The following is a 71,165-nucleotide window of genomic DNA, read 5'->3' on the forward strand; positions in this document are numbered from 1 at the left end:
GTAGCTGTGTCTGGTCTCTACTCATTTGTTGGTGACTTCTGCATGTTTTTCTTGTCTTATGAGTTCCTCTAGGGAAGGAGACACGTCTAAAACCTGTCCCTTGCCTACTATATCTGAGTGGAGAGATGGCCAGTAATTTTGGTTGATTGACTTCCAGTAGGAGACTGGGGACAGAAAACCAGATATAGTTACAAGTGAATTCTATTTGAATCATTGTAATTGTTCAATCTGAGCTTTTATCCAAGTATGTTCTAATTAAACCCAGTTATTTAACACCAATTTCCCCATACTATCGAAGTGATACACAAAGTTCAGGTGACAGTTTCTGGTTTTTGCAAACACCTTCCCTCATGGCTTAGGTCAGTCCTCACAGTGACCCCCATCGGAGTTTACAGCCCAGGAAACTGAGGCTCCAGCGGGTGGAATTATCTGCCAGCATCAGTCACACCGACACAGGGGCCTCTGCCTTTCTGTTCCGGGTGTTTCTCATAGTCCTTAGATTTCCCTCTCAAAAAATAAGGTTGAATTTTGGTAGACAGAGTGAACTTGAGCTAAAAATTGGGATCTAAACCGTTTTCTCCCTGAGCAATGGATTTTAGAGACTGAGTCTTCTGGGGTATGTGTGCACGTGCGTCTCTGTGTGTGTGTGTGTGTGTGTGTGTGTGTGTGTAACCAGGGCAATGACCTTGCTGCTCACATGGAACTTCCTGGGCATAAGTAATTCTTGATCTTGCAAACAGCCAGTAAACCGTGTGCAGGTCTAATCCACAGCCCGTGGCCTGTGGTGCAGGGGACCCCCAAGGCGAACGGCAGTCAGCCCAGGAAAACCGCTGGCTGGGCGGGAGGAGACGTACATGTGAGCTCACACTTTTTCTTTCTCTGGCTCTGTGGTCTCCGGGGGACATGAATGTCTGTACATCTGTCCAATCATCTCCCTGCTGTCTGTCTGAAGAGGGATTTCTTGGCCTATGCGGAAGGGTGACCCCAGCCAGCCGCTCGCTGAGTCTCGAGACAGCCTTCCTCCCACCTGGGACCTGGAGACAGGCATCAAGTTCAGAGGGGGGAGGCAGCCTGGTGGTGGCAGGCAGGACCCTCATGCGGGGTCAGCGGGGCACGGCCAGGCTCCCCCGTCTGGCCACCGCTGCCTTGTCTGCCTACGATGCCCCAGCCACTGCAAAGGGAGTTCTTCCAACGAAGAGTGAAAGCAATAGTCATGTTTTCAGTGACTCTCCACTGCTTTCAAACCAGAAAGTCTTACCAGTTTAAGTGAAACATGGCATTTCTTTCACTAAAGAGTATTTCTTCCATAGCTTCCAGTTTCTAACACACCCAAAGGAAATAACATGCAAAGGAAATAAAATTCAGGGTGTGCGGAGGGATAGACGTTGGGCCAAGTGTCTCCACCCCCCACCGCCCCCTGGCCCCGGTCGCTATTGGCAGTGACTGAGGCCACCCTCGGGTGGGAACCAGCCTCCTGACCGCACTCGGCTGCGGTATATACCCTGAAACGCTGTGGACCCGTTCTTCAGTCAGTTAGCAAACAGCACGGAAGTGACAGGCTCTAGATACAGGTTACATACTGCATAGACACACATTACATATACTGTGTGTAGTATATACACATTATACTCTATGTATATCCAAATATATATACACAAGGTCTTAGAAGAAAGTTACCGTCCATGTTACATCAGAAGAGGAAAACATCTGGAAAGAAAGTGCGGGCGCTTTCCCTGGCAAGCCGCTTCTGTCCCGCATCTGTGGTATCCACAGGGTAATCCCATTACACAAGAGCCCAAAGGCTCAAGGCTGTGCGCTAAATGTCAGGTTTCCAGGACGGAGAATTCCCTGGAGAGGATCCGACGGAAGAACAGCTTCGGATCTTTGCCATCACGTTTTGTGACTATTTCTACTCAGAGGGAACATGAGCAGGCAGCCACGCATGCTCAACACAGTACCATCTTGGCCGGACAGAGGGCGCCACATGTGAAATACGGGCATAGGAGGAAGTGGCTTAAACAAAACTAAGAGCAGCAAAAAGGGGGCGGATTTGGTGAACGGCCAGTCGTGCCGGAAGCTGACCCCCGTCCTCTGAGGCCAGGTCTTTCAGACCCCTGACAACCCTGGACAAGTGAACAGGTCCCCGGGTTAGCCAAAACTGCCCACAGAATTTTAACCTAATCGGCAAAGATTTCTTGTCCTTCACACTGGCCAACACTCGAGTTTGGTCAAATCAACCCTTAATGCTTCCTGTTAGCTTCTAACTGCTTCTCCTTTTGCAAAGACCGTGGGTCCCTAAGACTCATTTTTTTTTTTTTTTAACCTCACCGTAGAATGCCATCGTGGCATTTCAAATACTCAATTTTAAAAACAGATCAAATATTTTAAGTGGAAGGACAGCCCCCAATGATTGGATTCTTGAGGCAGGGCATCAGGTATGCATGATTTTATTTAAAATGTGTCCAATAAGATTTTTCCACCTGGAATGAACATTTTAACCTCTTCCCACGTATTGTTATAAACAGTATTTCCTCATTTCATGGAACTTCTTAGAAAGTTCTAAGGAACTTAACAGAAGAGAAAAATGAACTGTGGGAGATTAAATAACAGGAAGTTGATATCACAGCGAGGGTGCTCGCGCATCACGCAGCCCGGCCCCCCCCTCCCCTCCCCGGGACACACAAGTGACTTGAAGGTGAGGAAATAGACCCGGTCATGCAAGTCCTCATATGGTCACTTGGTACCCTTGGCGGTTCTCGGATTCCCTGTCACTAGCACAGATAATAAAATGAGTCAGATGACTTCAGTGAATGGGAAATTGTCTTTTGCTTTTGGTGGTGGGTTGACGAGCTGAGAGAAGATAGGAGCACGATGCAGCGTCGGAGGAACGTTCCAGAATACTGAAGAGGCTGTCCCAACATCGGAGCCCCGGGGAGCGTGCACCCGGCATCTGAACCGTTGTGCGCCCACGGTGGCCACAGCACCCCTGCCTCTCGTCTCGGGGTGCTGGTTATCTGTGGACAGGTGCCCACCACCGCGGAGGCAGAGAAAGCACATTCTCCCCGGGGGGCATCTGTCATTTTCCATCTCTAGAACTTGGCGATATTAAGTTCGTGTTTTCAGGAGCCGAAGGTCATAGCACAAATGAGGTCTACATGTCGTCACACGGGGCCACAGAAAGACACGTCTCCAAGTTATGCTGACCTGCCGGGGAGAGAAACAGACACAGAGCACAGCGATGCGGGGCGTTCGTAGGAAACAAGAACGGTACCACGTACATGGAAGTGGGCGAGCAGCAGGCACTGGCTCTCCTGCCTGCTCTTCGGGGCCACTGTCTGGGAAGAAGCTAAGGGCAGTGCGAGGGGCAGGCACAGGGGCAGGCGGGCTGGAGGATGGCACCATCTCAACATGTGTTCTAAAGTGACTTCGAGATGGCCGCTCATTTACAATCGAAACCTAATCCCGAACAGCGTTCGCTCCCTCGTTCTCCCTGTAAACACATCTGTTCATAAATAACTTAAACGTCTCCTTGGCATTCAGGATTCAGTTCCGGCTGCAGAGTAGAAAAGGATGGGGGATGCTCGGCGTTGAGGAGGAGATGTCGGGAATTCGTGTGTGTGTGTGGACAGGTGGCTGAAGAGTCTACCGCACGTCGCCGGGGACATCAGCCGTCGGACACGGGTGGGGTGACCCAGCCGTACTTTTCATGCGTCTTCACCAAACTTTTAAAGGTAGCTTCGGCTTCCTTGCGGCTGAAGGACTTTTTTGATTTGCCGGCCTTTCTACAGATCCGTCCCTGCAGGAGAGGGAAAGGGAAACCAGGTTAGAACCCCTGCTCTGATCCCACAGGGGTTAACTTCTGCTGCCTTCATCTGTGGGACTCCCAGACGGGTGCCAAGCAAGCAGGGTGCCGGGCTTGCAGGGAAGGAGGGGCGCCGCCCAGCTCCCCCGGATGCCTCATTTCCAGGCCCGGAAAGCACCTGCTGGCTCCTCTCCGCCCGGCTCCCCGTGGCCCGGGAGGCCCCGGCCTGCACCAGATGAGCATCTGCAGAAGCCTTGGCTTGTCCCTCAGGCGAAAGGCAGCTCCCATGGCCTCTGCCTCCCACCGAGGACATGTTCCCTGTGACTTCCAGCCTCTCCTGTAACAGACTCGTATTTGGATGTGTACGTATTCACACACACATTTTAAAACTCTGACTTTAAGGGGCACCTGGGTGGCTCAGTCAATTAAGCATCTGACTTTGGCTCAGGTCATGATATTGCGGATTGTGAGTTCGAGCCCCGTGTCGGGCTCTGTGCTGACAGCTCAGAGCCTGGAACCTGCTTCGGATTCTGTGCCTTCCTCTCTCTCTCTCTCTCTCTCTCTCTCTCTCTCTCTCCCCTGCCCCTCCCCCACTTGCACTCTGTCTCTCTCTCTCAAAAATAAATAAACATTAGTAAATTTAAAAAATAAAATAAAATAAATGAAAAAAAACCTCTGACTCTTAAAAGTCAAGCCCAGGAACGAGTGAATTTCTTGTAATTCATGTCTCTTGGGAGCCATTTCAGGACAGGACGGCGGAGCCATTTTCCAGGAAGAGGAAGGCTGTCCTTGAGCCCCGAGAGGAGGAACGATGAGGGGTGGGTGCCCCTTTACACAATCCCAGGGAGAGGCCCGACCCCTCACGGGGACCAGGTGTGTTCTGGCCGGAAAGGTGGGGCGTTGGCATCTGCAGTGGACAAGAAGGTCTAATCTACCTTAGAATGGGCACAGAAGGCTCTGGATCATGAGGCGGAAGGAACCCAAAGGCACTGCTGATGTGACCACCTCTCAGGTGGTCTCCTCCTTTCCAGAGAGCCCTGGGAGTGAGGTGTGCCTGGCATCACGGGGAATACTGAAGGGAAAGAGGGAAAGAGGAGCCTGGGCAATGGAGCGTCGGTCAGCAAGGCCTGTTGGGGCTCTTGTCCAGCTGCGCTGTCCCCCTTTATGCCTCATGGCCAGCAGGAACCCCCCTGAGCCTCTCCTGGAAGATCTACGTGTCTTCCTAAGCGTTGCGTGCACACATTTTGTAGGTGGGGTGGAAGAGATACCTCGGAAAGACCTGGTTGAGTTTTACCCACCAACAAGAGCATGCACACTATTTCCAACAATCTCCTGATGTTTATAAACCTTTACTAACAAGCCCCTCTGAGTGGACCCTCGGACGAGGCATCCAGGGCGGCAGCCACCCTGGCCCGTGTGGCCACAGGCAGGTCAGGTCCACCCAATCTTAGCTGTCTTAACCCACTAATCATTCTGGTGGGAAGACGGCTGCACCGGCCACGTAATTCACAGGGAAAATGGCACCCAATCACCAGCCGCTGGGAATGGAAGACCGTTCTGTGCACTTAAATTCAGAGCATACGGTTCAACATCTGTCTGTCCAACGGTGGAGATGGAAACCAAAGCCCAGGGAAGGAAATCCGGGTACAGCTGGGCTCTGCTCCCTCTGGACACCTCTCTGGCAGAACTTGTCCGTATGCCCACCAAGGGCAAGGCCACCTCATCCAATCTGCTGCTTGGTTCCCATCACACAAGCTGCTGAAAGGGCAGAGGAAGACAGGAGGAGAAGAAGGCAGGAAATTGCCACTGACTGACTTCCTGAAAGTTCCCCATGCCTCTCCGGGATGTGGCTCCTGGTTTTAATTTTGGAACTTCCCACTTTTCTTATGTGGCATAGTTATAGCTGATAAAAAGGGACTGTGAAAAGCTAATACATTTATAATCATCATCATGATGGGTTGAGATCAAAGTCCAAGGTTGTTTCATTAAACACAAGCAAATGCACCTTTGCAGGAATGTCAGCATCAATTTCTACATGGAGTGGGAGCAAACATCAGGCTGTATTCTTTTGCACAACATGCAGATTCTAGCCATCTCCTATCATTCTTGTCTATAACACCAGAAGCCCATGGCAAGGTTTGAGAATTCTGAACCCAGAGCAGCCAAATACAAGCTCTCGAATATCTTGGAATATTCTGTCACTCTTGGCACGAACATAGACTTTGTCTATTCCCTGTGAAAAGTCCCAACTGTTACAAAAAACAACAGACAAAACCCCAAATGAACAGACCACTCTTTGTTTCCTTTTCTTCCCAGGAAATATTATGAACATAGAGCCCCAGCACTCAGTCAATTCAGCAACCAGGAAACAGAGTCTGTTGTCGGCCAGCCGGAGGTTTCCGGACCTTCGCTGCCCTCAACGGAGACCTCTCCCCTGGTCCGCTGTTTCTCACATCTTAGTTTACAGTTAACAGATCTCTTCTCATAGATGGCCTGTCCCCTTCTGATTGGCTGTTTACATATCACCCAGCGAGATACCGAGCTTGAGAAACACCACTTACGTTGCCTGGCCCTGCCAGGGTGGCTGAGCTGTTTTGCTGAGATGCCCCTGCGATGCCCCCTGGATCAAGAAGGGGGGACATTCCACATGCCTGGGCCCCCGACATTCTGATGTGGACCCGCCTTCCATTTTCCACTCCCCCCACCCCAGGTACCATCTCCTAGAGGGTGGACTGTGGGAAAACCTTCAGCTCAACCGCTCTGACCCTCTGTATTTTCCTCGATAAAGTGGGAACAATATTCGCCACACAGCATCATTATGAATGTCAGAGAAGATACTGCATTTGGAAGCACTTCAGAAAAATGTAAATTTTGTCTTACCATTACTTAAGAGCTGTTTTTCTTATTGTTACAACATTCACATTTCTCCCTTGTCTGTTTCCATTTGCCTGATGACCAAAGAGTCCCTTCTGGAGAGTTTCCCTGAATAATTGTTGTTTCTCCTAAAATACCTCGACGTGTGTTTAGCGCAAAAACACCTGGACGGGAGTTTACACAACCCAGTGTGATAGCTTTGCGCCATCATTAAGAGCTTAGATACGTAACCTCCCTCTCTCTCCTGAGCCACAGACGGTAAATGCAGTTATGAGCAACCGTAGGATTTCCCCCCAACTGCCTTAAAAATCTCACCATAACACGGATATTGAGCAGTGCTGAGTATACAGTTCTCTGGGACTGCGTGTGTCAAACAAAACTATGAATTGATACTTTGGTTTGACTTTTTTTTTTTTTTGGCAGCGTAGCTTTTGGGCTATCACAATCACAATAATTCAACGTGAAAAATTCTATACGGCTACACATTTCTATCTAGCTAATAAGCAACTCCAAACTCGGGTCCTCAGTTCAGTCCCCTGATCCTACATGGTTTCCATTACCCCAATGAGCACATTGAATTTCAGTGTGGCTTTCTCGCTTCTTTTTTCTAATTTTATTAATTTTATTTGGTTTAAAAAATTTTTTTTGCTTGTTTTTGAGAGAGAGAGAGAGAGGGAAAGGGGCAGAGAGAGAGGGAGAGACAGAATCCAAAGCAGGCTCCAGGCTCTGAGCTGTCGGCACAGAGCCCAAACCGTGAGATCATGACCTGAGCTGAAGTGGATGCCCAAACCAACTGAGCCACCCAGGCGTCCCTGTCACTTCTGCATTTATTCCTTCATTATGTTGGGTGCAGGGCCTAAAAAGACAAAGTGGTATGGCCCCTGCCTGTAGGGGCTTAGAGCCCATTATGGGGAGATAACGGGGGTGTGCTGTAGCTGCTGAGACAGAAGGCACACGTCAGGGCTCCCAGTCTCAGTACCATCGGCATCAGGGGCCAGATCATTCTGCTGGGGGTGGCCCTGTGCACTGTAGGATGTTTAGTTTAGCTGCGTTGCAGCTGGATGCAGCAGTGGCCCCCAAGCAGATGACAAGCGAATCGTCTCCAGTCACTGCCAAATGTCCCCTCAGAGGTAGAATCACACCCTTTGAGCACAGCTGGAGTACAGAATAAAGACGGCCCGGACCAAGGAGTCTGTCCATTTTCTATCTGTTTAGCCAAGGATTGCTACAAGCCCTCCCCGGGTCAGCAACTGCTGGTCACTGGGATCGCACGGCTTTCTAAGGTAGAAACGATTCTGGTCCTCGTAGGGGACCAGGTGGGGGCGGGGGGCGGGGCGGAGGGGAGAGGGGGGTAGTGCCGCTTGTCTGTGCCTCGAGAAAGACTTCTGTGTCTGACGACACTCGAGCTGACATATGGGTGGCAGGTGTCTTCCAGGCCATGGTGGCGAGGATAAGGGGTCCCACAGCAGAAGCTGAGACAGCCTGCTGTATTCAGAGAACCAGGGAAAGACACTTGGTGAGTCTGGGGCATGGAGTGAGTGAGTCTGTGTGTGTGTGTGTGTGTGTGTGTGCGTGTGTGCTGGGGTGAGGGTACACAATTCAACAGACCTGGCTTCAAATCCCTGCTCCAACACTTCCTGGCTGTGTAACCCTGGGCGACTTACTTAACCTCTCTGAATCTCAGTTTCCTCATCTGGAAAATAAGCATACGAATAGTGTCACAGGACATTGGATTTTTATAGGGGTTTCCCACGTTGAAACACGTGAAATGCTTGGCACGGTGCCAGGCACAGGGGGCCACAACAAACGGGGCTTTTGATTTTGGGAACTATCACAGAGGATCTTACCCCTTGACAATTAGTTTCCTTCTGGCCTCTTGGAAAAACAAGACACACACGGGGGCGCCTGGGTGACTCAGTCGGTTAAGCGCCAGCCCCTTGATTTGGACTCAGGTCATGATCTCCCAGTTTGTGAGTTCAAGCCCCGCAATCGGGCTCTGTGCTGACAGTGTGGAGCCTGCTTGGCATTCTCATTCTCTCTCTCTCTCTCTCTCTCTCTCTCTCTCTCTGCCCCTCCCCTGCTCATGTGCATGCTCGCTAAGTAAACTTAAAAAAAAATTAAAAAACAAAAGAACACACAAATTTCTGTCTTCCATATGGACATCACGACTTGGTTTCTTCTGTCACCGAATGTCTGCGGGCAAATCTAGTATTTCGCATTTATGTGGCTGATTTCCCAGCTTTCTCAATATTGTCTGTTTTAACACCGTTGTCTCATGACAGTGCATGAGCTAAATACACTCATTCTGCATTTCTCCCTTGATTAGGTTTTTCTTCTTACCGCTTTATTTTTCTTCACAAACCTGCTTTCGTGGTATTCCTGTGTTTCATTTGCCCGTGAATTACAGGCTTCCGCTCTTTTAAAAATAGAGTTTCCAGACTCCTCATGTGAAGTTTTGAGGTTCTTTCACTCATTTCCTGGGCTGAATTACAGAGTGGCCACTTGTTTTCAAAGTCTTTGAACGTGTAATTGTTAGTCTGAGAGCGCTCACAACCCCTAACCCCTCCGGCGCGGGTTTCCAACCCATGGGTGGGGGGAAGTCACGCTCCCCAGATCTTTGGAAGGAGGTCCACCCTGGAAGGCAGCCACGAGTCCGCCGCTCTTTGAGGTCTAACGTGCAAAGCGGTTCAACTCACAGAGTTCCAGAGCGCAGATAGGACCCTACAACAGACGAGGCAGCTTCAAAGACACGTTTTCAAATCGAAAGTTACGCCAAGCCGCTGACCAGCGAGGGGGGGACTTGAGCTGGATCTGGTCCAGCGAGGCGGCAAACAGCAGCTGGGAGCGGGGACACGCTGATGTGGTTCTGCAGCACTTGCCACGGGTCTGAGAGTGTGTGTGTGTGTGCGCGTGCCCGAGTGCACATGTGTGCACGGGCGCACGTGTGTATGTGTGCACGAGCACGCACACAGGTTCTCCCGTATGTGGCATCTCCTGAGCGCGTGTGCATTTGTGTGTGCGGCTGTGTGTGATGGTCAAGCTGCACGGAGGGATGTGTGGGTCCCTGCAGTGAAAGGACCACCAAGGGGAACGACAGCAGCCCTGAGGGAAGCCTCCTGGCTGAGCTGGGGAAGCCCCAGGCCGCCTGAGCCAGTCCGGAGGGTGGTCAGTTTATAGTGGGAGACCCCCGCCTGTCGGGGAGTCTGCCCAGCGCCAGCCAAGGCAGGGAGGGGAGTCTGGTCTGGGGCGGAGGCAGTGTGGGTGGGGGAGAGCGGTTAAGTCCAGCAAAGGACAGGACAGCAGGGCTTGGGGAAGGATGGTTATGGTGGCGGAGGAGGCCCAGGGCGTTTCAGGCTTCCGACCCGGGAGGAAACAGGTTTCCAGGATCAGCCACTGAGTCCTCTGAGTCGGCGGGTTCGGAACACGCATCAGAAACGCAGCCACGCAGGGCTGAAGGGGGCCGTCGGATGTAGTGCGTGGGGCTCTCACATCGCGGGCTCCAAATCACAGACATGGGGAGAGTCCACGGCGGGGAGAGAGGAGGGAGGGGACACAGTCACTGGCTCTTGAGTGAACTGCCCTCCCTGCGCCTCAGCCTCCACACCCGAGTCCTACGCACAGGGACACCTGCCACGAGGGTGAGTGAGCCTTTGGGGAAGGATAAAGGGGAACTGGTCCTTGTGCAGTGGCAACATGTCTGACGGCGACTGGGGCACGGTGATGGCAGAGCCGGTGGCACCATCTTGGGAAGGGAGTGGGGAGGGGGCGGGCGTCAGACAAGGGGGCATCGGGAAGCCACGGCTGGCGCTCAGGTGGCAGGTGAGCGCCGGGAGAGCACCCGCAGTGTGTGAGATGCTCCCTTGACTTGTCATCAGATCGGAGCTTGAAAAACTCCTTTTGGCCTCATGCTTTAGCAATCTCTGCGCACGAAAACCCAACGAGCCTGGTTGTTAAGGACAGCTCAGCTATAAAAAAAGTTCCAAGAAAGCAACCTGTATTTCCCAAAGATTTATTAAGTGCCTGCCCCCCCAACAGGTCTCGTGCAGGTTGCTGGAGATCCCAGGCGGGGCCAGGTGAGCGGGAGGCGCGGGGCTTAACCCAGGAGCCTGGAGGGCACAGCCAGGACCACTGACTAGCTTTCCTGCGGAATTGACTCTCACCGGGGCCAAGTTTGAGAACATCGCCCAGGATACAAAGCCACTTCACTCAAGAAGGACTGTTTACTTCGTGGAACATTCTAGAATTTTCCACCGAGAAAGCTCAGGTAACGTATGCTCTATTACAGTTTCTAAACTATTTTCTCAATGGCTAGGTAGCAAATGTCCTCAGATATCTTCTCTTAAATTTGTGAACACCTCAGGATATCAAAGCCAGGCGGTTTTTATATAAACTTGGGTAACATTCAGTAGCAATGAAACTGAAGCTACCTTATTTAACGTTATCATAAAATATCCTCAAGCCACTGGCAGCACCGAAGGCACAGCTTGCAAAACACAAGCATCTCTACATCCTCTACACTTTAAAGAAAGTTCTAGCAATTATTGAATCTTTTTTTTGAGACAGATGGTATTTTCCTGGAAGAAGCAAGCAGAGAAAAATAATTTTTTTTTCCTAAAAATTTAGATTATTTCAGATAATCATTTCAAAAAAATTTTTTTTTGGCAATTCCACGAATGCTGATACTTCTGCTTAAGCAGCCGGGTCCCCGTGGGTTTCATTAGCGGCGCTGGAACACAGGAAGTGACAGCTCGACATACTTATTGAAGGCGGTCACGGCGGCTGTGTGCCCGGCATCCTTCTCGGGATGGGGTCTGAACGCACGCATCAAACCCTCCCCGAAAGCCCACCAGGTAGGCTTCGCTATAATCAACTCTGATTTACAGATGAATAAGCAGACACGGCGAGGTCACGTAATGCGGTCAGAGTCACAGAAGATTCCAGGGCCGTGCTGGAGGCCATGCTCTGAAGCCCAAGGCCAGGCCGGCCCGCAGGCACATGGAGGAGGGTTGCAGATACAGGAGAAAGGAAACACGACACTGACCATCTACTCCACGAAACGCCGCCCGGCCTGGCCTTCTCCCGTGGGACTCAGGACGCGCCGAGGTCAATGAACGCCCCCCACCGCCCCGCACCCTCTCTGTCGCGTGGGGCTCCACAACTGCCATGTCGCATCTATCAGACTTTTAAGCCCTGAGCTGGCCAGTGACCTGCACCCGTCTGGTCTTCCGGCCACAGTGCTGTGGACCCTGGTGCCCTCCTCGACTCCGGTCTGTGTGCGACCCGAGCCGGCAGGTCTTCCTTCGTGAGACACCTGCGTACTCACAGTTCCTGCTCCTCAAGACGACTGGCCATCGTAGCGTCCGCTGCTCCTGGACACAGAATGCAAACGGAGCCCACGGACAGGCCAAGCCGAGGACCCCGTGTTCCGTTTGCAGCCGCTCCGTCAGCATCTTCTACTTACGAGCTAAACCCAGCTGCCTACGTGTGGGGTTCTGGACCAGCCCCACAGCACATCTCTGTCTCTGATATCAGGGTCAGACTCCCTGGATCTCCACACACTGGCCTATCTCGGTTCACGGAAACCTTCCTCCCTGGGACCCGGCTCCACTGGGACGAACAGGTGTGTGTTGACTTCATTAGCCTCGGCCACCTTCTTGCGCCGCATCCGTTCTGTGTTGAGTGACTGGCTGGCAGGAAAGGTGGCATTTTCCTGCGCAACTTGGCCTCTCGCGCCGGAATCCCGGCGCCCATCATCCCTACACACTGGGCCTTCCTTAGGGCACCGTATTTGCCCTTCTTCTTGGAGACACATTTAAAGAGGATGAGGGTCGAGGTTCTTGCCCACAGTGCCCACCGGTGCTTTCGTCTATCTGCTCGTTCCCGGTGGCTCGATCCTCGCTGCAGCCCTCCGTTCCGGGGCTGGGACTCCACTCACTCCGACTTGGGGCCACCCACCCAGTGCACGCGCCCCGATGCCCGAGGCTGCTTCTGTCTGCCCCACGGCCCTGATTTAAGGACCATGTGCTGGGCACATGGAGCTTCTCTGCTGCTGTACGACGTGGGGGTGGGGGACGTTTGGTGGGAGAAGCCGGGTCATCCTCTTCTCCAGGGAGGCGGGGCCCGTGGGCATTCGGGAACCAGCCGACAGCTGCCAGCGTGGCGAGGTGACCCATCTGCCCGCCTTGTGCCCTTTGCCCCGCAGAAGGCAGGTCTGCTGGCAGGGGTCACTCACCCACCTCTGGCCAGGGATCTGCCTGATGTTATGACCCTCCGTAACCAGCTCCACCCCCCACCCGCCCCCATCGATCAGGGTCGCGTGAAGAGTTCTGTCTTAGCACGGACGATAACAATGGCGATGCCACCGACGGGGACTCCAAAGACACGGAGGAGCCCGAGAACGTCACTGGAAAAACGTGACAGGAACTGTCACCGGGGATTAACCTGTCAAAACAGGGGGCGGCCGTGCTCCGCTGTCTGCACCTGCTGGCAGGGGCTCCGTGAGTCTCACAAAACCATCCCAAACTGGGCTCTTCTGGACAAATGACGTCAAGAAGTAACCCAAGGCTACCAAGGTAACTTACGCTTTGACTCGGGAGACGGTCTCCGGCTTCAGGAGGCACATGTGTGTCTGCGGTTTACGGTGGCACGTCACAGCCTCACCACCCCCCCCAAGGCAGCGTAACTTGTAAGGGCAGAGACCGCTCCTGCCCCATAACACAGGCGCCGCGGGACCTTCCCAGCTCGGAAGGAAATTCTGCCACGTGGACTAAATAAAGCCAACGAGACTTTGAAATCATTGGGAATCTTGAGATATAGTTTCTGGAAAAATTAAAGTGTGCAAGTGCCATGACTTGGGCTCCAATTCTCTAAACTGTCCGTGAGGACGGGAGGGGGTGGCGGGCATTTCCGAGTCCCCGGAGCTGGGGTCACTGGACTCCGGGGGAAGGGGCTTGCTACCTGTCCCTAGGGGGGGCCACTACTGCCCTGCGAACGGCACGTCCTCACCGGGGGCGACCAGCAGGCAGTGAAGACAGCTGTGGTTTGCCTTTAGAATCCAGAGTACGTTTTCCTGCGGGGAAAGAGCTGGCACATAGGTATTGCTGATGTGGGAGCGGGTTTGGCCTCCGTGACTCAGGCTGCCCGCCCCCCAGAGTCCCTGTCTCATGGGGACCACCGTGACGACCCAGCGCATCGAGGCCCCGCACGCAGGGGGCCCTACGACAGCAATGCCCGCTGGGCATCTCGGAGACCCAGAAGGATCCCTGATGTCGTCTTAAAATGGGCTGCTTTCCCCTGTGGGAATGTCGGCCCTCCAAGGGCTGAAGACCTTCTTTTAAAAATACTCATTTATCTTTGGGAGAGCGCAGGCAGGGCAGGGGCAGGGAGAAGGGGACAGGGGATCCGAAGCGGGCTCTGCGCCGACAGGCTGACAGCAGTGCGTCCGACGCGGGGCTCGAACTCATGAACCTCGAGATCGTGACCTGAGGCGAAGTCAGATGTGCAACCCACGGAGCCACCCAGACGCCCCAAAGTGCTGGAGGACTTTTAACATCCACACACCTTACAGTAGGCTTGAACCAGACTTGCTACATTTGCCCTGAGAACACAATTTTGATTGTTTTGTGCGCCGGTTGTTAATGAGGCGCTAATGAGGTGCTCCCTTCCCACCGCCATTATTAGACGACCTGCTGCTGGAAAGATGGCGGGTGATGAACTCATCCCCTAACTCAAGCAGTCCTCATGCACTTACTTCAAAAACGAAGAGTATTTTCATCAACCACACTTTTTGGAGGGGCTTGGTGAAATCCAGCACCCAGACAAGAGACAAGGCTCCGGAAAGCCTGTGCATTTCCCACGCCGTGGAACACAAAGCCGGCACACGTCAGCACTCTGTCCCCACGGCTGGACTCTACTGTTCCCTGTATTCCAGTCTCTCCCCCACCCCTGGCCTCCTGAGGCTCCCCGCCGGCTCCCACCCCTCATTACCTGACCCTGCCTTCCGACCCCCACCTTCCACCGAACACTGGTCTCTCGTTCAGTTCAGCGCGCTCAGCATTCAGAGTCCACTGGCAGGGCTCGACGCAGAACTGGATAGAAGGATTCCAACCATTCCAGGCCTGCACACCATTGTCCCACCTTCCCTGACTTGCCGGTGTTATGCAGGTGATGGCCCCAGTGTAGATGAGACCCAACACACACGTTTTCTGTTTGCAAGAAAACACAGGGCAAAGATATGGCATAAAATACCTTAGCGTTGAGAAAGCAAGGAGTAGGGATCTTTCTGGAAAATGCAGTGTTCCGTTATCATAAAATAGTCTCAAGCCTGCAATCAAGAACGGAAGTTGGTCCTAAATTCCAATTTCTAGGCTCTGACTCAACCGCGTAGAAAACCGAGGGACTGATTTTGGTTGACCTAATAAAAATTAAAAAGTGATGCTCTATAAGCAACTGGGATGGCTATTATTACTTTTAGGTCATTACTTTGGGGATGTTCTGATTTCCACTTTTATTTGTATAGTGGTGTTGCCACAGGATCTTCTCTTTCTGATAAAGTAAAAGTTACAATGAGTAAAGAATTCAATCGGTGATTTTTACATACCGTACATCACTGGGGATCTTCAAACAGTACATACTTTATTATTTTTGTAATGTTTATTTTGGGAGAGAGAGGAAGAGAAAAAGAGAGAGTGTGCACATGGCGGAGGAGGGGCAGAGAGAGGGAGATAGAGGATCTGAAGCGGGCTCTGTGCTGAGAGCAGAGAGCCCAACGCGGGACTTGAACCCATGAACCGCTAGATCACGACCTCGGCGTAAACCAAGAGTCAGACGCTTACCCGACCGAGCCGCCTGGGTGCCCCTATGTACTTTGTACTACAATATAGGTAAAGTTTGTGCCAGCCACTGTTCTGAGGGCTTTACGTGTATAAACTCACTCAGTCCTCGCTAGAGGGGAACTGCGAGGGCTTCCCTTATGGTGGGGAAACCGAGGCAGAGTTCAACTGCCAAGGGCACACAGCAGGTAGGTGCTGAAACAGGAACTTGAACTCCCAAGGTTGGTCCCCAGTGTCCATGCTCCTAGCCGCTCTGCCAAAGACAGCGACAACAGGTGACGGAAATATAAATACGGGGTGCCCCCTGAAGCAGCCCACACCCCAAACGTGCCCAGATCGTGCGTAGGTTTGCACGATATTGGTGCAGCTGAGCATTTCATAATCGTATTTAAATACTAAATAGATTTTTAGGTAATATATCCATTTTTCCCTTTTGGAAAAACAAAGTCACGTTATTTATCTACACCGGACTATCAAGTCCTGTCTTAGATCCACCCCGTGCCCCACCCAATTGGGATTACGTGTGCCTCATTTCCTCTTTTCCCCAAATTTTCTTCCTCTGTACCAGGGCACTGAGCGTTGGGGAAGAAAGAGACAGACCCTTCCGTGATGACGTGAACTCACCGCGTGGGGGTTGGTAGGTCTTGTCTTTAATCAAAACCCACAGGAATGCTGAGACCAGCAGCCACAGAGGACGCAACGCATCCTTGCTGCGGAACGAGCACCTTAAAGCACCAGCGGCAGGGGTTGCAACGGAGGCGGAATCACCAGGCTCACCCGGGCAGCACCCGCGGTTGCTTCTACCCTACAGTGCCAGGCGAGGCAATTCTGCTTACAGCCCGAGGGCCGTCCCTGCAAAGCCTGCCACAGTCTCTATGTCATTTTCAAATGACCTTTTTTCTCCTCTGCATCTGGCCCCGAGGTGAGGCAGGCAGAGTAAGCCTTCCTGTGTTGCCTTCCCTGACACGGGAGCGGAGACATGCTGGCTGGGGCGGGGTCGGGGAGCACGGTCACCCCACGCCACAAGTGCCGGGACACGATGGTTCCTACACACCCCTTCCGCATCATCCAACACGTGAAGCAGCAGCTTCCCAGACGCTACGGGTCATGACGAAGACCTGAGGCTGTGGCACCTCCCCCGTCATGTCGGGTGCCTGTGTCCTCATCCGCAGGGTCGCGCCGCTATGCACCCAGCACCCCGTGGGTGCTCACGCACGCTTCCAGAGGAGCGAACGACCAAGCATGCGGAATTACCGACATCGACCTCGAGGCTGCTTTGTGTCCCAGCTAGAATTCCAAAGCAAAGGTAGTACACACGTGTCGCCATTTCCCCAAAACGTGTCCCACTCAGTATTTTATACACGTTAGCTCATCTCCGCCTCACCCAGGAGGTGCCCTTGTTCCAACTTTGCAAGCGATCGGGTGGAGAACGAAGGGGCAAAGGACTTCTCCGTGGCAGTAGCTGCACTAAATGACAGGGTCCCCCAACAAGGCCAGCCTATTTCTGGAATTAGAGTTAGAACCCCATGATGCAAAATTTTGGGAAATGGTGCGCTCTGTAAACTATGACTGGATATTCCCAAGACATACCAGCATCCGGTCGGCTCCAAGGATTGTAATAACTCCGCGTAAGCCAGGACATGCCAACCTTACCTGACGTGGATACCCCGTTCCCACCACACCGCCCCTCGCCCACACTAGTCGTTAAGAACAGCCCAAGAACCAGTGCTCTGTGCTGGACAGGTGACCTTCACGAAGTCACAGACTGTGGCGGTGGGTGGTGGCTAGAAACGTCAGTGAGCACTCAACTTCCATCACAGCTGTCCAGTAAGTGTCTTTAATAAGGTGAATGTGTTCAGAAAACTGGAATCTCAAGGTAAAGTCTCTCATGTTCACTGAAAACACCCCTTGCAACACGTTGTCCTGTTTGCGGTCAAAACTTTCGTGGGGGCCCGTCACGGAGCACGCTAACTAGATGTCAGGGGAGTTCGGAGCAAACCATCGACGCGCCCTTTCCCCGCGACACAACGACCCCAGGCATGTTCGCAGTGATGTTTCAAATGGCAGAAGGACAATTTTTTTCAACTGAATTTTCCCGGATTTGTTATTTGGGATTTACATTGGCTGGTGTTAAGATCTAAATATACAAATATCAAGCTTATCGTACCTTCATATTTGAGGTGGTAGAAATAATAGTTTTGCTCTGGTTTTGTCTGTCTGCTCTCACGATATTGTTAAGTTTTTCTGTGCCACCAGGATGCACTGTTCTGCTGACCTCCTTATTTGTAGATGATACAACAGCCTACATAGAAAATCCTAAAGGCTTAGCTGTTTTTTAAACCACTTTATTGACGTATGATTGACAGACAAAAAGCCATACATATTTAACGTGCACAACTTGGTGGGTTTCGGATGCGGCTGTTTTTGATGAACCTGATGTGGTAGACAGGTCAGTGCTTTACAAGCACAAGTGTGCTTCCCAGCTCCCACCACCAGCCCGCGGCCCTGTGGCCAGTGCCGGCCAGTGGACCGGGAGGAGAGGTAAAGCGTGTCCTTCCAGGTGGGGGCAATTAGGAGCTGATGTGCTGGCCCATACTCGCCCCCTGTCCCCGTGACCTCTGGGGCCACATGCTCTAGACGGACACACTACAAGAAAGGGGGGGCCAAGCCACCCGAGACCGTGTGCAGGAAATGCGCGTTCACTGTGTCATGGTGAGATTTCAGGGGATGCTCTGTTGCAGAAAGTAAATCACCACGATGACAAAAACTCTTGACAAATCATTGAAAAAACTTACATGGGACGTTAATGATTCACCAAGAGCAAAGACGAGTAACGAAGAGGTCTTGTCCTCTCTGATATTAGAGTAGGAGGCGGTTCGTAAAGGTACGATAGTACCTACACGGGAGCAGGAAGATAAGTGAGTCATATTTACACGGGGACCTGTTGCAGGATAAAAGGAATAATAAAAGGCAGCAGAAGTGGGCCAGGTGGGTCAGTAGATGGGGCCAAGGAAACATGTTCACGACGCGGAGGGGAACGAAGGTGGACTTCTACGGAAAACAGAGAGAATTCCTGTAAGTTGACAAGAAAAAGCCAGGTAACCGGAAAGCCCAGAGAAGGGTAGGGAAAAAATATGAAGAGGTTATTCGAAGAAAAAATCTGAACGGCTGACGAGTTCAGGAGGCAATGTCCAAATGTATTAGTGAGTGAGAACTGTACTTGATCATTATTTTTTTTTAATGGTTATTTTTGAGAGAGAGAGAGACAGAGTGTGAACAGGGGAGGGGCAGAGAGAAGGAGACACAGAATCCAAAACAGGCTCCAGGCTCCGAGCTGACAGCACAGAGCCTGACGCAGAACCGCGAGATCATGACCTGAGCTGAAGTTGGATGTCTAACGGACTGGGCCGCCCAGGCGCCCCAACAACTGTACTTTAAAACAGAGATAAGAAACCACCCAAAACTCAGGATGGAGGATATTGCTGAGGGTGTTTGAGGAGGTGCATGGACTGGTCAGGGAAGCCATTCTGGAAGATTCTGGCAATACCCAGAAAAAGCCAGAATGCTTAGGTTTTATGCCAACAAGACACGCCTGGGCACAGCTCCCGGGAGAATCTGAACACTCATTCCTAAGACGGCCAGTCTGAGGAGGTGAACTGCAGCATTTACGTGAGGATAAGAGCCAGAGAAGCCTGGGGTCTTCCCCCGAGAGGGGATGAGTAAAAGCGGTCGATCACACTGTGCACACAATGTGCTCAGCAGCAAATACAGGTGTGAGAGCAATGAGGAAAAATATAAAGGGTTACATCGTCGACTCACTAAACCACCGAAAACACATATATGCCCAGAACGTTACACACTTTACAAGGATCCAAGCATCTTAAAGAACATCTACTAGGGTTTCCACAGATTGGGGGGCTGTGGGGAACCCTCCTCTCTGCATCTGAGACAAAAGGAAAGTCAATACAGATGAGGTAGGAGTTCACGTACCTATGTGAATATATACGTACGTACAAGAGTTTGATCGTTTTCCCATCTATCGATAGTAACAGGTTAGAAAACGCGAGGAAAGCAAGGCCCGTTGACACTATCAGCAAATACTCCTTGACCCTGGGGCGGGCTGCCTCTACCAATGCCACCACGGTCCCCATCCCTGGCGTCCACGTCCTTTCCCTCGAGTGTGGACGGGAGTGTGGACCTGTGACTTACGTCTAAGGAACAGTGTAGAATGAAGTGCTGGGATTCTGTCTGGGCCCCTCTCCTTCTCTCATGAGCCGCCATATTGTGAGCTGCCCCAGGAAGAGGGCTCCGGTCAACTGCCATCAAGGAACCCAACCCTGGCAGCACCACACGAAAGGCCTTGGAAGCTGAGCTCCACCACCTTTTGGCAGCCGCTCGAGGGGAGACCAGAGCCAGACGCGCCCGACCACAGAAACAGTGAGACAAGCACACGCTTGTTGTCTCAGGCCACCAAATCTTGGGTTGATTTGTTAGGTAGCAATAGACTCCTGACAAAGATTGCTTAGGACTCAGTTTGACGGCCAAGTTCCTAAGGAAAATAAGGCAGATTGCAATCCAAGTACAAATGAGCAAAGGACAAAGTAAAAAATTCAAACGGCAAAGAAAAAGATCACGTGAAAGATGTGTTACGAACTGAATTTCATTCCCCTCCAATCCGTACATTGAAGCCTTTGTCTCTGCTGTGATTGTATTTGGAGACGGGGTCTGCAAGGAGGCGAGGAAGCTTTAACGAGGTCACTAGGGTGGGTCCCCAAGCCGGGACGACTCACGTCCTTCTAGGAAGAGGAACAGACTCCAGAGCTATGAGAAAATACATTGTTTTTTTTTTTTAATATTTTTTTTAATGTTTATTTATTTTTGAGAGAGACAGAATGTGAGCAGGGGAGGGCCAGAGAGAGGGAGACACAGAATCCGAAGCAGGCTCCAGGCTCCAAGCTGTCAGCGCAGAGCCCGACGTGGGGCTCGAACTCAGGAGCTGCGAGATCATGACCTGAGCCGAAGTCAGACGCTTGACCGACTGAACCACCCAGGCGCCCCAGAAAATACATTGTTGAACCGCCCGGGCTGTGGTGCCTGCTTTGGCCACCCAAGCAGGGCTGGTGCACAGAAGCAGACCTATAACTCAGTCCCCAACCAGGACAGCTCGCTCCTCACTGGTGCTACTGTCCTACGATGGCCACTGACCAATGCAGGGCTCACTGGAACGTCCACGTGCGACGTCTCTCGTGTTCACTTTCACTGCCGAAGGGCATTTGACTCCTACTCAATAAATGCTGCTTAATTGAACCGCATTAGAGCAATCTACTTCCCTAAAAAATCATTATAATCGAGAAGGCAGATCAAAGTCGACAGACACAGAGAAAATCAGTTTCTTTTTCATTTAATTGCTTTTTTTCCCCATCAAATGCACGTAGTGGAAGAAAAAACCCTACAGACCATTTTAATTACAATACCGTGAGAGTCAGAGATAGCCTCCCGAAATTAAAACGTGAACATCTAAGGGTACAGTGTGTGAATTAGAAAATTATATAAACACTTTGAATATGCCTTTTTATTTTATAAAAACCCTTGGAATACATATAATAAAGCACCTAGTCTTTCTGTATTTTGGGGGTCCCTGATGTTTGTGAAGTTTACGGAAAAGCCCTCTCATCATGGGACCTCCGGGGTGGGTGGGCATCTGTGGTCGGGCATGGGCAAGATGCCGAAAGCCAGTGCCAGCTTAGAGTCTGGACGCACGGACATAAGGACTCATGACCGGGGAGCCGCAGGGAAGGCTCGGACCACACTGCCACCCTCTGTCAGTGCTGGTGACCCAGCCAGGCTGTTTGCTCCAGAGTCTACACTTCTGGGAAGACAAGGCAGGAGGGGTTAAGGGCGGACCATAGCTGCACAAGAGGAGAGGCCACGTCTCTACATGTCAAGTCCGTTATCTCTGCCAGGAGCCTTCCTGTGGGGGGGGACCCCTGCCTGTTCCAGCGTCCTGGATGCAGACCACTGGAGGTATTTGGGCATATTTTAATGGATTCCTCTGCTCTGCAAAGTGCAAACGGCCCTCCCCCAAAACTCCGTGACGGATGTGGTGGACCACCAAAACCCGTGGCGCACTGGTTTCCACCAGTGATCGATAAAATTTACAACTAAGACTTGTTTTCTGACGGACCTGTAAATTGAATGAGTCAAATTACCGTGCGAGTGAAACAGGGTTTTCGGAATGCATCCTGCATCTAAATTTGATGAGGATATCTAAAATGACAAAAGCAACTTAAAATTTTTTTTAATGTTTACTTATTTATTTATCTATCTATTTGTTTATTTTTGAAAGAGAGAGAGAGAGAGAGAGAGACAGAGTGCGAGCAGGGGAGGGGCAGAGAGAGAGGGAGACACAGAATCGGAAGCAGGCTCCAGGCTCTGAGCTGTCAGCACAGAGCCCAACGCGGGGCTCAAACCCACAAACCGTGGGATCATGACCTGAGCCGAAGTCGGATGTTCAACCGCCTGAGCCACTCAGGTGCCCCATAACTTCTTTTTTTAAAGTTTCTTTTGAGAGAGGGAGAGGAGAGCATGAGCAGTGGAGGGGAAGAGACAGGGAGGGAGAGAGAGAGGGACAGAAGGAGAGAGAGAATCCCAAGCAGTCAGCGCAGAGCACAATGTGGGGCTTGAACTCATGAACCATGAGATCATGACCTGAGCCGAAACCATGAGTCTGACACCTAACTGTCTGAGCCACCCAGGTGCCCCAAAAGTAACTTTTGATCTTAAAAAATGCATCGACTTGGGTGTTCCGCCATAAAAACCAATTGGATTACAACATATTCACTATCCTTTCGACCTTAGGCTGTCCACTACTGCTGAATTCTAGGACCACCGACCCTCCAGCGGGTGTTGGAAAAAAACCCATCAACGGTCTGGTCCTCCTGGATTAGCCACACCACCGATGCCAGCCCCAGGCAAATGCACGTTCTGGGGCTGGAAGTCCATAGCATAGTCCACACCGACACCTGCTTTGAAAGAAAGGCTCTGTTTGGGGCTCAACTCTGTCCCCAATATTTATGTTGATGTTCTCACCCCCAGGAGCTCCGAATCTGACTGCATTTGGAGACGGAATCTTTCCCGAAGCGATTAAGGTAAAATGAAGCCATCCGGGTGGGCCCTCATCCAAGGTGACAGGTGTCCTTGTAAGAAGAGATCAGGACACAGACCGCACAGAGGGACGCCCATGTGAGGACACGGGGAGAAGAGGGCTTTGGCAGTCTAGGAGAGGCCTCAGGGGAACCAAACTCGCCGACACCTAGAGCTCAGAGGTCCGGCCTCCCAAACTGTGAGGAAATAAATGTCTGCTGTTTAAGCCACCTGTCTGTGGTGCCTTGTGATCCCGGCATCCTCTGAATAATAATATAGCCGAATACAGCTCCAACCAGAAAAGTCACAGCTGAATGGAAGGGAGTGGGGAGAGGGGAGAGAGAGGGAGGGAGAGAGAGAAGGAGAGAGAGGGAGGGAGGGAGGGAGAGAAAGCAAGAGAGAGAGGGAGGGAGGGAGGGAGGGAGAGAGAGGGAGTGAATTTACAGTGGCTCAGAGACTTCCAACAGGGACATGGCCACGAAGAAATGAAGGAAAAGGTGTTTGCGGACAACTATTCAAATCACACCCTTCACGCTCAAACTGTGTAAAAAATGAACCCCAAACCGGGACACCATCAGTCGGCTGGGGAAGTGGAACAGGGTCCCTCCCTCACCGTCTCTTGGAGCCCAGATTCGGCCTCCGTCAGGCGTCTGCCTCGTGCTTTCTGGCAAGTAGGAGGGTGACATTTCAAGGGCACATGATTAAAAACAAAAACAATAAATCTAGTTCTCGTTTGCTAAAACACCGTGACCGGTAGATTTTGTGTTTAGAGAAAAAAAGAAAACACAAGTCATGTGGGATCCACACGGTGCTGGGGGTGAAATTCTTTGGGTGCTTACTGTCAACCGGCAATCGCCTTTTTGATCGAGTGTCGTTTTGTTGCTAAAAACGTCCACTGTCCCGACATTTACAGAGCATTCGACACCTGTAGTCTCTTTGATGATTCAGGATCCTGCAGTACCCGAAGGTCACCGCCTCAGTTGCGTGCTGACAGCTGCGAGGGCAGGGCTACCTTCGTGGGCCCCACGTGCCCCCACGGAGCCCCACCAAAGTGCTCCTCCTGTGGGGAGGCGCTCCCTTTATGGGGAGGTGGTCCCCCTGAGGGGAGGCGCTCCCTTTATGGGGAGATGGTCCCCCTGAGGGGAGGCGCTCCCTTTAGTGGGAGATGCTCCCCCTGTGGGGAGGCGCTCCCTTTATGGGGAGATGGTCCCCCTGAGGGTAGGTGCTCCCTTTATGGGGAGGTGCTCCCCCTGTGGGGATCACATGGTTCTCCAGGCTGGGAGACAGCAGGGACCCGTGAGGAAGCACGTGCCCCATGAGCTGGGAGCAGGAAGCTCTGGGCTTGCGCAGGGAAGGGAGCTGCTCAGCCAGAGTGCGGGGCAGGGGGAGAGCAGAGGTTGCAAGGAGGAGGTGAGGTGGAGAGGGGCCTGTATGGATGCTGGGATTCCCATGGGGCACTTGGCTTTGGGGTGCTAAGGGGCAAGGCAGCTCCTCCCGGGGCAGCTCGCTGAGTCCTCCCAGGGATGCCGAATGGACTCCTGTTCCAGCGTGTGAGGAGGGGGTGGGGGGCTGAAGGGACCCACAGACCCGCTGCTGAGACACTGAGCCCAGTCTCCCTAGAGTCAGGTGCTCACCGCCCTCCGGCCTCCCTGCTGTCCCGGGGCCTGAGCAGGTGGGGAGCAGAGGGAAGACGGGGGAGCGGAGGGGAGGGTGGGGGGTAGTGGGGAGGACAGGGGAGTGGAGGGAGGGCTACGCTAGGGCCTGAACTGCAGAGGGAGGCCAGCAGTAGTGAGTGGGGAGGTGGTAACACAAAAGGCGCGTTAGATAAATGTTCCGCACAGGAGAAACAAGAGAGTTTGAAAACGGGGAAATGATGAGTGGAGACTCCGTTTCCTCTGACGCCCGGTAGGGGCTAACTCTGGAAGCATGTGTACGTGGCCCATGGTGCGCTGGGAGCTGGTGTTGGGAGACCGGGTCTTGGCCCCCCACGCTGACCCCCAAGCAGGAAGTGAGCTGGCTCCTGTCCTCCGGCTGTGCTCCCCCCCCCCCCCCCCCCCGCCCCGCCTCTGACTCTGACCTGACTCTGAGCCGCTGTGTCCTGGGTCCTTGAGCAGGGCGGGGGGTGGGCACGGAGAAGCATCACAGAGCGCCCCACAGAGCAGGACTGTAGGGGGTGCAGGGTCTCCCATGGGCTTCCCTAGCACCTTCTCCTCCTGAACAGTGGCGGCCAAGGCTGACACCCGGTCACGGGACAGCAATTTGGTGAGTTATATCTTGCTAATTTCCCGGTTTTCTGCTATGACGTTAAAATATCCACTCTTACTTAGACAGAACCTAAGTACTGTCTGCTACTCCGCTTTGCTCTGAAATTTCAGTGTCTTTGTCACGAGTCGAAGAAAACTAAGAAGGCGGTCACGTTTACTGAGTGCCGGATTCTGGCATTGCCCCTCATGGGTCCTGCATGAGGATGATGTCATTGATCCCTCGGAGGGGTGGCTTCTCCTCGGGACACCAGCACAGGTGGCCCTCAGAGCTCCGAATGCTTCCGGCTGCACCACGTAAAAATATCCAGCACAGGCAACAGCCGCCCTCCAGTCCAAATAATCAACGTCCCAAATGTCATTGAGGCACTTGACATCCGAAGGGGGGGGGGGGACACCTGACGCCTCTGTGTGCACCTGGTGCAGTGCTGTGCAGCCCGCCAGAGAGCCCGGGCCGAAGGCGGCCTTTCCGGACCCGTGGCTGCCAGGAGGGTGCCCGCTCTGAGCTCGGCGGGCGAGCGCAGGCAGGCTGAGCCTGCCTCTTTCCCGGGGACCTGTGCACAGTGGCCCTGGCCCAGCTCTACCCGAGAAGGGCGGCCAGCAGTGGCGAGAACCGCACGTTCGCGGATGCAACAGTGAAATCGGGTGCTTCCAACGAGGACTCTACGAACAGACAGACAGCGAGTACGTGTGCTGGAAAGTTCTATGGGAATGGGCTGGAAGCTATTTCCCATCTTTTTCCATTGACGGGAAAACAACTCACGCCTCTGACCTTGGACTTTTGGAATTTTGTCTGGTGCAGGATTTTCAATCTCCTGTAGCTTTGTTGTTCCCACCGAGGAATTTAAAATCATAATACATGCGAAGAGAATTTGCTTTAAATGGCAAAGAAATGCCAATGTTATCAAAGCTCAAGAAACGTCACTGACATCTTGGTGGGCTCATTCACTACGTCTACTTTTCCCAACCCTGCTTAATTATGTGATTCAACGAATTAAAAAAACAAATACCTTAGACTATTCTGGAAAGAGAGTCAGTGTAAGATCACAGCACAAATGCTATGCGTAAGCCTGGGCTTTGGGAAACCTGTGGGTCAAGGCCCAGCTCCTGGCCCCGTGTGGCCTAAGGCCTGAAGCCCACGGACTGTGGGAGGGGGTAGTGGCCACACCACAAGCCCACAAGCTTTACAACGTGCACCGGCAAGGAGATAGGGACGGGGCCCCGCGCCGAGCAAACCCCACACTCCTCTTCATCCAGGTGGCTCTTTCTTTTCTCTGCAGTCATTCCCAAACCCGCATTCTTTGCCCAGACTTTCTTCACATTACCGTGTGATAAATTTAACATATGGTACGTGCGTCAGGTTTGCAAGAACTGGGTTTTAAAAGGTTTTACTCCTCCAACCTCAGCGATGCCTTCTAGAATATTCTGAAATATTTTCTGCGATGCCACCTACTCGCAAGTGTTGGGACTTACTGGCTTCGAAGAAGCGCAGAAACTAGCGAGATGCAGGTGGTCTGGCAGGAGACGGGAGAGAAGAAGATGGGATACAAAGTAGCGATATTCATGGGGACAACATAACGGGGAACAGGAAAGGAAGGTACTCACTGGCCGACGACCGACCGGATGATTCAGAGAATCCTATGTCTGAAAGCAAAGATCGCTTATGAAAAATTCTCCCTTCGGGGCACCTGGGCGGCTTAGTCAGTTAAGTGTCTGTTGATTTCAGCTCTGGTCGTGATCTCACGGTTTGTGAGTTCGAGCCCCACGTCAGCGGGCTCTGCGATGACAGTGTGGAGCCTGCTTGGGATTCCCTCTCTCTCGTTCTCTCTCTCTCTGCCCCACCCCTGCTCACGCTCTCTGTCTCTCAAAATAAGTAAATACATAACTTTAAAAAAATTTTAAAGAAGAAAAATTCTCCCTTCTTATCACTCACTCAAACTATACCTGCCTTATCAGACCAGGTAGCATTACTGAATTATTTTTCTTAAGACCAAATGCATTAGAAAATAATAGCCTTTCCGGGTAGATGTAGGAGCCTGAATTTTCCTCAACCCTTTGGGCAACTTAATTTAATAGTCCAGTAGTCCAGAAGTTTCCACTGAAATCTACGGGGCCGGGCCCACCGGGAGGAGGCCCATTGTGTCCTGAGTGCGTGCTGAGTGAGGGCACAGTCCTTTGTCCCTCAAGTCCTACAGCCACTGCTTTGTGCCGGACCGTCTTCTCTCTAGTTAGTGGCCTCTCACACCCGGATCTTTGACAAGTCCTACATGATGATGCTACAAAATGAGACCACACAGAGGGAAGAAGATGCACCTCGGAATTCGAAGTCCCTAGTTCCCGCTGGAGAAGCAGCGGTCTGGTTCAATCCCATCACGGACGGGCGCCCCAGAAAACAGACACCCGCCTCGCCTCTGCTGGCTGCCAGCCGAGCCCATTGTGCTCCTCGCGCCCGAAAGCCCTGCCTGTCTTGGACCTCCGAAAAGCACGCACGTGAATGTGCCCTGACGTGGCAAAGCCACGTGCAAACCACGCTCTGGGCTGGGGGCGCCTGGCCCCCACCGGCCCACCCTGCATCGGCCGGCACCTGCTGGTGCCCTCCCGCCCTCCTCCTGCACTCGTGCCTCTTAGAGACGGCTGCACCCTTCGTGTACCTCCTCCCGCGTCCGGGTTTGAGGGTCTCTCCCGATTGGGTGCTGACGCACACCCGCTTCTGAGGTGGCACCATGGATCCCTTCGTCCACGGGCCTTAAAAGTTCAACAGTGTGGCCTGCCCTTGTGCCGTTTATGGCCTCGTCAAGGGCGATGACGTCGAGGGCTGCCTGACAGCAGGTGCACAGCCCGCCGGGCTCGACCTTCCCAGCGAAGCCTGCAGAGCCCAAGGCTTATCTGAACAGGGGACCAGCAAGCCCCAGAGACTCAGGGCTGTGCGGTCAGGGTCAAGGTGCAGACTGAAGTCCTTTAATATTTTTCTCAGGCTAGGGTGACTGAAATGATGTCAACCAAAAGATCTGATGACAGCTAGATAGTCTGCAGGAGAGAAAAAGAGACTCAAATGCGAAAACTCAGTCTGAGCAACGGTGAGTAGAACTGTTTCTTTTCTAATATTTTTGTATATTTTTGAGAGACAGAGAGTGAGTGAGGGAGGGGCAGAGAGAGAGGGAGACACAGAATCCGAAGCAGGCTCCAGGCTCTGAGCTGTCAGCACAGAGCCTGATGCAGGGCTTGAACCCACAAACAGTGAGATCATGACCTGAGCTGAAGTCGGACGCTTAACCGACTGAGCCACCCAGACGCCCCAGAACTGTTTCCATTTGCTGGCTATGATGCTGAAAACATCGCCCACCGGAAGACACAGCTATGGCCCCAGCCACTGAGGCCCGTCAACCGATTTAGATATTACAGACTCCAACTTCACGTACAAGAGAACACCCCTCCCTAGGCTGCTGGGCCCAACGGGCTGAGAAACACAAGGACAGAGGATGCTTGAGCCTCTCGTGACCTCAGAGATTGAGTTTCAGATCTCAGTATGGCTCAACTGTGGGAAAATCACCATTCAGCCTATACACCCCGGAGGATCAGTGAACTCTAGGCCACCCCCTCTCCTCATGGGAATGTTGCTCCTACCCACCCGAGTCTTAGGATTTGCACGGATCCTGGAGGCATCCAGGCACTCTCCAAGCAAACGCAGGAAGACCGGCCCTAGGCGTGGGCCTGAGCTCAGGGTCCTAATGGAATGTGAGGCAGGCGCTGGTGTTCACTCTGATTAACCTCCAATTGTCACAACGTCACGTATCAGCTCCCAGGTGTTCCTGAGAAAATGCAGGAAGTCCTACAGGTTGGAGCTTTCAACTAGATCTCCCTTGAATTCCACTCAAGGAAAGGACTTTCCTGGAGGTACTAGAAAGGCAATACCCTACCACGGTGAAATTCTCTTGACACTGGACTGAGGCAATCCGGGTGATTATTTGGTTTCTAAGCCAGGTCTTCATCTTAAAAGAAAATGGTAACCCCAAAGTGTCCCAGTTATCATATTCCATAATGAATCAAAGCATCTCAGCCATAGTTAATGGCTAACGAAGCCATTTGGTGTGCGCGGAGATAGGGTAAAAGTAAACGTATTCAGTAACAATATTCTCACACGTAATTTTCTGACTTAGCAGCAGCAAAGAAAATTAAGCTAATGTAAAGATATGCTAACAAATAGGATTCCTGAGAGAGCAAAGTGGTAAAGGTGAAAAATAGCCTCTGATCTGTGGCTGGACTATACAGAGTCACGGTTACTGTCAGAAACCAGATCCTGGCAAAGTACAAGGACTTGACAATGCAAAGCCAACAGAGGCAGTGACACAGTAAGAGGCAGCGGCTCCGAGAGGGGAAAAAAGACAGGCTACCGTGAGACTTTTGTGAGTATTTGTAAAATCGTGGTCAGATATGAAAAAATTCGAGCCAACTGGATGTCAACATAGCCCTGAAATGCTAACAGCTATGAAAGCTTATCCCTTCGTGTAATAGATTTAAACGTGAGTCAGTTCTGGGTCTTTGGTGACAGTTTCCTTGTGTGTTTATTTCACTGCCCACTCTACTTCTTCGAAAGAAGGAACATCTATTGATGGCCCCCTCTGTGCGTGGCACTTGGAACATCACTTCCTCTGGGCGTCACGATTCACCTGTGGAATGGGATTACACTTTCCATCTTCAGGATGGTGAGGTCCCTGAGGCCCAAGGAGGTGGCCACCTGCCCAGCAGGGAAGGAGGTTCCGGAAGACGGATGGTATCAGAGCCCTTCCCTCACCTTGATGTCCACGGCTTTATCCCAACAGGACGATGGGAGAGCTGACTATATGTTGGGACTTCTAAGCTTCATTCCCAGTGGTTCTGGCCACGAGCTGCATGATACGCTTGTAGAGCTTTCCCAAGACAGCCGTCAACATTGACAGCCACGAACTACCCGGAGTTCTTAACTGGGGCCACGTATCCCTGAGGGTACAAGGGTACAGAAGCTTGGATGGAAAACACGCCTTTATTTTCACTACCTCCTAACTGCAATTCAGGACATCGTTTAATTAGGATGGGAGGTAACAAACCACAGCCTTGACTCTGTCACCAACAGAAATTGAGATAAAAAAACAAAATCACGTTAGCTTTGGAATAGATATCTTGAAATGCCGTTACTTACTACCTCCAATTAGAGGAGTCATCAGATCTGTCGTTAGATTTCCATATTAAACATGTTCATAAAGAGGTGCTTCTTAATTTCTGTTTTAGTCCATCACTTTTAAAAATGTGGTAATTGTACTTAAATGTAATTGATTTCCTTTGAAATCCTAGGAATTTTCTTTTGTGCATTAAAAAAATTGCCCCGAGGAGGGGTCCACAGGCCTCCCCAGATGCCAAGGGACCGTGCAGTCCTCAAGGTGGCCTTGTCAGGGTCAGAGGTGGCAGAAAGGGCTCCTGGGGGCTTCAGTTCTTCTCCGATGGATCTGGGAGAATAACCAATGTCTCCTAACCACAGAAAGGCAGATGCCAGGATCCCCCTTTAAATAAAATAACTTAAAAAAAATCATCCTAATTCAATCCAGCAGAGTTCAAACTCACGTTTTTTTTAGATTAGTTTGATTTATGAATTATAATAATTTCCTTTAAGCTTTAAATAATTTTACTGGTTGATCCTACAGTTGGAGAAACTGTTTTCGAAGAGCTCAGATTATGATGTTTCCTAATATACACTGCACACGTGATCAGAGAATAAACGAGCATATCTGTGAGCCGGGGGATCTCTGCGGCCACTCTGGGCGGCTTCCTTCTGGGCTGGTGGAGGCCACTTCCCCAGGACCCTAACCTGTGTGATATGCTTCCCACCCCCCCCCCCGGAGGGACTGGAGGGGGCTCTCAGCCCAGGGACGTGTTCTCTGCATGCGAAGAAGCTTCCCTGAGAAACAGCCCCCTTGCACAAAGTGAGATTAAAGAAATGATTAATTTAGTAGTTTGATAACTTTTTAAAAAGTTTTACATTTTAAAGGCTTGTAATATTCCACTAGTTACAATTAATTTAAGCTTGTAACAAGATTCAGTCCCCGGTTTCTTCCATAATATTTCTCCTTTTCCCTGGCCTGGAAATAGAGTGAATTAGTGGATGTCATTATTGTGAAAGACCTCAACCCAGATCACTCCTTGCAGCAATTAATATTTATTTTGTACATTTACATCCAATTCCTGACTGGTGTCTCCTGGGGAGCAAAATGGGCACCCAGCCTGACACTCCAAATTCACCCTAATTCGTATGTGTCAACAAGGTAAAAATCATTGTTTTAATAATTACGTGCGCAAAATGTCCCAATTTATAAAATGGCAAAGGCTGCTTTTTATTATAACCCGCAAATAATCAATTCTGTTACTCCATATTCTGATTTCTGGAAATGTATGATCTTCAAGATCAAAAGACAGAAAGCGCCACCTTGATATTTTTCTGGAAATGTTTGCTTCGATTTCCAAGTAAGTTGAACACATTTCAATCCAAAGTGCAGTCGAATCCATTATAAGATAGTATTTCCTTACCTCTCTCATCAAAGAACTTTTAATTAAAAAAACATCTTGGGACTGCTTGCCAAATATTGTGATGGAGAAATGGTGTTTTCCAGAACTTATTTTTATTTTTTTTATTTATTATTTTTTTTTAATTTTTTTTTCAACGTTTATTTATTTTTGGGACAGAGAGAGACAGAGCATGAACGGGGGAGGGGCAGAGAGAGAGGGAGACACAGAATTGGAAACAGGCTCCAGGCTCCGAGCCATCAGCCCAGAGCCTGACGCGGGGCTCGAACTCATGGACCGCGAGATTGTGACCTGGCTGAAGTCGGACGCTTTAACCGACTGCGCCACCCAGGCGCCCCCAGAACTTATTTTTAAAGTGGTAATTTTTTAAACCGGAGTAGCAATTATGTTCCAAAAGCATTTCTTTCTCGGGTTTTTCAGAAATTTTAAAATGCCTTTCCTTTTTCTGTGTACAAGGAAGGCAACAATGATGGTCTTTCTCCTACAGTTTTGAAAGATGTACAACATTCTCCTGTTTCAGACAATTTGTACCGTGAGCGTGTTTGGACCAACTTTGCTGGTAATTCAGTAGATTGGATACGTTATCCCTCCCTCGTGGATCAGTTCTGAGCGTTGTAGCAAAACGAAGCTTGGCATCATTGCAAACGCGTCTCTAAAAGGTGCACAGGGACCCATGGGGGACGACCAAACTGCACATGTCACTTGGCCGGGATGGCTTCCACTTGCCAACTCAACAGCTCACTGAAAGCTGGTGGTTCTGGCACTGGACTACCTGATGCCAACTCAGCTTTCCCCTTCACTCGCCATCTGCCTTAGGCACAGGTTCAACCTCAGCGGGCCTCAGTCTCCTCCTCTGTAAAACGGGGAGAACAAATAGCACCTGACTCATAGGCTGTTGCAAGGATTTAATCCAATGGCCAACATAAGGCATCTGCACGGCAGCCTGTCCGTGGTAAGCAGCCAACACACGTTCACCTCCTGTTGTGTTGCAAACAGGGGCAAAGCGAAAGGACTGTGGTGTCTGCTGAGATAAGCCCGTCGCGTGACGAACGATTTATTTGGCGCGCACGATGTGTCTGGTATTGTGCGATGGGAGTAATACGTAAACGCAGTCTAGCAGGATAAGAACAGAAATGAGTGCCTTCCAGAAAGTGTGAGTGCTTCGGAAGAGGGTTTTTTGCAGAGGAATTGGAGCATCGGGGTCGGCTGGACCTCACCGGGTGGATGTCGGGGGCGGGGGGGGCCGGCCCGGGAGCCAAGCAAGGATGTATAGGACCAGCAGCTGGGGCTGGGAGAGGCTGGTGGAGGACGGACCTCTAGGAGGCCACAGCAGGTGGGGAGGGTTTGAGGGGTATTCCATAAGGGGCGTCATGAAGGGTGCGGGAGCCAGGCCTACGTCTTGGGGAAGCCAGGGAGGCGGCAGCAGGGAGGAAGGACGGGGACAGAGAGGCTGGACGGGGCATTGCAGGGGTCCACGCAGGAGATGATAAGCATCTAATGAGGCAGGAGCGCAGGGCGGAGAAGAAAAGGCAGGCGGGAAAACATGAAAGGCGGAGTCCCAGCTCTCTGCTCCCTGCCCACGCCCAAGCCTGCCGGCTGGGGAAGGGGCTCGTCAGGTGACTTCTCGGCTCCCACAGACACGCCCTGCTCTCCATTCCCCATCCTTTGCCACCTGTTAGGTCCCAAATCTGCTTCTTCCCCCGACTTTCTCAATCTGGGGTCCTGGGTCCCCCGGCACTGCTTTCTCCCTCCCAGACTCACCGAAGTGGCTGGCCAGGAGGAGGACACCAGGAAGGACACCAGGAGGACACTTCGGAGACTCACCGAAGTGGCCGGCCAGGAGGAAGAATGGGGAAGGGAAGCCTTGGGGACACCAAGAGTGACACAGCTGCCATGGCCAAGTCAAGGTAGACCCTCAGTAGGTGGGTGCTGCGTGAACAAATGAATGAAGTATGATGATGAAAAATGAGCAAACAATCCTTTTAGTTTGCTGACTTACTGGGTAGGGAAGCGTAGACGTTACTGGAAACATTTCTGCCGTTACAACGACTCCTTTGTGTGTTTTGGGAATGCCTGATTGTCCCATTTACGGGCAATGAAACAGCATTCGGGAAAGCAGCGAGCCTGAGCGTTAGAGTCCCACCCACCTGTAGGGGACAATGCTCCTTCTGAGAACATCACACAGAAGGTTCGAAGATCCCACTGACCCCAGGATCCCACCTCTCCCACATCCCCAGGGCACACATGGGCCACTGCCAGAGGTCAGGGCCACAGATACCCAACAAAGGGGCGCTTATCCAAACAGCAACCAAGGTATGACTGTGGGGCTGCCTGACACGCCAAAGGCCAACGTGAACGGGTCTGTCATTGTCCCCACTGGGTACTTCTCCGTGGCAGGCACTCGACGCGTGTCTTAGGCACCACTGTATGCCCGGTAACTGTCTAGTACATAGTAGGCACTCAATACCTGTGTCATGGGAACTGGTTGATTCCTACTAGTTACTTCTGGGTAGTCCGAGTGCCTGAGCCCTAACGGCTGCGTCTAATGCGTCAGTGAACTCTCTCGAGCACACTTCCTTTTCCAGGGGCCATGCTCCCCTCGGTTTAGGGAGGAAGGACGTGGTTTTATGACGGCCTCCTCTATAAGAGGAGGGCTCCCAGGGGGCTCAGCCAGGCCGGACACAGGACAGTGAGTCCAACAAGGCAGGAGGGGAGAAGGTAAGACAGTTACCTCCACGGCCACGGACACTCCTGCTGTGGCCACTGGTGAGGAAATGCACGTGGACAAGGTGAGCAACTCGTGGCCCAGGGTGGCTTTTTCAATCCTGGCCCACACATTAGAATCACCTTGGAGTTTTTCCAAGCCGTCCCCAGGGCCTGATCCTGAGGGGAGGGCTCCGGCACCAGAATCCTTGAAAGCCTCCCAGGGCATCCAATTTACCGAGGGAGCTGAGAACCACTGGCAGAGAAGAATGAAGCCCCACCTGCCCCCCTCCCTCCTTCTCGCCTCCCCATTACCTTATCAACCTGGCAAAGATCTCAGGTTCACGAGATCGGAAATGTGGCTCAAAGGACCCACTCTCAGTGGCTGCTTTAAAAACCAGACAAAACACGGAAGCCATCTCGGAGGGTTTGTTAGCTGTCCCCAACGTACTGCTACCGAGGCCGCCTTACTTCTAAGCGTGGACTCTCACACGCCTGTCCCTAGGGATGAAAAAGGGCAGAGCTCTGGGTTGTGGGCCTCGGGCTTCAAAACAAACTTCGAATTGTTGTTACTTGTTGGCATTTTCCATCAAGGAATGAAACCCCCCGAAATTACCCTGTCCCTTAACGAGAAACACAGACCTGTCACATCCCTTCCCACAAGTCAGAAGCGTGCACAGAAACGCATTTATATTCTCTTCCTGCAAATTCAGATTCTCAAAAGTCCACAACTCAGGGTAAAGTGAGTCACTACTATTCTTAACTGCACCATCAGCCACGGCGCTGCGCCCTCGCCAGGGATCCAGCTATGGGAGCCCGCCAACTTGGCATAGGGCTATTTTTAGGATACAGAGTCCTGTCTGTGTCCTCCTGCCCGTCCTACTTGATATCGGAACAAGCTATTTTTTCTTCAAACGGCCAAGCACATGGCTACCTCAAGCTGCAGAGTCATCCTGGGTGGGCAATTATCTCCGTCACCTACACTCGGCACAGGACAAAAAGACAGAGTGACTCATTAGCACTCCCCACCAATCCATGCTGCTCGTGAACCCGTGGCTTTACCCGCCCCCTGGTTATCACTGTTTACACTCTACATACATACCCCCCCCCAGCCCCCACTACTTCCCCCTATAAGGGCTACTGGCCCTCCCGGGCCCTCCTCAGTGTGGCCTTGCGTTCACAGGAATTGGCCTCACCTACATTACTCTGCAAACCAGTAAAAGCCTCTAGAGACACGAGGTTGAACTGGTTATAAAATCCCCATTTGAGCTTGTTCTGGTTTGCTACCATGACCCTACACAATTCCCATACTGAGTCCTAATCCCCGGCACCTCGGAATGTGACTGTGTTTGGAGGCAATCAAGTCCATCTGATGTCGTTGGGGTGGGCTCTCAGCCAATGTGATCGGTGTCCTTACGAAACGAGGACACAGATGTGCACAGTGGGAGGAGCACGTGAAGACATAGGGAGAAGTCCGAGAGCCACGGAGAGTGGCCTGGAAATTCTCCCACGCAGTCCCAGGAGAACCCCACCCTGCTGACAGACACCTGATTTCAGACGTCTGCCTTCCAGAATGGCCAATGTCTGTTGTTCAGCGCCACCCTGCCCCCCCCCCCGCCCCCCGCAGTCCACGGTGCTTCCTGACAGCTGCCTGGCCAACGGTATAGGGCTTCAAACCCCGTGTGTTGATTACACCAGCTTAGAAACCACAGCACTTTAGGACCCAAAGAAACGGTGGTTGATCTTCATCGCTCTTTCTGAGAAGACCTGGAGATTTTGCAGCCATACGTCAAATGCTATTCCAAGACTTCGCACTTCAGAAGAAGTTCTGAAGAAGGCTGTATTTGTGCGCGTGTGTGCGTGCGCACACACAATTCGCAGTGGCACGATGCAGAGAGCTTTAAGCCCTAAGGTCGAGCTCAGAGATGCCCTGGATCATCAAACCGCTGAATTGCAGGGCGCTTTACTTTTTCCACCACGTTCCGACAAGTGGAGACACCTGCCAGCTTCCTTTGTTCAAAGAGCCCAGAAACTAACTCTGTTAGGCAAAACATCACTGTCCTGGAATCGCTTCCCAGCTTGTGGTTCAAACACGAAGATCTGAGGCCGTGTCAGTCCCGCTGTTCTCATTCTTCTGCGGACGCCTGCCTGGGTATTCTGTTCTCTGCGGCCACAAACGATTATCACGCGGGTCACACCCAGCAGACCGCTGCCTGGAGGAGACGGCCAGGTGCTTAGACGGTCCCCGGTCGGACTCTGCCAGTCGTGACAGCCTTCACTACCGAGGATCCTCGGTTTCCAGAGCTTTGCCAGTCATCGCGAGAATTGGAACAGGAGGTATCGACTTCCCCCGACTGTGCCGAGCCACGGTCTCCTCACCTGTACGGGGACCATGGAAACACTAGTGCCAACTGAGGTGACGCAGCCTAAGTGTGAGCTGGCCCGGGGCTTAGCACAGAGCACCCCGTGAGGTTAGCTGCTGCTATTATGCTGAGCATCGCCTGCACGTTGGGCTGAGCTGTGTGGTTGGCTCTGGGAAAACAGAGGAGGAGTAAGGAACAGTCTTTCAAGTGCCATCTGGTTCCCTGCCCCTGGCAATGTCTAAGTGATTGGAGAAGGGGACACTCGGGAGGCAAAGTGATGTGCAAGCACAAAGCTGAGTTGGAACCTCCTCAAATGGCTTTTGGGGACCCTTCTGCTCCAAGGACTGCCAGGAGAGGGTCTCTATCGATCATTCAGTGATCCCAGGCTCCAAACCTGGTGTGTGAGCCAGGGAACTCCGAGTCGCTTCCCGACCAGGGCCCTCCAACGCGGGTGCTAGTGAGCCTAGGTCTCCAGAGTCTGTACTCGGAAAGCTTGGCAGGGGGAGTCTTGTGTGTGAGGCCACCTGCTAGGTCTCACGCTGCAATGAACTTCCGGACCGTCTTACAGCTTCTGAAGGTCGCAAATCCTACCCTGGAGCCAGGGAGCGTCTCTTTTGGTTCGGTAAATGATAAAGGGTATAAATTATGATCCAACATTTTCATCCGTTCACTTTAAAAGTTTGGAAATTGGGGCGCCTGGGTGGCGCAGTCGGTTAAGCGTCCGACTTCAGCCAGGTCACGATCTCGCGGTCCGTGAGTTCGAGCCCCGCGTCAGGCTCTGGGCTGATGGCTCAGAGCCTGGAGCCTGTTTCCGATTCTGTGTCTCCCTCTCTCTCTGCCCCTCCCCCGTTCATGCTCTCTCTCTGTCCCAAAAATAAATAAAAACGTTGAAAAAAATTTAAAAAAAATAAAAGTTTGGAAATTTTCCACTTCATTGCGGAAAACCAAAAGAATTACTGAGAATGTCTCCATTCGGTCAGAACAAGGCTTAGTTATAGACAATAAGCAAGCAGGGCATGTGTCTCACTGTGTCTACAAAGAACACATCCTACAAGAAATGCACATCGATCTCACTTAAAACCACCACAATCCATAAAGCAGCACGCAAGACATCGGATAACGCGGGCCCACTAGGTAGAGGTCTCGTGACACGACTCAATTTATCGTATCCTGCGATAACAGCGAGCTTTTTATTTCATGCACAAAACCGTTCAGCAAACCTTTTCTTCACACTCCCGATGGAACCTTTAAAAGTGTCTTACGGTTTCTCCGAAGGTGCAGAAACAAAGTCAACTTAGTACACCCTCGATTTGGAAAGTTAAGCTGAGCAGTTATGCAAGTGGGAAAAAAGCCTTTCTTAACTTTGTCTCTTAAGACACACGAATCCAAAAAAAGGAATGGCAACAGAGAGGGGAATTTAACTAGAGTAGAACGGTTCTTTCCTCTAAACTAATTATTGGTTCGGCCATCCTGGCTGTCTTTGAATACCTCATCAGGTGTTTTGATGGCTTTGCCAAAGCCTGTTACCTTTCACCACGAAAAGAGTATTTGCACCAAGCAGTCTGTAAGCAGGGACCTCGAAACGGAAAGGCACGCTAATGTTCAGGTCCCTGAAACACTGTTAGAATCCTTTTGTGCACAGGATCTTGAAACATCATGGCTTCATTTCTCCTATTTGTATGTTGCATTCTGAATAGTTGACGTGAATCCCCCTTTGGTGTCTTTTCGGGTGTTGAAGCCAGCACAGACAAGGCAAAGGTGTTGAGCTGGTGATTTGATACATTGGCCTGTTCTTGCCTTTAGTTCAGGTATTTTACACACTAGAATTTAGAATGGATAGGAATACAACAGGTTTGGTGGAGGGCCCTGAGTTCAATTAAGTGAGGTTTGAAATTAATCAGTAAGAATGTTGACAATTATTTTCAACAATGAAAGCAATAATCTTGCAACTTGCAAACTGTGTGTAAGGCTCAATTTGGTCACGAAGGGAAGGAACGTATACCCAAGGAACTTTAAGAGAAGTGCAGGGCATCGATGCAATTATTATGCACAACATTAATTTAAACGTGGAAACCACTTAATTTACAAAGATGTATCTCTTTTTAAGAAACGTCCTCACTTCCCATTTGAAATCTTTATTTTCCTGCACCTTTCAAAATGCAGGCTGTGGTCCAAGGGACCTCTAGGACCTCTTCCAAACCTAAAATGTCATGATTCTGTGGCTCTATAACATGACATTCCTCTTCCCCTGATCCCCAAAGTCATCTCACCGTGGAGAATGAAAGTAAAGACTTCCAGAAAGTTCTGATTCACAATGATTTAAGAAACAGATAACAAAGGCCTTTTTTTTTTTTTTTTTTTTGCAGAATATTCTTCCACATCATTTGTACAAATCCTGTTGGAAAAATAAACTAAGGTGGCCCCTCCCCCCACCCGCCCCACTCCTGTGGCTTGTATTTAAATCTCAGGCACCTTACATCAGAGGCAGCACTGAACGGAAAGGAGTCAGCATGAACCTCTGACACAAAAGCATTACACCTCTCTCAGTTAAAGATGTCTCTCCAGAGCTGTCATATGCATCCTTTTCCTAACTCAAGAAATTAGTGGAACCGAATGAATCCCAGAAAAGACAGACCGGCAGGATGGTTACTTAGTAACAACAGACTAGGGGCAAGCAGGAAGTGCTCCTCCACTGGAGTCAGGACGCTATTTGAGTAGAATCCCAGGGGCTCTACCTCTGGTGAACTTGGCAGTGAACAAGCATTATTTGATTAGTGTGAAAAGATCCTGCCGTGAAAGGGACCGAGGCAGGTGACAGAGGACTGATGGTTTCTGATATGCTGGCTGTAGAATGAGCAAATCGAGGTCATTCGGGGTCTTCTAAACGAAACAACGATTCTCCATAATCTACAACTGCCCATACAAAAATACGGTCTTATCAACTGCTTCATATTGATTCGGGAAAATATCAATCAACTCGAGCATCATCAAGAGCATGCAGCGTGGCAAGATAAAACCATCAGGCCCCTGTCTGGAGCCAGGTGGGAACACAGTTCAGAGAAGACGCATTCATTCTTTGCTCTGGGGTCCTCAGGCGTGGAGCTGCCCGCCCCTACTCCCTGGGGGAGTTCACTACTTAGTTAAAAATCTTTAGCCCTGAGAAAGGATTTAACTTGCAGAGGCACGAGGCAACCCAGGGAAGAAACAGGTCTCGGAGAGACCCGGACCTTGAACACCTGCCCCAGAGGTGATGGTTCCGGAAGGGGGCAGGTAGGCGCCAGGCATTTCCTTGACAGAGTCTGGCCTTGACACTTAAGGAACCACTCAAACCACACCTCGGCTGCTCCAGTGAAATTTCTCAAGAGCAGTATTTTCACCTCTGCTCTAGATGCCTGTCAGAGGAGCCGGCAGAGCAGGGCTATAGGTTCACCAGCAGGCCAGCCCTCCGCAGGGCACCCCACACCCCTGCGGGGCACCCACCTGAGATGTTGCTGAGAAGATCCGTGTGTGTGTGTGTGTGTGTGTGTGTGTGTGTGTGTGTGTTGGGGGCAGAGCAGGGCGTTCGGGTCGTGAGGTACCCCTAAAGTTCCACCTTCAGGAAATTATGGGGTTTCCCAGAAGGGGAGAAACAGATGGGGGGGAGGGAATGAGGGGGGTCAGGGAGATGGAGGGGGGCTGGGAAGGAGGAAAGGGGGAGAAGGAGTAGGACATGCGGCCTATGCACCGGGGCAAAGGGGGCAGGAGAGAGGTGGATGCGGAGTGGAGAAGGCCACCAAGGGCAGGGGGTGGAGGGGTGGGGCGCGAGGGGAGACGGGGAGGGGTGAGGCGCAGCAGGAACGGGGTGGGGGGTGGAGGAAGAAAGGGAGCCGAGCCCCGGGCACGGGGGCGGGGGTGGGGAAGCGGGACACAGGACGAACGGTGGTGGCGAGAGGCGCAGAGCGAGCGAGCGAGCGAGCGAGCGAGCGCGCGCGGAGACCGGAGACCCGGAGGGACGGCGCTGGGGCCCCCGCAGCGTCGCCCCGTCGGAGGCGGGTCTGGAAGCGGCCGCCCGGCGCCCCGCGCCCCCGCCCTCCCCGCCGGCCCGCCCGCCTTACCTGGCCCTTGACCAGGCTGGCGGCGAACTGGCGCATGACGGCCTCCACGGTGTAGGCGCTGGACCAGCCGCGCGGCGTGAGCAGCTCCATGCAGATGGCGCCGCCGTCCAGCACGTAGCCGTTCTCCAGGCGCGGGCTGAGCACCCGCATGAAGGGCGGCGAGAAGGGGAAGTTGTCGGGGAAGGTGAGGTTGAGCAGGATGAACTCGGTGTTGGTCTCCTTCATGTCCTGCCACAGCACCGAGTCCTTGTCCACCTGGTGCAGCTTCACGTTCCAGTCGAAGAGGCTCTCGTCCACCAGCTCCACCGAGATGAAGCGGTCGCTGAGGCGCGCGATGTCCTGCAGCTCCTTCATGAGCCGCCGGCTGCGCACCTGCGTGCAGTGCTGCTGGCGCGCCGCGGGCACCAGGCTGCCGCCCGCCGTCGCCGCCGCCGCCGCCGCCGCCGCCGCCGCCGGGCCCGGCCCCGCCCTGGCGCCCGCCGCCCGCTCCCGGGGGCCCCCGGCGCCCGCCGCCCCCGCCGCCCCCGCGGCCGGCTGCGGCGGCTTGTCGCGCGGGGCCGGCTCCGCCGCGCGCTTGCCCTTGCCCTTGCCGGGCCCGGGGCTCGCGTCGCCCGCGCCCCCGGGCTGCTGCTGCTGCTGCTGCTGCTGCTGCTGCTGCTTGTGGCCGCCGCTCTTGGCGCCGCCCTTGCCGCGCAGCGACGCGCTCTGCTGGCCGCCGCCGCCGCCGCGGTGGTTGTGGTGGTGCTTGGGGTCCTCGGTGTCCCGGTTGTGCAGGCGGATGAGCCCGATTTTGCGGAGCAGCGTGGCCATTTTAGGCTCGGCGCCGGCGGGGGGCTCCCCTCGGCTCCTGCCCCCGGGGCCCGAGAGTCGGGGCGCGGGGGGCGCGGGGCGGCGGCGACGGACGAGCGCTCAGCGGGGCGCGGCGCGGGCCACCCCCGGCGCCGGCGGCCGTGGCGCAGCCGAGTGGGCAGCACGCGCGCTCGCCGGCCGCGGTGTCGCCGCTGTCATATGACGGGGCCCGCTCCGGCTCGGGCTCCGGCCGCCAGGCGAGGGGAGGCGTGGAGGGGACGCGGCAGCGGCTGGTCGTCCCCCCCGCCCCCTTCCCCGGCCGGTCCCTGGGCGCAGCCCCCGGGAGCCCGGCGTCCGCGGTCCTTTGTGCGCGGCCGCGGCCGGACCGGCCTGGAGTCCGAGCGCCGCGCCGGGGCGCGCAGAGCCGTCCGCAGCGCCCCGGAGGCAGCTAGGTGGCCGCGGGCTCGCGCCGTGCGCGCCCGCCGGACCGTGCCGCGCTGGCGGCTACCGCGGGGCCCCGGCCGCTGCCGCTCGCGTCGCCGCCGCCGCTGCGGCTGCTGACATTGCAGAGGCGGCTGCTCCGTCTGAGCCGATCGCGGCGCGGAGGGGGCGGCCCTGCCGGCCGGGGGGGGGGGGCGCGCGGGGCGGAGCCGCGGGCTTGCCTGCGCCGAGCCGCCCCCGCCGCCCGCCCGCCCGCCGCCCGGCTCCCGCGGCGACACGCCACGGCCGCTGGGGGGAGACAGCGGCGCGCGGCGGGCTGGCCGGGCGCCGGGCGGCGGGGCAGCGGCGCGGGGCCGAGCGACGCGCGGAAGCCGGGCGACGGCGGACAGCGGCGGGAGAGGGGGCGCGCGCGCGCCCGCGGGGGTCGCGGGGGGGTGGGGGCGGGGGCTCAGGGGCCTTCGGCCCGGGATGCGGGCTCGCCGCCGCCCCCCCGGGGCGCGAGCCTCCGACCTCGCTTAACCTCGTTAGCGCGATCCGGAGGGGAAGGGGTGTCGGGGAAGGGTAGAAAGCAACCTGTTTTCTTGGTCGCCTCGGACCAGATGGAGCCCAGTGTCCCACACAGCAGTCCCCGGCCGGCGGAGGCGGAGACTGGGGGACAGGCGGCGGGGACGCTTTCATGAAGACTGACCGAATGAAGGATCGGGGCCTGGAGGGGACGATGCGGGAAGCGTGCCCGCCGCAACCCCCCTAAAGACTAGCCCCTCCCCTCCCCCGCGCCCCGAGTCACGACTTTAAAGGGTGAACGTTACGCAGAGTCACCCCCACCGGCCGGCCTGGCCTCCCTCCTGTCCGCCACTCCAGAGGGTTCTGAGTTCAGAAAGGAGGAGGAGGGGACTGCCGAGCACTGCCTTTCGAGTCGTCCCCCAAACTGGGCGGGGGTGGGGGAGGCATCCAGCGCCGCGCCCGCGGGTGCTGGAGACGCACGGCGCGCCCCTCTCCGCTCCGCCGCCCCGGAGTCCCTGGTAGCTGCCGCGGACCTCAGGTCCGCCCGCGGAAAGGAAGGGGATCCTCCTTCCATCTGGACACCTCCATCCCTCTTTGCCCTTTCTGCCTTTCACCCACTGAAACTTATAATTTTTATCGGGTGAAATTTCAAGCAAAAAGCTTGTTCGGTGCTCCAGAAGCTGGAAGAGCCCGAGAGCCGGGGAAGCCTGGAGATTTGCAGGGAGCGCGCTGCCGCTCGCGTTCCAGTGTGTGCGGCCGGACGGCGCAGTGGTGAGAGGCGCGCCCATCTCCTTGAAATGGGGGAGAAATTACCCCCTAAACCTCAATCAGTGGCCAAGAACTCTAAACCTCACCTCTTTTTCCGACGTGACTTTCAACTTGGGGCGTCTCTAAGTTCATTAGCAGGGCGCGTTCATTCTGGTGCCACAGTATTGTTTTGTTTTTTAAAGCATCTTTATCATTTTCATTTCATTGTTTCATTTCCAAATCATTAAAGGTTTTCATGGCATGAAAGAACTCTCCAGGCCTCAGGCCACCTGCGGAGACTAGTTGAGACTGAATGGGTGTGGGGTTGGGCTTTCCGGGGTCGTCTCCGGGGGGAAAGGGAGGTGTTAGCGTAGTCCTCACCAGTTTGTGGCAGTGAGCAGTGGACACCTGCTCCCTGGGGCACAGACCCCCACCCCGGAGAGGTGACGATACGAAAGTGCATTTCCGGGAGGCTGTGTTCAGGTGGGTGGAACTGAGGACAGTGCAGTGTGGCCCAGGCGAGACCAGTGATGGTGATCAAATGTCAGCCAGAGCTGGAGGGTCCGTTGGTCCGGGTTTCATGGGCTTTTCTGCTGACCTTATTTTGTCCAGCTGTGTTTTGTAAGGATAGGCTGAAAAGCAGGATGACGATGTCTGTTTGTAAAGTACTGTGTGTTCACTTCATCTACACTCGAGGGGTACACGCTGGATGGTAACGTTGGTGGGGATGGGCAGGCATTACAGGTTTTATCGTTTTGTGGCTTCTGAGCCCTCTCAGGTTTTACGTGACCCCTGGTGCTGGTGAAGAAACGGACTTTCAAAGAGGCTCAGTCCTGTGCTCTGACCTACCCCCTGGTCCTGTGCCTCCCAGCCCCAAGCTGTGGGTTGACCAGCTGCCCCTGACAGCACAGTGCACTGTCAGGACTCTGGGTTCGGTATCAGCCCCAACCCCCACCAGGAGGGGTGTGACCGTCAGTGCCACAGCCACCTGGCCTTGGGTGTGGCCTCAGAGAAATATCGGTGGCAGCAATAGTGACCAGTTCTCCCTGAAGCAAGGAGGTCATCCAGTGTGAGTTGGGAATGATGTAGCTGAAATCCCAGGTACCTAATGTAAAACTATTTTCAGGTGGAATGATTACTGGGGTGGTCACATGACTTATTGTCTGGATGCAGATCCTTTTTGAGAGTGTGTTGCTGGGACAAGAGGGCCGGTGAAGAACCCAGAGACACGCAAGGTGGAAGTCATCTTACTTATGACCTCTCCCACAGACTTACACGTCTCTGATCCACTCTTGAAAGCGCTGAAGTCAAATGTTGGTGAAAAAATGGAAACAACTTAGATTTACAATAAGAGGGGACGTGGTAAGTAAGTTATACCTAATCCACTTGAGGGTGTATTGGGCAGCGATAACACGTGCTATGAGGATTATATAGCAAAATGAAAATACTTGTGATCTACATAACAGTTGTAAGCGAGAAAGCAGAATCCAAAATTATATCCACGCTGTAGCTACAACTACGTAAAACTATGCATAGGATAAAAGACACGACGGAGAAAAATAATTTTAATGGTAACAATTATGACGTTAGCAGAGGTAGGTATTCTCAACTTCTTGTATCCTGGGTCCTCCAGTCCATGGATCCAAACATTCACGTCGGCGACAGGAAGGTAGGGGCAGAAGTGAGAGGAAAGACCCGTATGGTCTGTAAACCTCCCTCATTCTTTCATCCCAGAAGATTCTAGAAAGTTCTAGGTCCCCAGAGAAACAAATGGATACCTACCGAGCCCAGCAATATAGAGAGGTTACCTTTCATTGATATAGTTTTTCTTTTTTTTAATTTGATTTTCAAATATTCTGAAAAGGACTCTATTGCAGCTATAGTGAAAATAAATGGTCAGCAAATTTAAAAATTAGCTGATTGAAGATTAAGTTTACATTGGGACAGTTGCACTGAGAGCATTTGGTGAAATAAAATAATCTCTAAGGACAGGAGCGCCCAGGTGGCTCAGTCTGTTGAGCGTCTGACTCTTGATTTCGGCTCAGGTCACGATCCCAGTGTCATGGGATCGAGCCCCACATCAGGCTCCACACTGCGCGTGGAGCCTGCATAAGTTTCTCTCTCTCCCTCCCTCTGTACTTCATCCCTGCTCTCTCTCTTTTTGTCTAAGAATTAAAAAAAAAAAAACTAAGGAAAACGGGGTGTCTTGCTCCTCTGTCCTCAAGTAGTGATGGGGTGGGGAGGCGGCTGGTTAGGGAATGTCTGCAGAGAGAGCCTTGCCAATCTACCCTGAAAGGAAGGGGAGGGAGGAAGGGAAGCTGGTTATCATAGTCCTCGATCGTCTGGGAACTGCACTCGACCTGCCATCGACTCTCCCATGAGCATTGGAATCAACGGTCCTAGAGGCCAGCGGTCTCCAGTCGCAGATTTTATAAAGATGCGGAAGTGGGGTTTGCTCATTTATCCTCTGCCTCCGATGACTACATCCCAGTTTTTCTAGTTGGTCCAATTTCTTCAGGAGCTCCAATCTTGTAGTCACCAAGGTTTCAACCAGACCACCTCAAAGTACCTGCCCCCAACTCATACATGTTATTCATTCTCTCGAGTGAAGCTGTTAAGATTACTATCAAAATTCAAAACAATTTCCTGCCAGACGAATTCACTCTAAGTCGGCATAGCGGGGACCTCTGATGTCTCCACGTTATGCAACAAGTTATGCCGTTCATTTATTGAGCGTCAAAGCTAACACTTTGATGGCACTTGCCACATCTCAGGTGCCACCCAAGCACTATATACATTCGCTTAATTTTCATTAAGTTGGTACCTCCTAAGTAGGTGCTACAATTATCTTCACTATAGATGAGTAAGCTGAGGCATAGACGAATGAAGATGTCAGCCCATCTGACGTAACAGCAGAACTGGGGGTTAGAAGGTGGAGACCAAGGAGGGTTCATCCCGGGGAGGGGTGAGGAGCCATCCAACCTTCAGAGAGGGCAGCAGCCACTCCTGGGGGGCTTCGGAGCTCAGAATCGATGGCTCCATTTTCATGGTTGTACGTTGGCTGGAGCAGAAGGGTCCCCCTTGGGATGGTTCAGTGATTTAAGTTGGGGGTCACTCAGGCTCTGTAGCCTCCAAAACAAATTCCTGACCATCCTGGAGACTCTTCGCGTGACATCTGCACATTCCTTTCTGGTTGATCAACTCTCCTGTTGCTAAGCAAGAACTCTGACTTGCGCGCTTGTATCCGACGGTGACCGCCCTTACTTGGGGGTGTGTCCCCACAGAGCACATGTTCCGTGAGCATTCTTTACGATTTGCTGTCCTAGACTCACGGGGCCTCTCTTCAATGACCAACCCAGTCTGCTGTTTCCCATCCAAACCTAAGTCAGGACGGCAAGTGGGTTTTATGATGTCCTCGCCAACTTGGATCAGTTGGTAGAAGCTGCCAGCAGTGCTGTGGTGAGGACTCGAGTTGGGCTCAGAGAGCACGGTCATCAATAGAGGTCGTCTGCCGTTAAGTGCCGGGCCGGCGGCATTCCAAGTACCAGGCTGTCAGACTCAACTACGAGGGCTCTGGAAGAAAACACCTTGGTTAAACGAATTCATGTGAAATGTTAAGTCACGTATAGTTCCCTAAGAGTATTTATATTTTAAAAGAATATGTCTTGCATTAGAACACTGGTTGAAGTTGCTGTGACAAAAAGTAATCCAGAGGCTCAAATAAGAAGCTTATTTCTGTTGCATGCAATGGGACGCGGCTTCCTTGGTGGCTTCAGTTGCTGCCTTTTCCTGGCTCTGGAAGTGACTGTCATTAAAGGTCCTGGAGGTTAGATACACCGCCTTCACGCGTAGCCCACCTTCCACCTGACTTCCATGCACTGGAAGGAGACGGGGAGGTCTGAACTCTGGGAGCCACTTCGAAGTCTTGAACCACAGGCACCTTCCTAGTTGGATTTTTAACAGCTCAGTTTTTGGAGAGTGAAACTGTAGAATGGAGATTTCGGATCACACGTGCCTGCAACCCTCTTGGATCCGACATGGTATCTGTCCCCTTGGCGTGAGCCGGGCTCGGTTTGGTAGCAGCAGGAAGTGGGGGGTGAGTGTTGAGGACAAACTCTCTCATAAGGCAACTTCCTGGGGCAAGACTATAATGGGTCTTTGGGCCAAGGGAAGCTGATGTTCTCAACCAGGTGAGGAGACACCACGACTGGCAAGGCGTCCTCAAGACCTGGCGCTTCTCGAAGCTTTCTGAGTCAACCCAATGGGCAAATTTCAGTGCTCGGGGTGCTCATCACCCCCCAGTCGATGCCCTAACTCTCACATCAGAGGACTGGCAAGGCTGTGGGTTCAAAGTACTAGGTAATTCTGCAACTCCCCGAAGAAATTTGGGGATTGATTTTTGGTACCAGTCTTGCGGCCATGAGACTTCCGGTAGCCCTCGAGGGCCATCGTGGAGTGTCCTGCCCCGCTCTGACTCTTCTCGACCTCAGAGTTCCAGTCCCCGAGCTTGCTGTTTTCCTTGTAGGACCTTTCCCAGGCAGTCAGGCACAGCCGTCCTGCGCCCCCACCGCGTCTGCGTTCCTGCCCCGATGGCCAAGCGCACACCAGCTTGCTGGCTTCCTTCTCAGTGTGCCCTTCGTCCCAGGCCACGCGGGGTGCGATTACAGAACTGTGATCCCGCCTCTCTGCATAGCGACCAGTTTGCCAATTTCCACGGCGTCGAGCCCGTCCCTGTGCTCAAGCCCAAAGCCGCTGATGGTCTGCCCAGTCTTTGAACCTGCTTCTGGTCCTCAGCCGTGTACTAATCGGGCTTTGATCAGGAACACAGAGCCACACTGTGTGTTTCCATGCAAGAGGGTCAATCTACACAATCAGTGACAGGGGTGCTGAAGTGTTTGGGAAACAAAAGAAGAAAGGGGGTGCTGAAGGAGCCAAAAGAGACAGGGGGATTACCCTAAGGTGTCAGCCGCTCGCCTCCTGGAGCAGGAACGCAGGGGCCCCGAGTGAAGCCTCTGCTGGTGCAGAGGCGCCCCCCCCCACCTCGCCCCCAATCAGGGCTCTCAGTCCACAGCTGCTTGGCCTCTGCTGTCACTGCAGAGGGGTGGGGGGGGGGGGCTAGCGCAACACCCCAACCCCTGGGTTAATTCGGGATCTCCCAACATCAGGTGGTCTGGCCCAAAGGCGGTAAGTGGGCGCATCACCTGGAGGACCCGTCAGTGCCATCACCGTGCCGATCTCTGCAGGGCTCCTCCTGGGCTGTGCTCGGCTTCCTGGGCAGGGGAGGGAGGGTCCGAGGGAGGGTTTGTAATTACCAAATGTAAATTCCTCTCCCTGGCCCTTGAAGGAATGCTTGAGTGGTGACATGAGCCATGCACTCTTTTCTGAAGAGGAAGCGGCTTCGTGGTGAAGAGATTTCCAGAGATAATAATCTCATTTCTCCCGTCCTTTTCATCTTCGCTCGAGGCAAAGGCAGTTACTTTCTGGCTGTGTGCACGCGTGAGATGGCAGCTGGTGTTGCGTGTCAAGGTGGCGTCTCTATTCAATGTTACCTTAAATATTAGGTCTAAATATAGGTCCGAATATAGTATTCTCAGAAAGGAAAGTCAGTGCTGTTTCCTGGCACAGCTGAGGGGTGGGGAGTGAAATATTATAATTAGCTGAAACGGAGAACATGTATTATATTTACCTTATGCGTTTTCGAAGCAATAGGATGTAATGGGATCTTTTGAACCTCTTTACTGTTTATCTTACCGGCGGTGTGAGACAGCAAGTAAATGTCTTCTTGCCTCCTGTCAGCTTTAAAAAATACGATTAAAAATAAACCTTGCATGTTTCATGCTCAAAAATAGCCTCTTATTTTGAAAATTATTTTATTTTATTTTTTATTTTTTTTTTAATGTTTTTATTTATTTTTGAAGGAGAGAGAGAGACAGAGCATGAGCGGGGGAGGAACAGAGAGAGAGGGAGACACAGAATCCGAAGGAGGTTCCAGGCTCCGAGCTGTCAGCACAGAGCCTGATGCAGGGCTCGAACTCACGGACCGTGAGATCATGACCTGAGCCAAAGTCAGACGATTAACCAACTGAGCCACCCAGGCGCCCCTGAAAATTATTTTAAATGGAAGATTGATTTACATACAGTGAAGGGCACGGATCTTAACTGCACAACTCGGCAGGTTTTGAAAAACGTGTGCACCTGTGTAACTTACACGCCAGTCAAGACATGGAATCATTCCATCCCTCCGGAAAGTTCCTTTCTGGTCAAGTCCACCCCACCCCTCCACCAGAGGCACCCTCTCTTGTGCTTGTTTTTTTTTTTTTAATCACCATAAAGCAGTTTTACTTGCTTTTGAACTTCACGTAAATGGAATTATACAGTATGCAGCCTTTATATCTGGCTTCTGTCAATCAACGTAAAATCAATATATGATCTCATGGTGAGATTCGTCCATGTGGTGTGTGTGTGTTGGTAGTCTGTTGGGGTTTTTTTTTCCCAGATTCTTTTTTTTTTTTTTTAATTTACATCCAAGTTAGGTAGCATCTAGTGCCACAATGATTTCAGGAGTAGATTCCTTCCTGCCCCTTCCCCTTTTAGCCCATCCCCCCTCCCACAACCCCTCCAGGAACCCTCTGTTTGCTTTCCATATTGAAGAGTCTCTTATGTTCTGTCCCCCTCCCTGTTTTTATATTATTTCTGCTTCCTTTCCCTTGTGTTCATCTGTTCTGTGTCTTACAGACCTCATGTGAGTGAAGTCATACGATATTTGTCTTTCTCTGACTAATCTCACTTAGCATAATACCCTCTAGTTGCATCCACGGGGTTACAAATGGCAAGATCTCATTCTTTTTGATTGCTGAGTAATACTCCATTGTATATATATTCCACATCTTCTTTATCCATTCATCCATCGGTGAACATCTGGGCTCTTTCCATAATTTGGTATTGTTGATGGTGCTGCTATAAACATGGGGGTGCATGTGCCCCTTCGAAACAGCACACTCGTATCCCTTGGATAAATACCTAGTAGTGCCATTGCTGGGGTTGGTAGTCTCTTTTTATTGGTGGGTAGTGAGAGTTTGTTTTATTGATACTCATTGTGTGAGGGGCGCCTGGGTGGCTCAGTCGTTAAGCGTCCAACTTCAGCCAGGTCATGATCTCGCGGTCCGTGAGTTCGAGCCCCGCGTCGGGCTCTGGGCTGATGGCTCAGAGCCTGGAGCCTGCTTCCAATTCTGCGTCTCCCTCTCTCTCTGCCCCTCGCCCGTTCATGCTCTGTCTCTCTCTGTCTCAAAAATAAATAAAACGTTAAAATAAAAAAAAAATGTTAAAAGAAAAAAGATACTCATTGTGTGAATATACCACAGTCTGTCTGTCTGTCTTCCTGCAGAATGACATTTCGGTTGTTTCCAGGTTTGAGTATGGTGCGTATAGCTTCCAAGCACACTCACGTACACGTCTTTTGGGGCACGTATTTTCACTTCTTCCCGGACTATGACAAGAATGGAATGGCCGCGTCAAAGGCTAGGCATGTGTTTAACTTCACAAGAATCCTCTGAACGTTTTCCCAAGATGACTGTACCACTTAACGCTCCCGCCTGTGTAACTGCCAGAAAACAAGAAAGAGGCTCATCTGTGGACGTGACATTTAGGGGAGCCCTTGAAAGACGGATTGGAGCAGATTGTGGGAGAAAATAGAACAGAGAATCCACAGCACAGAAACCCTTCCACCAAGGCCGGAGCTGTTTCTGAGTGAGCGGAGACACAGGACAGGAAGCGGATTCTGGTAGTCACCAAGCTGATCCTGGCTGTGTCACCAGCAGGCGACGTTGGAAGATGTGTGCAAATGTAGGACAAAGTGTGGATATAGCTAGAGACCCCATGACTGGTGGGAAACTGCTCACTTGGACGACCAGGACCAGTTCACTCCTTCTGGAGGTTACTCCTCACCCTCAGTCATGGCAGACAAGAAATGCAGAATCAGCCTCCCCCAGGACTTGGGCAGGAATTCCTGAGCAGACGCAGATTCACAGTGAATAGAACACCACCAAAGGTTTGAGAGAAAGCAACCCTAAACAAAGAACGGACATCTGAAGCAATGCTCAAAGAGCAAACCCGGAGATTTTAATATATGCAACGAGTATCCTCAAAAGCAGTGTGAGATAAAATTTAGTGTGCTCTCTTTCAGTGGGTAGTCTTTCTGAATGCACTCTTGCTCAATGACTGGTATGTGTGCGGGCGAATTAATCCAGGAATGAGTATTTAAAGAGAAAAGCCTGTGTCCGGATCACAGCAATCCCCACAGGTGACGCTGCCTCACCGGAAACGTATTTTTGCAGCTTTCCTTGTATAGAAACCCAGGCCCTAGGGGCAGGGAGGGGTGAGGGTCCCCCTTGAGATGCCATTTAATGGTTGTTGTCATAATGATACATGCCCCCCCTCCCCCCACTGTCCGTTGTATTTGCTTTTTAAAAGCAAGGGGATTGATTCTCAATGGGGTTCCATGGGCGGCCAGCTTCTGAGAGCCCTCACCTTGCTTGGAGGGGTGTGACTTCACAAACTGTCACCTGATTCCACCACACTGGAACTCGTTGTTGCTGGAATGCATTGTCGCTATTGCTGTTGAACAGCCAAGACCAAGGCAAGGCCACGGCATCACCGGGCTCAGATCTGCTCCCGGAATCCCTGGCAGGTTTAGGGGAATGGTTGTATCTGTAGTGTGTGACAAGACACATCTGTAGCCGGTGACAGACACATCAGCTGACTGACGGCCCTGGCAGGGAAGTCTTTCCACCTCGGGGAAAGGGCTGAGGGTGGAGAGCAACACACTAGGTTCTAACTTAATTCAGACCAAGTGTGAACGAGGGACAAAGAGACGGGAAAAGCCAGCGTCCAGTGTCAGGGCGGCTTTGGTGGAAGACAAGAGGCTGTGACTAAGGCATATGGCGATTGCTGTCCCATCGTGATTCTAGAATCCTGATCCCACTACGATCCCATAGTATCCCAAAGTGCAAGACTGTTTTTAGCCGGATGAAAGCAAGACATCCGGGGGGATGGTGCTGGTGGTTCAAGACTTCGTACATTTATTTCGGGAGCAAATGATAATTTTGGATTTCTGCTGCTGACTCTGAGCTGCCTCTACGCGGCTAAACCCGTGTTTGGATTTCCTTTTGTCCTTCATCTTGTTAAAAATGGAAATTTTAATTATAAACATTTCTGCAGGAAATGCATGTGTTTTGGACACAGGGGATACGTGGGTGGGCTGTAACGTAGCCGGGCACACTGACAGACAAATCTATAGGAATCCGTTAGAAGCAGGTGGACCCTGTTAAGAAATGTCTACAATGTCCCATGTTCGTGTTTGGAAGGAGGGTGGTGGATTTTGGCGCATGATGATCTTAGGACGACCCTGTTCTCTTCGCCTCAGACTAAACCAGCTCCTGAGTCAACAGACAAGGCAAGACCAGCCCGTTCGGTGTTCTGGGGACAGGCGAGCGAGCAAGCCCAAGTAGCCGGGCTTTTCCGCGTGAGCGTGGGCGCCGCGTCTAAGTGGCCTTCCATGCCTTCCAACGCCTTTGGTTTGGGCCTGGATGGCTCCGGGACAGCTAACCCTTCGTGCCCAGAGGGTGGGTGACCGGTGAGGGTACACCCAGATGGAATTGGCATTTAACTCTGGAAGCGTTAAAGGCTTACCAAATAGCGCTTGCCCTCGGTGCAAGCCCTACGTGCATCTGGTCTAATCCAGTCTCTCTTTTTCATTTTTCAGCAAATGCTAAATTGACTTCACTTCTATCTAATCAGCTTTGACCTACAGCGTTAAAATTCTGCCCTACATCGTCCTCCGCTAACGAAAGGCAACCCCCACTCTCCACCACAATATTTGTCTCCACGGAACGTTTCATTGGCAGGAAAGCATTATTTTGGGCTATGGCGGGGGCCCTCGATGTGAAGCCATCTTTTAAAGAAAGGGAATGACCCTGGAAGTCCTTGGGCGTAACCAATACTTGGCTATCCCGAAGATGGCTGGAAGTCTCCCCTGCCTCCCTGCCTCCTCCTGGGACGAGGCCGAGCCTGGAGGCCACCTCCTTCCCAACCTGCCTGGCTTGCCTATGGGCAGAAGAGCCGAAACAATCACTGCTGCCCTCTGCGTTCACAGGTGGCGGCGGGCAGAGACCTATACCCCCTCCCTCCGAAGCCATCGCTCTGCAATCTCATCATTTCTGAGACTATATCCTTTTCTCCTAGCGCTGCTTTTTCATTAAGCGCTAATATGTTTCTCGAAAAGAGATTTTAGTCAGAGTTAGCCTCTGCAGAATAAAAAATTAGGCAATTTAAGAAGATAGATATTACTTCCCCCAAACAGATAACTTAAACAGATAAGCCACGAGTTGTACACATATATATGTATTATTTTAAAAAGCAATTACCATCTGCCTGATAGAGAAGAATAACTCTGTTGGAATGGAGGCTTATTGTGTTGCTTTATAATTAGGATGCCTCTGAACAGAATAATACCCTGATCAGAATTCATGAAGGACGCCGTCTAATATTTCCCTTTTGTTTTCAAACTCATTATGTAAACAACATTGTGGTTTGGGGACAGAAGAATGTAGAATGTTGTCTTGAAGGGCAGGGCATTTCTGTGACTATACTTGTATTTTCTGAGGAAGCGCTCAAGCTGAGGTGCGGACCCTGTTCCACGGGTATCATTTTATTCACATCAGATGTACGTAGTGAACTGCCTGCCTCGTCCGACGACCACGGGGCCAGTCCTGGGCTAACGAAGAGGCAGGCGGGGGCCAGCCCTGGTGTCCACCTGTGGCCCCCAGCGCCCCCGCCCTCCTGCAGAATTCCTCTACGTACTCACCTTCGTCCGTCTCCCCATCACCCCCTGCTCCTCTCTAACTCACCCCCCACTGCCCACTTATGTTCTCTATGCTGAAAATGATCTCCCCTTCACCCCGAGGGGCTCACTCCTCCCTGAGATGCCCTTAGCTCCCCTTCCTCAGTTACCTGTGGCCCCGCAGGAGTGCTAGTTATTTGAATTATTCAGCCACGTGTACGTGAGTGTGGGTCGGAGGAGAGCGAAGGCCATGTCCCTCCTCACCCCGAGACACACGTTCACAGATTTCCCCTGTACTTGGATAAATAAACCGTGTCCTCCCCTCCCCAATTCACAGGTTGAAGTGCTAACGAACCCCCAGGACCTCAGAAGGTGACTGTATTTGGAGCTGGGGCCTTTATAGAGGGAATTAAGGTAAAGTGAGGTCATTCGGGTGGGTCCTCATCCAGCACAAGGGTGCCCTTACCAGAAGCGGAGATTAGGACTCAGACCCCACCCACCGAGGGAAGACCCCGGGAAGACAAAAGAGAAGATGACGGCCGTCTACAAGCCGAAGAGAGAAACCTCAGAAGAAATCAACCTTGCTGACATCTCCATCTTGGACTTCTATCCTCCGGAACTGTGAGAAGATGGCACTTTGTTAGGGCAGGTCTAGTGAACCAGCACAGCCTGCTGAAGGAGCCCACCCGGATGAGCCCGCGTCTGTGCGGTGCACGGGGAGGCATCGTTGCGTACGGGTCCCTTGTCTGGTCTGCATGGCTCTGCCTTCAACTTTCCACCTTCGTCTCCGGCCAGTTTGGGAAGCGCTGTGTCGTCAAGGCTTGCTTTTCAGCCGGCTAGAGCACAGACTGGAGCTGTCCTTAAAACACGATCATGCACAGCGAGTAGGTGCCCAGCGGCCTTTGAGACGTGTGCATATGGAGTGATTTCCTGGCCACTCATTCTGCGCTCTATCTCAGGATCCCTCAGGCAGACACACGCTCGCACACACGCACTTAACCTCCACCCCCAGAGGGCTCGCTTGCTGTTTGTTCTGCTGGTACCACGGGTAACTTCCCCTTCGCTTGTCCCACCCAGGACGTGGTGCTGGAGTTCTGGGTGAGACCCCAGGTGGGACCTGGGACAGAAGGGGCAGGAGAGGGGAGCCGAGTCCTTCATCGCTCTGTTTGAAAGCACATCATTTTAATAGGTGGATTTGCTTATTCTTTTCTCCAACTGGGTTAAGAACTGCCCGGGAGCGGGGACCCCACCTCTTCTATAGCCCTCAACACCCAGCAGAGCACCTGGAACCACAGCGGCTCACGAAGGACCTCGGGATTGTGCTGGGAGAGGCTGTGTCCTTAGTGGAAAGTGTGAGGGGCAGAGACCTTCCTTCCCCTCCCTTCCCTGCCCTTCCCTCCACGCCCCTCCTTTGCCCTCCCTCCCTTCTCTCCCGAATACAGGCAATGCATCCAGTGAGATAAAAGAATTTTTGTTTCTCCCTTGTCCCTTCACACTGCTGTTGAGAGGTGCAAGGGCCAGGCCCTGAGGGCTCTGTCAGGGAAGGAAGTGGGGAGGACGTGGCCCAGCTGAGCCTGCGGGCACCTGTCAGGGTGGACAGGCTGGCATGTATGGGGCTCCTTGCTGGATGAGCACCGGAGACACATCTAGTCCAACCCCCGATTTCAGAGACAGCCTCCTAAATGGCAAGGCCTCTTGGAAAGGCTTTGGAGGTGGGAACAAAAGCCATCCGGTGGGCCTCTGGTTAGCTGCACACCCCCCCCCACCGTCCCCCCGCCCGGCCGTCCTCCCCCCCCCCCCCCCCCGCCCCGGCTTCCACACATCTCCGCAGACCCTCCAGCCTGGGAACCTCTCCAAGCCAATGCAGAAGGAAAGGAGGAGCCAGCGCTGGCACGCGACCAGAGGGGGCTATTTTTAAAAGTAATACACAAAAGCTGTGCCTGTGACATAGAACTAGTCCGCGTGCAAAGCGGAAAATGTGACCCGTCTCCTGACGATACGCGGACGTCACGAAGTCTGAGGTCAGGAAGACGCATGAAAGCTACTTATTTAAAGGTCGAAGATCTGCCGAATTTTGTAAAAGAGCAAAATTTAAAAATATTCAGATTTGGAACTAGTATTAATAAATCCAGACTTGAAACTTGTGTTAAAATAGAAATACAGGAGTGGAGAAATCTGGAACCTATGCCTGAATACATTATCCCATCTTCAAGGAGATTTCCCTGAACTGGTGGTTGAGGTGTGTGGATGTGTCCTTAAATTTTTTTTTTATATTCTATTTATTTTTGGTAGAGAGAGACAGAGCACAAGTGGGGGGGGGGGCGGGCAGAGAGAGAAGGAGACACAGAATCCGAAACAGGCTCCAGGCTCCAGGCTGTGAGCACAGAACCCGATGTGGGGCTCGAACTCACAAACTGAGATCCTGACCTGAGCCGAAGTCGGACACTCAACCGACTGAGCCACCCAGGCGCCCCATTTTTTTAAATAGGTGTGTTGATGTGTTCTTAATGTAACCACCCAAAGTCCTGTCCCTTCCTGGGCTGGCTTCATCTACTATGGGTTCAATCCATCCCCCTCCCCCCTCTCTCCTTCTCCCTCCCCTCTCTCCTTCTCCCTCTCCTTCCTTCCTTCCCCCCTCCTTCCCCCACCCCTTCCTATCTCCCCCCCTTGCCCCTACCCTCTCTTGCCTCCCTTCCTCCCTCCTTCCTCTCTTTCTTTCTCTTAGCTAAGAACATCTAAATTTACAAATTGTAATTTTGACCCATTCGGTTGAATTTTGTCTTTGACCGGAGCAACAAGGATTTCAGATTAATTTGACAAGTGATTATTGAGCGATTATTGAGCAAGAGACACAGGATTAGGCCTAGTCTTAAGGTTGTTTCTAGAAAGATAGTACTCTCCTTTCTTTTTAAAATAATTTTTTTAATGCTTATTTATCTTTGAGAGAGAAAGAGACAGAGCACAAGCAGGAGAGGGGCAGAGACAGAGGGAGACACAGAATCCGAAGCAGGCTCCAGGCTCTGAGCTGTCAGCCCAGAGCCCGACGCGGGGCTCGAACCCACAAACCGTGAGATCATGACCTGGGCCAAAGTCAGAAGTTTAACTGACTAAGCCACCCAGGTGCCCCAGGACTGTCCTTTCTAATGTCAGTTTCAGAAACCACCAACAGCCTGCTTTCCCATGAGGGCGCTTGTTGAGGCGAGCACTGGGTGTTATATAAGCTTATTTGACAATAAATTATATTAACAAAAAGAATGCCATTAATAACGTTATGAATGCATTTGTACAGCATCTTCTGGAGCTATATTTACTCTTAGCTTGTACTAAATTTTGTGAGTATTGCATTCTGTATATTTACTTCCGACCGTGTGAGGCCATCCCTCCTTTCGGCCTTAAACTTGCATCTTTCATGCTTTGGGAAGGCCTTTTGGTTTGATAAGCAGAAGTGTTTTGGTGGGTCGTCTGTTGGGTTGGATCTATGGGCACCATCATAATTTAGGGCACATTATTTAACTTCTGTGAAACTTAACTTTCCTCTTCAATAGAATCAGGGCAGCTCCCTGCCCCCCAGTGACTGCCATGGGTATTAGATGTAACAAATTTTCCCAAACGGCTGGCACGTATCAGGCACACAGTAAGTATCTGTGACCCTCCCGGAGTGATCCGAAGGACATTGGTAATGCTTCCCGTTAGCTTTATTTTCATTTCGGGTGTCTCAGGCGTCATTGATTCAACCCAGGGTTTTTCAACTGTGATACGATTAACTTTCTGGGGCAAATCACTCTTCGTCAGGGGGCCATCCTGTGCGTTCTGGGGAGTCGAGCGGCATCCCTGGCCTCTGCCCACCAGCTGCTAGGGGCATCCTCATGACTTGGTTGTGGGAATGAGAAAGGTCTCTGGATGTTGCCAGATGTCCCCTGGGGGCAAAAGCTTCTATATTAAAGCTGCTATATTGAAATATAGCATTTGATTCAAGATAGAGGCCTGTATATCAATAAATCCCTCCCTCCATCCATGCATTCGTCTGTCTGTCAAGGACCTTTAGGGGCAAGCTATCTAAAAAGGCAAAAGGCTAATTGTGTCTTAGTCAGGTTCAGAGAGATTTTAGGGTCTCCAATATAATATACTTAAAAAAAATTTTTTTAATGTTTATTTATTTATTTATGTGAGAGAGAGAGAGAGAGAGAGAGAGAGAGAGCAGGGGAGGGGCAGAGAGAGAGGGAGACACAGAATCCGAATCAGGCTCCAGACTTTGAGCTGTCAGCACAGAGTCCAACGCGGGGCCTGAACTCACGAACCACAAGACCTGAGCCAAATTCGGACGCTTAACTGACTGAGCCACCTAGGTGCCCCTATAATATGCTTTTAAAGATTTATATTTATGTGGTTATAAATACAATCGATTATATAATATAATAATTAGAATAAAAATTCCATTTTAGTGCAGTCATAATATGCAAATATGATGTATATCATACAATATAATTTATATATCACATACATCCATACATGAATATGTTGTCGCAAGTGACATAATTAGCATAAGATGCTCTAAGCATATGTTCCCCAGTAGAAGGGCATTAGGCACAGCACCGGCACATGTTAGGAAGAAGGAAAACATAATTCCTGTTCTCAAGGACATTTAACATTTTTTTAAATGTTTATTTACTTTTAAGAGTGAGAGTGACAGAGTGAGCAGGGGAGGGGCAGAGAGAGGGGCAGAGAGAGGGAGACACAGAATCCGAAGCAGGCTCCAGGCCCTGAGCTGTCAGCACAGAGCCCGACACAGGGCTCGAACCCGTAGACTGTAAGATCGTGACGTGAGCTGAAGTTGGACGCTCAACCGACTGAGCCACCCAGGTGCCCCAGTGATAGTGAAAGTCGTCCTACCCAGTAACCCTCCTCTCTCTTGTCTCCCGCACAGCACTCACGACGGTTCTCAAAGGTAAGTGCCGGTCAAAATGTTTTTCTTTATATTTTGTATTTTGTTTACTTCGTATTATATGACAGCATTGTAATCATTTTTATGTGACTAGTTTGGGGTTGTGGAACGGATCATCTGAGTTTCCATTCTTTCTTATGGGGAACTTCACTTTGATATACAAGTGCTTTGGATTACAAGCATGCTTCCGGAATGAATTATGCTCCCAAACCAAGGTTTTAGTGTATCTTTGGGAGGCCCAATTCAACCTGTAACAGGTGAGAGAATCAAAATGGCACGCTTGTGTGGAAGGTGTCAAACCCCGAATGAAACCGTAAGAGAGGATGGTACTTATGGTGAGATGGTCTTGGGCGACCACGAGGGGACTCCGTTCTGTTAACTCGCTGGCGATCACCAGCCTCCCCGTGTGCCATTTCTGTCCCATGAAATACAGTCCGATTCCCGCGAGAGTGGTTTTCCACTTGTCAGTATGCCAGGAAGTCATGGACATAATGAAAATGGACAGAATATGCGGGTCCTGATTTGTGGGGCACAGCACACAGTCCGTCTTCCAAGTGGAGTTTTGGCGAGACTGGGGAGTGGGAAGGGGTCAAGGTGAGCAAGCCAAAATGATGACAGAGAGAGAGAGAGAGAGAGAGAGAGAGAGAGAGAGAGAGAGATGACTTCATCTGGAGTTCTGACTCAGCCACATGCTCCCGAGTCAGAGTCTGGGCCGCGTGCGGTCCTGCGGAAGCCCGTTCCCCTGAGGTTCGTGTGACGTTGCTCTTGCCCTGGCAGTGTCGTCACCGAGATGACAGAGTGAGTTTGCCCGCAGGAGTTGCGCAGGGTCACTGCTCGCTTCGGAGGCAAGAAGTCCCTTATTTAGAAAAAAAAAAAAAAATGGAAAGCAATCAGATACAGGATCTCCAAAAGCATAGTAACGAGACTCAGAAAAATCACTCCGGAGCCGACGGGCCGCGCTTGTCCCCCTAAGTGGACAACACAAAATCGTGGAAGCCAGTTTCCCAACGACACGTTTGTGACATGCCAGGGCTTTCTGGTTTTCTCTAGGGTAGCGGTTGGGCTCTTAGATAGAAGAGCTAAGTGAACGCGCATTTACTTTAATTACAAGGATAAGGAGAGGCGGCTGGAGGCCGCAGGCCGGCCTGGGGAAGTGCGTGGCCTTGGGACCGGGTCAGACCCCCCAGCACCCCGCTGTGTGAGCCGCTTGTTTAAATGTCCTGTCCGCTACTTCCTCCAAGTGGGAGGAAATTCAGCCTGTTACTTGGCTGCGGAGAGATTACGTCGGAGGGTGTGTGCAAACAACTGTGCCGCAGCCTCATGACTGAAGCATCTCTGGAGGCCTCACCTCCTCACATCATCGGTGAGGGTTTCGTCTGTAACCTAGGAGTTTGCGGGAGGGGGCAGGCTCTGATCCAGCACACTTGTCCTCATAAAAGGGGGAAACGTGGACACCTGGTCAGGCACAGAGGGACACGCCGTGGGGAGAAGCCTGGACCAGACTCTTCCCTAGCGCCTCCGATGGGAGCATGGCCCTGCCGACACCTTGACCTCGGACTAATGACCTGCAGAGGCGGGAGCAGTGGGTTTCTACCGTCTCAGCTTCCCAGTTGCTGACACTCTGGGGTGGCAGCCCCGGGAAACGAACGCACAGGGGCCGAGAAAGCAGGGAAGGGGGCGCGGATTTGGCCCCCGTTACAAAGACGCGGGCTGTTTCCCCGGCTCGAGCCACATGGTGCCCCGTGCAAGCCAAGCGTCACTTCCCTGAACGCCACGGTCCTCAAGCCCCACTGAAGGCAGGGGCGGTCCACGCAAAGGGGCGCTTTTTAGCAGCTGCCTTGTTATTTCTCTATTAGATCTATAAAAAGACTAGAACATCTTGAAGATCGGGAAAGCGTCTGGGTGCAGCATAGCCAAGGGGCCCCACCCCCCAAAGAAGCGTTCTGAACGCATCTCTGACATCACAGCCTGTAACAGTGTATAATTATACGAGATATTATTAAATTGTAAAAGGCGGAGCAGGAAAAACATGGGCTTGGGAAGCTTGGTCTCCTGCGGCCGTAACCACAAGCCTCTCCGATGACTGACACTGTGTTTACAGAGAGAATGTCGCGGGGGCTCTCTCCTGCCATCACCGTAATGTGAGACCCGTCGGGAAACATGCCGAGGTGACAAGCTGGCATCGAAAAGAACATCATCTTATCTGAGCTAATGTTTTATTTGCATTAGGATGTGGTAAGATTAATTGTTCGGTTTTAATAAAGCTCACTGGAAACTTAATGATTCCTTCCTTCCTTCCCATTTCCTTCCATGACTCTCTTCTGGTGTCTGTAATATAATTATTCACAGGCTTCAGCTAATGATGGGTTTAGTTGAGCGAATCTGGGGTTTGGAAACATTGTGACTATGCAGAACCTGAAGCTGTGGAATAGCCGGTTTCTCGGCCTATTCTTGGGGGCAGGGTCACTGTGCGTGGACCTGGGCTGAGGGGGCTGTCCTGTGCGTCTAGCGGCATCCCTGTCCCCATCCACCAGAAGCCAGCAGCGACGTGCCCTTGGTCGGGACAACCAGGTGTTGCCAAGTGACCCTTGCTTCGTAGGGGACAAGGTTGCCCCCGGTTGAGAACCCCTGGTTATAGGGAGGGGATAAAGGATTGTACAAAAACAAGGCATTGAGGTCGAGTGTGAGTGAAATCCTAACACCCAGAGCCGGAGGGCCAGGCAAACCAACATGCCTGGGTAGTCCCGCTCTCCCAAGTCAGCCCTCTTGCTGATTGTCCCAGGTTTACTGGATAAAATCAGACACGTGGCTGCTGATAAGGCAGATATGAATGCTGAGTCGGTCTGCTCAGGCCGCCCTAACAGTTTCACAGACAAGGCAAGGGTCAGCCACAAAGGTTTATGTTCTCGCTGTTCTGGAGGCTGCAAGTCTGAGGTCCAAGCTGGTTTCCGCAGAGCCCTCTTTCCTCAGCTTGCGGACGGCTGCTGTCCTGCTGTGTCCTCACGCGGCCTTGCCTCCGTGTGCCGGGAGAGAGCTCTGGGGTCTCTTCCTCCTCCTGTAAGGACACCAGTCTTATTGGATTCGGCTCGCACCCTTACGACCTCATGTAACCTTAATCACCTCCGTGAAAGCCCCATCTCCAAATGCAGTCACGCTGGGGATTAGGGCAGCAACATATGAATTTGGGGAGACACAACTCAGTCCATACCAAATGCTAAGATTGCAATTCTGTCCAGAAAATTTCCGAGATGCAATCAACCACAGGCAATCAGGGGAAAGAGCCCACCCTCTTTAAAGAAGGTCTGCTCCTTCTAACCCCCCTCCCCACCATGGTAGCATTTATCAAGATCTCGTTGGGGGATTTCTGACCCCTTCAACTGTGGCACGTTCCCTGCTTTGTGTTCGACCCTCTGGAGCAAAAGGAATCCAAAATGGAACAAACCAGGCTTGACTAGCCCCACGCGTGCTGTGCAGCCAGTGCTCCTGAGAGGCAGCACCCCTTCCAGTGCCTGTGGGTGTCGAATTGCCCACCTTTCCGGAGAAGGCTGCGAAGGCGAGAGAAGGGACACACGCTCTGTTCTTTGCAGTAGGAGGAAATCACTGCTCATTCGAGGCCTCTGTCAGCCGCTGGGCCAAGCCCTGGGGGTACAAGAGGGGGCCACCTCGCTGGCTGAGTCCTCACCGGACAGAGAGGAACTAAATCGCCCAGGAGTCAATGGCTGCAGACTCTTGAGTGACAAGGAGAAAAGTTCTATGGAGCCAGAAGGCCCTTGACCAGGGGTTTCGTTTCCCTTGGGGGAGGTCACAGAGGGCTTCCTGGAGGAAGGGACACAGTTGAGCTGAGATCCTTTTAAGTAAGATTTTGCACACTTGCTTTAGAAATGTAAATGGAGGCCTTGATTTCCTCTGGGTGATTCATATTTACCAGGGCATTTTAATTACAGTGAAACAGGCTACAGTAAAATGTAATTTGGGATTATTTATTTTAAAGATTTAATAAAATTGCCCTAATTATGAATGTCCCTGAATACAAACAGGGAACATTAAAAGGGAAAAGATGATACTTCTCCTCTTTATGGAAGCACGATACCACCACGGAATGAGGTTTGCAGAGAGGTCGAGCCAGCGGCTGACATCGGGAAGGCGTTGCTCACAGGGGCCTTTGGTTTGCTGTGACCCAAAGTCCCAGGAGAGGTGTAAGAAGGGTCATTCAGGAAGGGTGGTCTGTGCACGGCAAAGAACCAAGCCATCCCAAAGTACTGGCAAGAGTGAACTCACCTTTAACCCTGGACTGAATTCCCAGCTGACAATTCTGGTCACCAATTCCAATGTGTGAAGGTTCCCCACCACCAAGCAATCTGGGACACCAGCTGGATGTCCTGCAACTCAGTTCTGACACTGTTGACCTGGAGACACCAATCACAAGGGGAAATGGTCTCCTGGGCTTCTGATGGCCCCGCTGCGGATTGCAGACTCCCACGACTGCTTCCTTGGGTTCCCCTGCTAGAGAGACTAGACAACTGGTTTATTGTAAAAAACACCTAACTCTGGAACAGCCAGCTATGCTTAAGAGATGCAGAGGACAGGTGAAGGGAAAGGACGGAGAGCTTCCCTGCCCTCTCCAGATGCTCCCCTCTCTCTAGACCTCCACGTGTTCATCAATCCAGAAACCCCCTGAACCCCATCCTTTGGGGTTTTTACGGAGGCTTCAGTGCACAGGCAGGATTGATTAGATCATTGGCCGTTGGTGATTGAACTTGGTCTCCAGCCTCTTTCCCTTCCCCAGAGGTCAGGGGATGAGACTGGAAGTTCCAACCCTAGAATCATAGGGTTGGCTCTATTGACCACGGGGGCCCCATCCCTCTGGTGCTTTCCAGAAGGCACATCATTAACATAACAAAAGACACCTTAATTGCTCTCAGCCTTTCAGGAAATGCCAAGGGTTTTAGGAGCTCTATGCCAGGAAAAGAGAAAAGACCAAAAACCTATTTCCTGTTATAAAAATTACAATATCACCCCACCCCAATCCCATCTGTGAGATCATTCAATGCTTTGTTGGAGAGCAGCCCTGCCCAAATGAGAATGGAGTGTGGCTTCTTACCCCTTGATTCTTCACTTGGGTTGCACATTAGAATTACCTGAGAAATAATAATAATAATAATAATAATAATAAAATTAAAAAGCAATTTAGCAAGAATCTTGGAGACCTCACTAAATGATTCAGTGTGCAGCCAGAGCAGCGAACCCTGCTCTAGACTGATGCTCAGAGACCAACGAGTGTTTTGGACCTGGAAGACAGAGTGTTCCCCTAGTGCATGGAGTCGAAGAAAGACCGAGGCTCAGAGCTTCTGGATTGTTGTCACCCTTCACAGTCACCTGGAGGAGTGTTGAAAATCCCAGTGTCCGAGCCATATCCGATATTAACGGAATTATAACCTCTGGTGATAAAATGTGTTTTTGTTTTTGTTTTTTAACAGACAGCCCATTTGAGGACCAAGGTTGTAGACTAGGGATTCTTGAACTTGATCAGGTCATTGTCACTGTCCCCACTCCTGAGTTCCAGTTCTCTGAGTCTGGGGGAGGGGCAAGAATGTGCATTTCTAGTGAATCCCCAGATGCCTCGGATGCTGTTGCATGACCTTGGAGAACTAAGTTCCGGGTCAAGCTAGACCTCCTGGTCTCTTCAGCCTGGCTTTGAGCTGGTTCTGATTGGCCCCGACCAAGGAGCCCATAACCATCCAAGTGGATAGGTGTCCACAGTACCTCAGACTGGGTGGATGTATGGCCACCTGTGACCCCTGGTTAGTGGTTCCTCGGTGGTTTCAATCTGTCTTATCTGACATCAGTCGTGGGCTGTGACTGATGAGTGGCCAGAACCAACAGGATGTCAGCCAGACGACCACCTTCCAGCCATTGGAACAGGCACGGCCAGTATGAGAGAAAGTCAAGCCTTTCAAAGCCAGTATGACTTACTCTGGATGTTTATGGCTGATGTCACCTCCCCATCTCCCACCACACCCCTTTAGACATGCCGAGAAAATTAAACAAGGGTTAAGTTACTCAGGATAAGTAGAGATAAATTACTCAGCTGGTTAGTTTGACATTTAAAAAGCTATTTATAAAAATGATTATTTCTCAAGAAAATAAAAATAGGGAGAAACTCAAAATTGGCATTCTAGCCCAGGGAGATAATATTATGCAGAAGACATTTTGGGGTTTCCTTAGAACATATTTTGGGTTTATTCCGTGTTCTTTTTCATCACTGACATTCAGCTGTTCCTCAGGCACGAGTCCCCAATCTTAAAACTTTTTTTCACCTTGTCAATTAAAAAAAAAAAAAAGCCTATTTGTTCGTTGTTATGTCCCCATCTCCCTCGGCACTGGCTGCTTCCAGGGCTAGTTGGCTCCCCTCGGCTGTGCCCAGGCACCGGCCAGTGGAGGAGGAACAGGCATCTGAGTGTTCTGAGCGGGGGTGTTTCATGGCATTACACGGGAAGTTACGTGCTGCTGCACAAATGGGGAAACTTATTTTAGCTCTCGATTCAAGTAGGAGGTGACTCTTCTCCCAAAATCTCCTCGCGCCCTCCCTCCATCCTGTGCCCCGTGTCTTGTCGCAATCTGTCAAGGGCATAGCCAGTGGGAATGTTCATCTTTCAAGGCGACCGCAGACATAGAATGCCCGGGGTAGGAGAGAGATTTGTAACATCACGTGGCTCCTTCCTGAGGTTCTCAAGTGAAGGCTGAGAGCCTCCGTGGCCAATAGGCGTGGGGCTACTGGGCAGTAATGTCCTTCCAACCAGTCCAGACCACGTAATACGGTTCTCACTCCCGTCAAGACCCAATGAGACGCTATCCACCTTGATTTGGGGGCTCTTGTCAGTGCTTTGAGGATTCTTTTTTTTTAATGTTTATCTTTTTTAAGAGAGAGAGAGTGTGTGAGCAGGGGAGGGGCAGAGAGAGAGAGAGAGAGACAGACAGACAGTGTGTGGGTGGGGGAGGGGCAGGGAGAGTGGGAGACACAGAATCCAAAGCAGGCTCCAGGCTCTGAGCTGTCAGCACAGAGCCCAACACGGGGCTCGAACCCACAAATGGTGAGATCATGACCTGAGCCGAAGTCAGACGCTTCACTGACTGAGCCACCTGGGCGTCCCGGTGCTTTAGGGAGTCTTACCAGCGTCCATTCTGTATCATCCCCATTTGGTGTAAGCAGTGAGTATAGCCCATCGATATGTGGGCCAACATCCTTCACAGGTACCTTGATTGGGTTTCTAAGGTCCCGAGTTAAGGAGTCCTTCTGGGTTTGTTACACATGGGGACCTTACCTGGGGTGCTCCTGCTTGACTATTACACCCCGGCTGGTTTGCTGGGTTGCCTAACGACACTGTCTGTCTGTGTTACACCTAACGTGGCAGATCCACACGCACCTGGAAAGCAGGTATGATAGGCTGACCCCCATGGTCACGGCCCCTTCCTGCTCGTGCCAGACTCTCCCTTTCCCTTGCCAGGAACACCGCAGTTCTGTATGCTAATGAGGATATTGCAAGATTCCAACCAGAATCTTTCTCTTTCATAAATGTTTGATTTTGGCATAATTTTAGATTCACAGAAAAGCTGCAAATGTAGCACAGAGTCCCCACCCAGGGTCACGCAGGGCCAGCACGTGCAACGTCCTGAGAGCGAGCGCCTCCATAAATTTGCATCCAGATGCCTCTCTCACCTGCGCCTGGTCCCCGCCCCGTTCCTGTGTCCCCCTCACCCGGTCCGCCCTGATGCCATCCTGCATGGCCATGGTGTGTCGGAGATTCACGGCACCGCATTGCTGCCGACCAGACACCAGCCCTTGTTTGGATTTCCCAAGTTCCCCCACGCGTGACCTTTCTGTGGTCCAGGACCCTATCCCGGGAAGCACACTGCATGTAGCGCCCTGCCTCCCCAGGTTCTTCTGGTCTGTGATGGTTTCTCAGTCTTTGTCATTTTTGATGGTTTTGAGGAGTGTTATTCAGTGTTGTAGAATGCCCCACAATGTGGCTTCTCTGAGACTTTTCTCATGTTGACACAGGGGCTCAGGGACTTTTTGGAAAGAATACCAAGAAGGTGAAGTTCCCTTGGATGGCGTCGTATCAGGGGCACACGATGCGCACGTGACGTCACTGCGTGCGATCACTTTGACCGTTTGGTTCAGGTGGAGGGTCCGATGTCACGTTACTCACTCCTTTCTATCCTCTGTCTTTTGGAAGTGAGTCACGAGGTCAAGCCCACACTCCAGGGGGATAAGGGTGGTGGTAAGCTCACCGGCTGGAGGGGGAAGTATTTATGCATATCATTTGGAATTCTACCTAGTCAGGGCCTTTCTGACATGTGAGTCCAACTGTTCCCTGAACTTACCCCTTTGCAAACGACAGATGACAAAGCCATCGGTGACTCACACAACTCTCCATCAATAAGATTAATGACCACAATGGACTTTGGTATCGGTGTCCAGGGGGCCAGTGCCGTGGAGGTGACGTGGCGCTTATGCTGATGGGGTTTCTCGTGGAGGCTAGCAGGGGATTCGTGAGTCCAAGTGGATGGCCTGTTGACGTCACCCCTTTTTGGAGAACTGCACTGACCAACCTGTGGATAAAGTGCCCCAGCCAGGGACCTACCTACCTCAAGGCCGGGGGACTGGGAACCTTCTCAACAATACACAGCCGTAATTCACGGAGACATCACAAGACAGTTTCCTCCAGGAAGGCGTAACTGACAACCTTCTCTTCCAAAGCTATAATTAAAGAAGCACATGAGAAACATTATCTTTCCAATCCTGCATATTCAAACTTATCTGTCACACACATATTGTTAAGCTCCTCTTAGGTCTCGGTTGTCACTTTCAAATGACTGCTTGCGCAGATCGTTTATTATGTCTTAACCCTTGAGTGCTCTTTATGAACAGAGCCTATGTCTCTCAAGGGCTGTCCAGGTCCTGGGTGCGTGCGGGTGACCATCCAAACTCACTCGACGTTTTTATCAATTGTTTCGGTCACGCACGTTGGGAGCAATCGCATCGAAAACCCAACCTTCTCAGTGCATTTTTTTTCCTATTAAGTTTTCGCACGGGAATATCGACGGTGCTATCAACGGGCCAGGGTCCAGAAGTTATAAACTGAGCTCTGCCCTGGGAGCTTAGGACTTTGTTACTCTGACTTAAGATCTCTTGATGGAGCGGCCTTTTCTTGTGATCTTTACTTCCTGTTGAGCCTCTGGGGAGGAGACGAAGCACTTTGTACCTTTACGGGGTCCTGCGGGGCGTCTCGCAGGGGAAAAGGAAGCAAGGCGGGTACTTTCTTGGGAGAGTCCTCCCAGCACTGAACTGCCATTTGCTCTTGTCCCTGTTTGTCGCAAGGCGGTGATGTCCTGAGGTCAGGAGGGAGGGTTTGTGCCTCGATGCTCCTTGGGAGCTGGCGACATTTGGACATTCTGTCATCATATAACCCTAAAGAGACCGACGCGGTGGGTCTGTTCCCTCCTGCTGGATCCACACTGCCAGTCTGGGCTAATATTGTTTTTTCAAGTCAGCCTGCTCTGGAATTGGAATATTGAGAGAAGTCCCTCTGAGATGTGGTCATGTGAAACCCTCAAAGGGGCCACCCTGATGGCGAGAAGAAACGCATCTGCCCAATGTCTGAAGTTAGAGTCCAGGGGCGGAGGGGCTTACTTATTTCATCCTCGGGACCTCACTATTCTCTTTTCCCGTTTTATGGGGGAGCTGGGGTGTAGCCTTCTTCCCTCCCACCTCAGTGACCGTGACCGCTTTGTCCGGGAGACGGAGCAGAAAGGCAGCAGCCCGGGGGGGCGGGAGGGTGCAGGGCCGAGCCGGCTGGGAAATCTGTGCTCTGGATTTTATTGATTCCGCCACCTGAAAACCCACGCCCTTCTTCCGCATGACCACTGGCTCCTTCCCAAGGGTTTTCTGGGCTGACGTTAAAGTAAATGCTCTTTTCTTTCCAGACCCACGTCCTTCTTGAAAACAGAATCCCGTGAAAACAGGTGGAAATGAAGGTCGGGGAGGGTTTACAAGATGCAGAGAACGCGTGGGGCCCGTCACTCTGGTGTCCCGGGCTCCTGCCTGCCTTTGCCGTTGTCGGTTGTCACGTTGCACCAGGTCACTGTCCAAAGAGCAGCTGGCTTTGGTTTGACCTGTGTTTTTCCAAGGAAGCCCTGGCTTCGAACAGGCATTCCTGTAACCACTGGCACCGTGAGGGAGCAGGACGCAGGTGCCACACTGCCTCTTTGGGAGTGTCCTCGCCAAGGACTGAGGTGGCCCCAGCGATGTGACCTCCAGGGGCGGGCCCCCAGCCCCAGGGAGCGGGCACGAGTTGTGTTTGTGCACGCCCTTTGTCACGGTCGGCGGTGAGGGGGGCTGAGGAATCGGGTTTATTACAAAGTTGATTACGCTGCTTTCGGTGCTGGTGCCACACACGTAAGTCACAGGTCAGCCTCAAATGCTGATGAGAATGTCCATGGGTCACACAGGAGGCTTTTTTTTTTTAATTGAACCTACTCACTTAAACAATGTTATCAATGTTATCCACTTGTGTTATGTAACTGAACATGCGTATTAACACTTGCAGTATTTATAATTCGACGTCAACATCACAATTCGAGATAAAATATGACCCTGGGCTAGAGAAACACTGAAGCAGACGTGAATGCCTTCAAAAGATCTCTATGGCACTTGTCACGAGACATGCTGCGTTTTCAACCTTGGTGTGACCTGAAATACACTCAGCTCGTCGGTAAAGAACTCTGCAGGCCTCTGTTAAATGTTCTGCAGCCAGAGACACAGAGACTTTAAATGGCTTGTTTTGGAGCCACGTTCCAGAAATTTTTTTTTATTTGTGACATAGAAGCATGAAATCCTGAGGCTGTAACAATCCCTGGGCGTCTCCCCCGTCCCCTGCCCTGTGCCTCGTTTCACAAATGCACAACCCAAAGCCCAAAGGAAGGCAGGTGACTCACTGAGGCCACAGCTAACGAGGGTATTGGAAAGCACAGCAGTGGGGTCCCCATTTGTACAGGGAGCTGCTGGCCTCAGAAACGGCCTCTGGACGGTTTGGACCCCCCAGCTCCACTCCCAAACCCTGGAACTCTCAAAGATCCTTTTCTTTTACCTGGAAATTTCTCTCTCACAGTTTGTCAATACCCAGCCGCGTCCTAAGAATGTTGGGCAGAAATAAATCTGCCAAAAGGTCTGTTATCGCAAGCAGCTTTGCTCATTACCTTTCGCTAACGCAGTCCTGCTCTGAAACCACCTGTATCCGAATGGGACAATGGCAAGGTGCCCGGTGTCTGGAAATGGAACCTGATGTGTGCACACCAGATGGTTTGGGGAACAAATACTTGTCATTGAGATTCTGCAGCCTGATGAACAGTGTTTTAAAACTCAACAAAATTTTCAACTCATTTGCAGAACAAATGCCCCATGTAAACGTGCACCACAGAGTTCCATGAAAATACTCCAAAGGAAGGGTAATCTCCCCAAATTAAATTAAATTAAATTATATCCTGGAAGCATTGTCTTTTTTCCCCAGCGTATATCACTGAAAACCAAGTAGAGGAATGTTTGTAATAGAAGGTAGGATACATAAAGTGTCAGAATCTGGAGTGCATTTCTGAGAAAAGAGTATGAAAATAATAATTTCTCAGAGCAGTGGGGTTGAGGACATGCCCATCTTTAAGATCTTGGGAAGCACTCCAAGTTACTTATCACTACCAGAATAATGGCAAAAATCATTAATTAACATCCTCTCCCACCAGCTGGTTGTATGACCTTGGTGTTGCACTTTGGAAACTTCCTTGGGCTTCCTTTTCTTCATCTCTGAGATTAGAGCTTAAATCAGTGACTACGGAGTCACTCCCATCTCTAAGATTGCACACCAGCAAGGAAAGCAGTCAGGTTTTACACATAATTTGAGGAATGTTGATATAAGGAAGCAAAGGAAGCCATAAGTAGCAGAGAATGCGTTTGAGGACAGTCTACATCCCCATTTTGATATAATTAAAGAGTTCTGTTTCATTTGGGTTCAAATCTTTTCATGCTAAGAGTGCTGTGGTTTTCGTCCCCATCAGGGATCCCAGTGAGGTTTCAGCTGCATCGTGAGCCGGGAAATCCAGACGGGCTTGCGGGCCGGGCTTGAATTCCACTGGTTTTGTTAACTGCAGAGAAATATCTGATTCAATTTCCTCCCTCCTTACTGTAAGGGATGTTGACGTGGTTGCTGGACATGCCGTACTTTCGTAAGG

The 71,165-nt window shown here is 51.7% G+C and overlaps 1 protein-coding gene across 1 annotated transcript; it reads right to left on the minus strand.

The window, feature by feature from the left end:
• Positions 1-2,431: 2,431 nt before the first annotated feature.
• On the minus strand, positions 2,432-41,994 carry UBE2QL1 (ubiquitin conjugating enzyme E2 Q family like 1). Its single transcript, XM_011287320.4, has 2 exons — positions 40,624-41,994; positions 2,432-3,796 (listed from the first exon to the last, which is right to left on the minus strand). The coding sequence occupies exons 1-2, from the start codon at positions 41,431-41,433 to the stop codon at positions 3,665-3,667; spliced, it is 942 nt and encodes a 313-aa protein (XP_011285622.4). The 5' UTR covers positions 41,434-41,994; the 3' UTR covers positions 2,432-3,664.
• Positions 41,995-71,165: the final 29,171 nt, after the last annotated feature.

This window comes from Felis catus, chromosome A1 (assembly GCF_018350175.1).
Source record: "Felis catus isolate Fca126 chromosome A1, F.catus_Fca126_mat1.0, whole genome shotgun sequence".
In the NCBI taxonomy this organism is placed as follows: Eukaryota; Metazoa; Chordata; class Mammalia; order Carnivora; family Felidae; genus Felis; species Felis catus.

Coding starts and splice junctions, on each gene's coding strand:
- UBE2QL1 (XM_011287320.4), bottom strand. CDS start 41,433: ATGGCCACGCTGCTCCGCAAAATCGGGCTCATCCGCCTGCACAACCGG. Junction 3,797..40,623: donor CCAGCCTGGTCAAGGGCCAG/GTAAGGCGGGCG, acceptor CCTCTCCTGCAG/GGACGGATCTGTAGAAAGGC.